Source organism: Equus quagga, chromosome 16, assembly GCF_021613505.1.
Source record: "Equus quagga isolate Etosha38 chromosome 16, UCLA_HA_Equagga_1.0, whole genome shotgun sequence".
NCBI lineage: Eukaryota > Metazoa > Chordata > Mammalia > Perissodactyla > Equidae > Equus > Equus quagga.
In genome coordinates this window covers 71637178-71709266 of record NC_060282.1, presented here as the reverse complement: position 1 = coordinate 71709266, position 72089 = coordinate 71637178, and the positions used below count along the sequence as shown (strand labels likewise).

The window sequence follows — 72089 nt, the reverse complement described above, 5'->3', positions numbered from 1 at the left end:
TTTGTTTAGAGGCTAATTTTGTGTCTCTATTAATTCAGAGGCTTTCATCTCACCCAGAGATAGGACTGGAGAAGAGTCTATATGAGTGACTCAAGTTCAAATGTTTTCCTTTCTATGAGTGATGAAACTCTAGTCCAAAACAGCAACTAAGTATTTTAGTTGTATTTGAACTCAGGAATATGTATTCTCCTAATGGAATTTAAATGCTCAAGGGTCTTAATTTTGGTGCTCTGAGAGTCTGACTACTGACCTCAACTCTCCTGACATTTTTTACCTATGCTACATGGGGGTCATGTACAAACAAAACTCCAGATGATCAGCTGACACGCCATAGTTCCCAAGTGCACGTACGCTCTGGATCTTGACTCCCTCCTGCTCCTGCCTCCTAGACCTCAAGTACAGAGAAGTTGCAAAAATGATCCTTAGCCCCTTCACTCCTTCTGGTTTCCAACATGATTCTCAATCAAATAAATTTCTGTTTAATTGTTTCAGACAGTTTCAAAAAGTTAGCTCAGTTGAGTTAAATTTTTATGGATCTCTTCTCATCAGGATGAAATCAAGTCAAGAATTTCACAAACATACGTGATTAAATACAAGGAGAGAGCAAGTGACAAAAATGACTAAGGTCAGTTGATATTGTCAATATTTCTAGAAAAAAATCTACTTTTATTAATGAAGAAGTGATATATATCCATTGATTAATAAAAGTGCTTTTTTAATTCTAGTGAGATAAATCTTTGAAGAAAATTTTACAAAGGTTTACCAAGGTTCAGGAAGAATTGTACCACTAATCAGAATATGTGCTGTAAACTTTGCAAATGCATCCTTTGTACATGCTATTCCTTTGGCCTGGAATGCCCTTCCCTTTAACTGGTGAAATTCTTCTCATTTGCAATTCATTTTATGATCGATCTCTGCTTCTCTCATAGCATGCCCATTTAGAATTTAGTGGAGTTCTGTGTTCCCAGAAAACACTGAGCTTTCCTCTGTTGCTGATTTTTTTTCTTTTTTCTTTTTGGTGAGAAAGATTGTCCCCGAGCTATCATGGGTGCCAATCTTCCTCTATTTTGTATGCAGGATGCTGCCACAGCATGGCTTGACAATTGGTGTGTAGGTCCGTGCCCAGGATACAAACCAACAAAGCGAGCTTATACACTATGCCACAGGGCCAGCCCCTGTTGTCCATTTTTTAGTCAGAAACGTAACATCTCAAATCTGACTTTCTCTTCATTTCCATTCTTCATGGTTGGTGGATAGTTTGTCATGAAATCTGTCAGTTTCCTTTTTTTTTCCTAAAGATTGGCACCTGAGCTAAGAATTGTTGCCAATCTTTTTTTTTTTTTCTACTTTATCTCCCCAAACCTCCCCCATACATAGTTGTATATCTCAGTTGCAGGTCCTTCTAGTTGTGGCATGTGGGACGCTGCCTCAACGTGGCCTGACAAGCAGTGCCATGTTGGCGCCCCGGGTCTGAAACCCTGGGCCACCACAGCCGGGCACGCGAATTTAACCACTCGGCCACGGGGCTGGCCCCTGTCAGTTTCTTAATTAAATGAAAAAGAGGCTCATTAGGGAGTTACCAATGTTTCTAGGCAGATTTGGACATTTTAAGGTTGGAAATTATGATCACCGTTTTTAGACTGAGATATAGGTTGGCATATAATATGATCTTCCTTAATTCAAGATCACACGTGGACTATGGAAGTAGTGAATCCAGCGGGGATTAATTAGTTCATGCATGCACACAATCAACCAGTCAACATTCAATGAGCACCTACACCTCCAGGCATGGCACTAAGCAGAATACAAAGTTATTATAATAATTTAAAAATTATCTAAACAAATGATATAGGAGAGTAGAATTGCCTGCCACTAGAGAATTTGAGAATTTTGGTCAGAATTCTCATGGAAAATCTGAGATTATTGAACAGAGATGAGACATCTACAATAACAACATAAAAATAATATTTTAATGGTTTGTTCAAGATGAAAGAGAAGATTGCTCTTCCAGGCTTCCAATAGTTTTGCTCACTGGCAGGATTTTTACTAAGAAACTTGCAAGTCAGTTTCAATACTTGCCCATAAAAGAAACAAGCTGAAATTGTGACTTTTAATTTTCACTTATTCTCTTCTGAGATGCTTGGCTAAAGTTGGATCATGTTACAAAGTATTTAGTTGTTTTTATTATTACTTTTAAATTAAAAGTTAGACTATGGAGTCTTACTGCCATTTAATCAATCGTATCTAAGACATTGGGGAATCCAACTTGTTGATTTCACTCCTTGTATTTAAGATTATAATTTCTTTTCCTCCCTAACTTTGTACAATTACTTATTCAAAATTTGAATTTTTCAAAATTAATTGACAATGTTCATAAAACTAATTATAAGTTCTTCTCTTGATAGACATAAATATTACCTCAAAATTCTCTGGATTTAAAAGCTTCCAAAAATACACCTCTTTTTTGTTTGTCTTTTTTCACTCAGCATAATTATTTGGAGATTCATCCTTCTGTATGTTTCATGTACAGCAGATAATTCATTTACATAAAATTCTAAAATACACACAGGAAAACAATCGGAGGTTGTCTGAGAGGCCAGGAAGCCAAAACAAAAGAGCACCAAGAACTTTGGGAGTGATGGAGATGTCCCTTATCTTGATGGTGCTGATAGTTTCATAGATATATACATATGCCAACACTTATCCAACTGTGTAATTAAATATGTGGAGTATATTGTATGCTAATTATAGCTCAAAAAAAACCTGTTAGAAGATTGTTTAAAATTCATTAAAATAAGCTTTTCACATTTTCTTTAGAGAAATCACTCCAATATTTCTTACAATTTAAATCTAATAACTGTACTAACTGCTATCATATTTTCAGAAATGTTGCCTCCTAGAGCCTACAGAAATAAGAAAAAAAAAGATTCAAAACTTTCGTTACACCATACATGAACGAGCACACATCCAGGTGACAAAATCTCGGCTCAACTGATGGTTCATTTTTAAGAACTAGTAAAGCTGAAAAATAATTACTTACACCCTCCAAAAAGGCATAATCCTTGAAATCTGAAATTTTTCTCTATGTAGTCAAGGTTTAGTCCCTGTAGTATTTGGAGCCCCCTGGCTCTGTTCAAGTCCTTTCTATGAAAGCATGGTCAAAATTAAAACTGAGAAAGACCATGGTTAACTTTAACCAGGCATCAGGACGTTCCCCTCTGAGAATACCCAGCTTTTACTAAATATCAGTTCTCTCACTGACACCATCAAAATTAATCAAGTGGCTTAGCTAATCAATAACTAGCTTATAATGCCTTAATTCCAAATAAATAAAATCTCGGAGCATTTTGCCATGCAATGGCATTACCCTTAAAATATATTCATTTACAGATCAATATAAAATTTAAAATATATTTAAATACAGGAATACCTCAGAGATATTGTGAGTTTGGTTCCAGACCACTGCAATAAAGTGAATATTGCCATAAAGTGAGTAATGCAATTTTTTTTGTTTCCCAGTGCATACAAAAGTTATGTTTACACTACACTGTAGTCTATTAAGTATGCAATAGCATTATATCTAAAAAAATACATATCTTAATTAAAAAATACTTTGTTACTGAAAGATGTTAACCATCATCTAAGACTTCAGCAAGTCATAATCTTGTTCCTGGTGGAGGGTCTTGCCTTGATGTTGATGGCTGCTGACTGATCAGGGCAGTGGTTACTGATGGTTGGGGTGGCTCTAGCAATTTCTTAAAATAAGACAGCAATGAAGTTTGCCACATTGATTGACTCTTCCTTTCACAAATGATTTCTCTGTAGCATGCAATGCTGCCTAATAACATTTTACCCACAGTAGACTTTCTTTCAAAATTGGAATCAATCCTCTCCTTTATCAACTATGTTTATGTAATATTCTAAATCTGTTGTTGTCATTTCAACAGTTTCACAGCATCTTCACCAGGAGTAGATGCCATTTCAAGAAACTACTTTCTTTGCTCAAACGTAAGAAGCAACTTCTCATCCGTTTTTGTTCTATCATGAGATTGCAGCCATTCAGTCACATCTTCAGGCTCCACATCTAATTCTAGTTCTCTTTCTATTTCCACCACATCCACAACTACTTCCCCCACTGAAGTCTTGAACCCCTCAAAGTCATCCATGTGGGTTGGAATCAACTTCTTCCTAACTCCTGTTGACATTGAGATTTTGACCTCTTCCCATGAATCAAGAATGTTCTTAACAGCATCTAGGATGGTCAATCCTTTCCAGAAGGTTTTCAGTTTACTTTTCCCAGATCCACCAGAGGAATCACTGCCTATGTCAGCTACAGTCTTACGAAATGTATTCCTTAAGTAATAAGACATGAAAGTTGAAGTTACTCCTTGATTCATGGGCTGCAGAATTGATGTTGTGTTAGCAGCCATGAAAACAACTTTAACCTCTTTGTATATCTCCATCAGAGCTCTTGGTTGACCAGTTGCATCAGCAATGAGCAGTCACACTTTGAAAGGAATCTTTTTTTCTAAACAGTAGTTCTCAAGAGTGGGCTTGAAATATTTAGTAAACCATGTTGGAAACAGATATGCTCTCATCCAGACTTTGTTGTTCCATTTATAGAGTACAGGCAGAGTAGGTTTACCATAATTCTTAGGGGCTGTAGCATTTTCAGAATGGGAAATGCACATTGGCCTCAACTTAAAGTCACCAACTGCATTAGCCCCTAACAAGAGAATCAACCTGTCCTTTGAAGCTTTGAAGCCAGGCATTGACTTCTCCTCTCTAGCTATGAAAGTCCTAGATGGCATCTTCTTCCAACAGAAGGCTGTTTCATTTACACTGAAAATCTGTTGTTTAGTGTAGCACCTTCATTAACGATCTCAGCTAGATCTTCTGCATAACCAGCTGCAGCTTCTCCATCAGCACCTACTGCTTCCCCTTGCACTTTTATGTTATGGAGACGGCTTCTTAAACCTCATGAACCAACCTCTGCTGGCTTCAGTCTTTTCTTCTGCAGCTTCCTCACCTCTCTCAGCCTTCATAGAATTGAAGAGAGGTAGGGCTTTGCTCTGGATCAGGTTTTGTCTTAAGGGAATGTTGTGGCTGTGTGATCTTCTATCTAGACCAATAAAACTTTCTCCATATCGGCAATAAGGCTGTTTCACTTTCTTATCATTCATGTATTCACTGGGGTAGCACTTTTAATTTCCTTCAAGAACTTTTTCTTTGCATTCACAACTTGGCTAATTACTAGGCACAAGAAGCCTATCTTAGCTTTTGACATGGCTTGCTCACTAAGCTTCATCATTTCTAGCTTTTGACTTAAAGTGAGAGATGTGCGACTGTTTCTTTCACGTGAACACTTAGAGGCCATTGTGGGGTTATTAACTGGCTAATTTTGATATTTCTGTGTCTCAGGGAATAGGGAGGCCTGAGGAGAAGGAGAGAAATAGGGTAATGGCTGGTCAGTGGAGCAGCCAAAACACACACAATATTTATCGATTAAGTTTGCCTTCTTATATGGGCGTGGCTCATGGTGCCCCAAAACAATTACAATAGTAACATCAAAGATCACTGATCACAGATCACCATAACAAATATAATAAAAATAAAAAATTTGAAATATCATGAGAATTACCGAAATGTGACACAGAGACCTCAAGTGAACAAACACAATTAGAAAAATGGCCCTGATGCACTTGCTTGATGCAGAGTTGCCACAAAACTTCAATTTGTAAAAAGTGCAATATCTGTGAAGCTCAATAAAGTGAAGTGCACTTGTATAAGTTCAAATATATTCAATTTTATACAATTAAATATAAGTTGTATATATATAGTATATTACGGCAATGCTAATATATTTTATTTAAAATTGTTGTGCAATCTTAACAGATGCATTTTTGGTTAGTGCATGATTCTGATCAACAGCAATTTTTTGATTATTTTTATGAAGCGCCTCTCATGCCCTGGATGCAGCCCATCTTAACACTGTCATCTGAGGCCTCTCTCTCATGGAACCTCGCTTCAATCCCATCATGCTTCTTGCTGTTTCACAAATGCACTATAGAATTTTCCACTTCTATTTCTATTCCTATGCTGTCCCCTATCCCAAGCTACCAAGTACACTTGGAAAAATCATTTTTCAAGAACCAGATTTGTTGAATGAAATAATTTAAGTACAAAACAGTGTTCAGTGCCTCTATATAAAATAATTATGCAATAAAGTAATACTTTTTACTCTTTCTTCTCAGGTTTTGAATAGCAACAGAACTATTATTGCATATTTTGTATTCAATTTGGATGTCTTTGTATTGTATTTAACTACCCTATTAGAGGCTATCCTTGTAAAGTGGAGGGATAGACTGCATCTTATTCACCCGTATCCTCGACAGCTGACAGCATTATGCCTGCTACCAGGCACTTAATAAACATTAGCTGGATTGAATTCACTTGAAATTTATATAGCAGTTTGGAGATATTCATTGACTCCTAGGGAGTATCATCTTGGTGGAATATTAGGTATCGAATCATCCCCTCTAGTTTTTCTCTTTTCTTACAGGCAGGTAACTGACCCAAGAACAAAAGGATGAGGAAGCTGAGATGCATTTGCGCACTTGGGAAAGAACTTGCCTCACTTATAGTCTGGCTCCATCTGGCCCAAGCTTTCCTGGGACATAAGGGGAAGTTAATTTGCCAATTGTTCATATTTTAGACAGTAGCTTAGGCACACTGCAAGGTGATGTCAAGTTTTAGCTTAGAGTTTGAATTTCAAAAAGATCAGCAAGACTATAAAATATTCAATCAACATAGGGCAATTTGGAGAACTGCAGGTAAATGTTGTTCTGAGGATTTTCAGAATATCTATGTTTCTCCAATTTTCTTCAAGGAAGCAAGAGTAACATGGGTGTTAATTTTTTGAAATTTCTGATGGTCTTGCAATATTTCAACATTCATTCATTGTTTATCATTATTTATCATCTATCTATCTATCTATCCATCTATCTATCTATCTAAAGCTTGATCTCCACTCTCACTAAATTTCCTATCCAGTGGAGAAAACAGACCAAAAAGTTAACTATCAAGTAAATAAAATAATAATAAATTGTGCTATGAGGAAAAAAATAAACAGGATCAAAGATACAAAATAGGCAGGAAGAACTTTAGAAAGCATGGCCAGGGAAGGTCTCTTTAAAGAGGTAATATTTAAATGGAGTTCTGAATGATGAAAAATAATTCATGCAAAAGTCTGGAGAAGGGAGGTACAGGCACAGGTAAAGAATAGGTCCAGAACTGAGGATGGAAAGCCCTGAAACAACTTTCTAGAATATTGCTAGCTTCGGGTGTACTGTGAGATAGACTGATCTACCCAAGAAATTTCTATCTTTTCTTCAAGAATAAAGACCATATGAGATAGCCAACACTCCTTGAAGATTTCTATGGGTTAGGCACTGTCTGAAGTCCGTTATATATAACATTCTTAATCATCCCAACAATCCTATGAAGTTATTATTATCCCCATTTCATAAATGAGGAAACTGAGACACAATGAGGGCAAATCAATTCCCAAAGTCTCAAAGCCAGATTCAAAGTTTTGTCTCCAGAGTCCATACCATTATGCTATTCTGCCTCTTCTATGTTCTGGAGCTCTCAGGGAGCTAGTACGTGAATATAATCAGCTTGCTTAGGCAGTAATGGGACGCGCCAAAAAAGGATATGAAGGGATGGACTAAAAATCCAAAAAGCCTCTCCCTCCCACACACTCCCCTCCTCTCCTCACCCTCCTTCCAGGACTGAGGGTAAAAATAATTGGAGCATTCAAGTTGGTCCATTAGTCCAGTAGATATAAATCTAAAGGGAGATGGAAAGCCAGAATACAAACAAAAAGAGGAAAAGACACCTGTACACAGAAACTGTTAGTAAGGCATTTCACGTTCTGGTGCCCAGAAGTTCATTATCTGGCAGTGGTGGCTGGAGTCAAAAAGGCAGACAATAAACCTTAGGGTTTAAAGTTTAATTGTTTATGTGTGCTTTCTCAGAATTTTTCCAGTTGATAAGAGCTATGTAGTCGCAAGATGACTAGAGTTCAGAGATGGAACTTTATTCAATTGGAGAATTAGAAGAGCAAATTAGGAACTCAGTCAATGAAGATCCAAGGGCAAAAAGGGAGATGAACTCAAATAGTAGAGAACTGGAATACTAGGGTCTTAGATTGACCAGTAGTAGTATGGAAGTTAACCTATTACCAACCTAAATTCCTTTATTATCTTGTTGCTCAGATAGAAGGCCCCAGGCCTTCAGCATTAGCCTATGTATTAACTGAACCAATCTGAGAGTCATGACAAAGACTGAAAGAGAAGCTGACCTTATAAGGTAACAAAGCAGGGACTATCCAATCCACAAATATATTTTGAGACCCTCTGTGTGCCAGGTAATAGCATGCTCCTTTTGTGGCTAGCTCCTCAGGCAAGCCAGTGCAGGGACAGAGGCACTCTTCGGACTCTCCTTGACTGTTCTTTCCCAAGCTAGATCCTTATAAATAGGAAGAAAAGTAGTACAGTAAATATTTTAATTAAAAATAAACAAAAACACTAAAACCAGACAAAGACACCAGAAAAAAAGAAAAAATTATAGGCCAATATCCCTAATGAACATAAATGCAAAAATCCTCAACAAAATATCAGCAAACCAAATTTAACAATATATTAAAAAGATCACACCATGATCAAGTGAAATTTATTCCAGGGATGCAGGGATGTTTCAACATCCACAAATCAATCAATGGGATACACTACATTAACAAAATGAAGGATAAAATCATATGATCATCCCAATAGAGGCAGAAAAAGCATTTGACAAAATTCAGCATCAATTTATAATAAAAATTATCAACAAAGTGGGTATAGAATAAACATTTCTCAATATAATAAAGGCCATATATGACAAACTCACAGCTAACACCATACTTAATGGTGAAAAGCTGAAATTTTTCCTCTAAGATCAGGAACAAGGAATGTCCACCCTCACTACTTTAATTCAACATAGTATAGTATTGGAAGTCATAGCCACAGCAATTAGACAAGAGAAAGAAATAAAAGCATCCAAATTGGAAAGGAAGAAGTAAAACTGTCACTATTTGAAGATGACATTATATTACATATAGAAAAGCCTAAAGACTTTACCAAAAAACTACTAGAACTAATCAATAAATTCAGTAAAGTTGCAGGATGCAAAATTAATATGCAGAAATTGGTTGCATTCCTATATACTAACAATGAGTTATCAGAAAGAGAAATTAAGAAAAATACCCCATTTACAATTGTATCAAAAAGAATAAAATATCTGGGAATAAATTTAACCAAGAAGAAAGACCTGTACTCTGAAAACTATAAGATATTGAAAGAAATTGAAGATGACATAAATAAATGGAAAGAGATACAATGCTCATGAACTGGAAGAATTTATATTGTTAAAATGTCCATACTACCCAAAGAAATCTAAAGATTTAATGCAATCTTTATCAAAATACTAATGACATTTTTCACAGAACTAGAACAAGTAATCCTAAAATTTGTATGGAACCACAAAAGACCCCAAATAGCCAAAGCAATCTCGAGAAACAAGAACAAAGCTGGAGGTAGCATGCTTCCTGATTTCAAACTATATTACAAAACTATAGTAATCAAAACAGTATGGTACTGGCAAAAAAACAGACACATAGATCAATGCAATGGAATAGAGAGCCTAGAAATACACTCATAAACCCATGCCTATATGGTTAATTAATCTGTGACAAAAGAGGCAAGAATATACAAGGGGGAAAAGACAGTCTCTCCAATAAATGGTGTTAGGAAAACTGGATAGCTACATGCAAAAGAATGAAACTGGACCACTATATTATAACACACACAAAAATAAACTCAAAATGGATTAAAGGCTTGAATATAAGACCCGAAACCATACAACTCCTAGAATAAAACATAGGCAGTCAACACTTTGACATCGGTCTTAGCCATATTTTTTAGACTGGTTTCCTCAGACAAGAGCAACAAAAGCAAAAATAAACAAATGGTACTCTATCAAACTAAAAAGTTCTTGCACAGCAAAGGAAACCATCAACAAAATGAAAAGGCAACCAACTGAATGCGACAAGATATTTGCAAGTGTGCATCAATAAGGGGTTAATATCCAAAATATATAAAGAACTTACACAACTTAATATGAAAAGAACCAAACAACCTGTTTAAAAAATGGGCAAAGGACTTGAATAGACATTTTTCCAAAAAAGACATACAGATGGTCAACAGGTGCACAAAAGATGCTCAACATTACTAATTATCAGGGAAATGCAAACCAAAATCACAATGAGACCTCATCTGACAACTATCAGAATGGCTAATATGAAAAAGACAAGAAATAACAAGTGTTGGCGGGGGTTGAACGGGGAACCCTCATTCATTGTTGATGGGAATGTAAATTCGTACAGTCACTATGGAAAACAGTATGGAGGTTTCTCAAAATATTAAAAATAGAACTGCCATATGATCCAGCAATTCCACTTTGGGGTATTTATTTGAAGAAAATAAAATTACTAGTTCAAAGAGATATATGCACCCCTGTGTTCACTGCTGCATTATTTACAATAGCCAAGATATGGAAGTAACCTAAGTGTCCATCAATAGATGAATGGATAAAAAAGACATATATATATATATATATATACATATACACACACACACACAGTGGAATATTACTCAGCCACAAAGAATGAAGTCTTGCCATTTGTGACAACATGGGTATTATGCTAAGTGAAATAAGTTAGACAGAGAAAGACAAATACCAGATGATATCACTTATATGTGGAATCTAAAAAACAAAACAAATGAACAAACAAAACAAAACAGAAAGACTCATAAATACAGGAAACAAACTAGTGGATACCAGAGGTGGGAAGGATTGGGGACAGATGAAATAAGTGAAGAGGAATTAAGGAGTACAAATTTCCAGTTACAAAATAAGTAAGTCATGGGGGTGTCAAGTACAGCATAGGGAATATAGTCAATAATATTGTACTAACTTTATGGTGACAGATGGTAACTAGACTTACCATCACTTCATAATGTATACAAATATTGAATCACTATGATGTACACCTAAAATTAATAGGATATTGCATGTCAATTATTCTTTAAGAAGCAATAAAATAAAACAGTCATCACACACACGTACTTCTGCAAAACATATATTCTTAAATGGGTCTAAACTGAAATTTTGAGAGTAGAACACAGCAAAAGAACCAAGCAGGAGGGGAGCTTTCGAGATTGCCTCATCAGGAGGAGATCACAGTGACCCATAATATCTTTCTCTTCACTCATCCCAACTTAGTTTCCAGAAATCTCTAGGCTGTTCTATCATCCTGTACCACCATAGGTGTTGAGTCTACGTGGAAGGAGGGCAAAGTACTTAAGAAGGTAATTTTTTCCACCTATTCTCCTAGAGAAAGGCGGTGTGGCAGAACTCACTGGTAAAACTTCCCTGTTTCTCTTCTTTATCCACAACACCCAAAGAAGATATTTTTTGTCTTGCTATGAGCTGAGACTGTCGAAGGCTCTAGAAAAATGTCCCCCAGATAGATGTGTGTGCATACAGACAGAATATGAGGACAAGAGTATTATCTGTAGTGTGTGGAAAATCTCACATACTCCTTAGAAACAGTGTGCCAACACTGACGACACCACCCACAAGAAAGGGAGAATGGGTTAATTAAAGCAATCCTCCACTCAGTTCCTGAGTAAGGCCTCAGCATCATGTTTAAACTGAGAAACAAAGGAAATCACTGAAGACATTGAAACACTGTCCAATCACTGTTTCAATAAAGTAAGTGGCTCCTTCAAGAACAAAAGAGTCAATGGAACTTTAGGGAGTAGAAGCTGTCCAGTTTTCCATTGAGTGTGGTAGAGAAAGTGCTGAAAGGGGGGCCAGTATATTAAAATCAGGTGAGCGCAGAGACGTATCTGCAGTAGGAGGCTGAGGGGAAAACCCCTGAGTTTTAAGTCCTCCAAGAATTAATGGACTAATAACTGAATGCAGAGATGTGTTCTATGCAGGTCAGAGAGAATGTAAACGTTTTTTTCCCCCAAGTTTTCTCTAAGCCAGAAGCTGGCTTTCTACCTTTTGAAAACTTATTGTGTGCAGCAGGCACTGAGAACTCTGCTCCAGAAGCAGCCAAAGCGCCGACCGTGGTTAGTGGAAATGCTTATTTGTTCTGGGAAGCAAAACTAGTGGGAGAAAAAGGCAACTTTTGAACAAAACACTAAAAAGAAACAGATCTGCGGAATCTGGTGAAATTGAAACTTTTAATCCAAGGAAGATAATAATGATTGAATGGAAAACAATCTTCATACCCTTGTATTTTGATTTCAAACCCTGGAAATTCTTTTATGGTCTAGAATTGCTGCCATGGCAGTGGATAATTGTGCTTGATCGGCAGTTGTTTATTGCAGTTATTTCTCGTCTTAACCTCAGGTTAACTGATGGCAGCAAAAGAATTAGGTGGGGAAATTACTTTAAAGATAACTATTTCAAGTGAAAGCCTGTCAACCAATTCTGAGCTCTCTGGCTTCCAGGGGGAGAATGATCACATTATAAAACAAAGAAGAGAACTATACATAGGCACGGCTGGTTTCTAAACTTAGCAGTTGAACTCCACTCAAAAGGATGTCTTCCATGTACTGACATGATCTTACTAATAAGCAAGTTGACTTACATTTTAGGGGAAGTATATCAGTGTAGATATTTGTCAGTCGTAGTCCATGTCTGAAAGTGCCATGTTGTTTCCCATTTGGCAAAGGCAGGAGGGGAAAAAACAAGATACTACCAATTAGAACTAGAATGACAGGCTTTCTCCTTACAGCTCAAACTAAGCAAGGTGCTTAGTATTTTTCTAGTTGAGTAGGCTCTTCTTCCCTTCAAAGGATATAATATCTTGGTTGCATATTTCTTAGCAGACATTTTAATTTTTTCTATTAAATCCTTTCCATCCACCAGGGAAAACTCTTGGATTTTCCTCCCCTTTTTAAGCGGAAGTTTAGTGAAAATCGCCCCCACTTTTTTTGTGAACTAATGTTTTATAACATGAAATGATAGCAATAAAGGTATCTTGTGTTCTTTCCTTATATTGTTTCTCAAATCATTTGCTCTGTCAAAGGGTTTGATTGAATTATTCATCAATATAAAATGTAGTGCCTCTAAGGCAAGCCTCTAATTTAGCTCTTTAACTGTGAACCTTAGATAACCAGTAGAAAAATTCTATTTCATGATGAAACCCATAAAAAGTATTCTAGAGAAAATGCTAACCTATTTGGCAGAGCAGGGGTTAACACTAGCTTCCTTTTTTGTTATGAAAATGCTACCTTGCATATTCTTTGACTTCTATTTAATGTTCCCTAACTTTCAGTCTACCCTTTGCCCAACTCCAGACATCCGTTTAGTCTTTTGGAATAACAATATAGCATCGAGCCAAAAATCTAAAGCCACCTAAATTTTATTGCATTGTACTTAAATTACATATTATTTCTATTTTTATATTCATATTGGAATCTGGTTAGTTTCAGCATCTAGAATTGTGGATTGGGAAAATATTCCTCCTCTCAAACTTTTAGAATCAAAAAAGGTCTTCAAAACAACTAAAACCAAGTTATTTTTAGTGTTACATATGTTAATTGCTAAAGATTTCTTTAACTGTACATAAATGTGAATACATTTTCATTATCATATTAAAATATTATATATCGGAATTTTTTCTCAACCCTCTATCCATGAAAGCTCAAATTTACTGGGACATATATTCTTTTAAACTTTTGGGGGGAATCTCTGTTTGACAAGACTATTAGAAATCTGATGAGCTCTCTCAAAAGGAGAAGCTTAAATAGCAGAATTACCTACCAATATTTCAGTGGATAATGTGGGCAAACTTTGGTAGTTTTGTAAATGTTTCACAAAGTTAAAATTGCAAAAATGAAAGATTTATTTTGATTTAGGAGGAGGAAAGTCAAAACGTAAAAAACGTTTTATTCTACAAATGATATGGGTACATCAGAAATTAAATTATACAGAGCAAAACTCCTAATTCAGGGAAGGACCAAAAACATATTAATGCCAAAGCATTTGATGATTCAGTGTCACATGGCGAATCCAAAGAATAAATCATTTCTCCTGATGTAATTATGGATGAACATAGCAACATATGGAGAATCCATCTAAAACATGGTTCCTTGCTTTTCTTTACTCCAACTACTCTCACTTCTACAACTGTGTGAGTGTTATTACCTATGTTAAACAATAGCTATTATTTACAACCAGTTACTTAGCCATTAACCAGGAACAATGTCATTAATCAGTATTTGTCAAATGTCCACTAATTCACTAGACTTCATGTCAAGAAATTTGCATAAAAAATTGAGTCGTGATTAAGAATGCAGTCTGTAGTTAATTTGTCTGGGTTCCAGTCCTGGCTTTGCCCTTACCGGCTGAAGATCCTCTCGTATGTTACACAACTATTCGTTCAAACCTTATTCAGATTTAAAGTTAGTGCAAAGATATAATCCTGTTTCTGGCAATATGGTAAAACAAATACCTTGAAAACCCCTCATATTTGAAATTATTAAAATTCTGTATAGAATATTTATCGGCTTTAATACATCACTGAGCCCACGCAGAAGAAAAGAATCTGAAGAAGAACATTATCATAGAAGAGGAAGCAGGTGGGTCCTCTCAAAGGGGATTCACATAGGGCCGGACTCCATCAGCGTAAGAGAATGGGAAATGAACCCACCTCACAGGAGGGGACAGCTGGAAAACTTGCCTGACTTGATCTTGGCAGTAGATGGTAAGAAAATAAAATCGTCCTTGAGAATTTGTAACCACAAGCTAGCCCTTACACGACAAACGTTTCCAGTCCAAATCCACTCTGTCTTTGCGGTCTGAAAAATCTGAATCGAGGAACTTCACGTAAAGTAGTTCCAGATTGGTAGCGTCCGTACGGGACTGACTGAAGCAGAGGAAGCTCCTTTTAGAAGAAGGCGGCTTCAACCCAGGCCTCCAATAATCTACAGAGAACTAGCCTGGTTGTGTGTGTGATGTGTGATGTGTGTGTGTGGAGTGGGGGAGGGGGGAGGGCGGAAGGAAGGCTTCGTGTCAAAAATCAACAAAAACAAACTGGCAAGAAGTTCAGCCATTAGAATTAGCAGATATAGAATATAAAGTAAATATATTTAATTTATTCAGGAAACAAAAGAAGCCCATAAATATATAAAGAGAATAAGATGCTATAAATAATGACCAAGCAATTTTAAGTAAAAACTAATTATATCTTTGAAAATAAAAACTCAGATGTTTTGTTATTCTTGGGAATTTCAAGTGTCTTTTTCTAGTAGATTTATTCAATAATTCTGGATATAAAAACTTCCAGAAGTGCACTATAAACTCTTTCTCCCAGTTCATGTTTTGCCTTTTTATTCCCTTAACGCCATTTTGATAAGCAGAAGGTCTGGACTTTAATGTAGTCCAATTTATTAATCTATTCTTTTAGGTTTAATGTTCATTGTGTCCTGTTTAAGAAATGTTTGTCTACCCCAAAGACATGAAGATACTCTCTTAGGTTTTCTTCTAGAAGCTTGGTTGCTTGACTTTTCACTTACATGTCTATGAATCTATCTCAAGTTAATTTTTGTTTATCATGTAAGGTAGGGTACAATATTGTTTTTTTCCAAATGGATATCAAATTGACAAGGAACCGTTTATGGAAAATATCAGCCTTTCCCTAATGGAACTGCAGTGGTGCCTGTGTCATAAATCAGGAACCATATAGGTAAGATTTTGTTCTGGACACCCTATTCATTTTGGTTTATCCATCCTTGTGCCAATCCACTCTGACCTAATTATAGTAGTTGTAAAATTAGTCCTGAGATCTGATAATGTACTTCCTCCAGTACATTGCTGCCACAATTCAAGACTTTCTTGGTTATTCTAGGTTCTTTGCTTTTTCATATAAATTTTAGACTCAGCTGATCAATTTTCACAAAAAGACACATTGGAACTTTAATAGGGATTGCATTGAATTTGTGGCTCAATTTGGAGGGATTGGCATTTTAAAAATATCCAGTTTTCAAATATATGAAAAATATGTGTACATTTTCAACCAATGAACTTTTAAAATTTCTGTGAGCATTCTTTTGGTATTTTTTAAGACAAAGGCCTTTCATATATTTCATTAATTTAAAACTACGTATTTGGTATTTTGGTACTATTGTAAATGAATTTTTTAAATTTCATTCAGTTTTTGTTGCTAATAAGAAATTCAGACTTGCATTTGTGTATCCAGTGGTCTTGTTAAATTTATTATTTCTAATTATTTCTAAATTCTTTTTTATTTCTATGCATGTAATCAGGTCTTGCATTAAGAATGACAGTTTTCGTTTTTCTTTTCTCTTCTTTATGTCTTTTATTTTCCTTGTCATATTACACTGGCTAAGACTCAAGTACGATGTTGAACAGAAGTGGTGATAGTATATATTGCTTCATTCTTAACCTCAGTAGAAAATTGTTTAATATTTAACCAGATCAAATATGGTGGTAGTAGGAAAACATTTGTCAATAGCTTTTATCAGATCATGAAAGTTCAATACTTTTCCAAAACAATGAGAGGTTTTTTTTTTTTAAGTCACAGTGTGCTGATGTTTATCAAATGATCTTTCTCCTTCTATTTAGATGATATATGAATTTCCCCTTTTATTCTAATAATGATGAGTTATATTGATTGATTTCTGAATGATAAAGCAACTTTAAATTGCTAAAATAAATACATCTTGGTCATAATATGCATAATATACTATCTTATATATATATTATTAGATTATATTAGAATGTTTTGCTTAGTATTTTAAGGCCTTGTTTCTTGTAAGGTATTGGCCTATAATTATTTATTTAATATCCTTATCAGGTTGAAGTATCAAGGTTTTGCTGGTCATATAAAACAAATTGGAAAGTGTCCCGTATTTTACTACTGTTTGGAAGAGTCTGTGAAGTTTTACTATTATTTCTTCCTCAAATATTTGGAATAATTCATTTGGGAGATCATCTGGTCCTGAAGAATTCTTTGAAGGAATGTTTCTAATTACAGATTCAATTCATTTCACAGATAAATTGCTATTCGACTTTTCATTTCTTCCTATGGTTTTATTAATTCTTTCAAGTAATTTGTCTCTTTTATCAGAGTTTTTGAATGTATTGGCATAAAGCCATTTATAATATATTTTATCTTTTAATAAAATATATTTTTTGCGAGATCTGTAGTGGGTTCTAGTTTTTTGTTCTTGATATATTTTATTAAGGGTGTATCATTTTTATTAATTATTTCAGAGAAAACCTTTTTAATTTGTCTATGTTTTCTATCACACACCTGTTTTCTTTCATCAATTTTTGCCCTTATACTTACCTTTTTTCCTTCTATAAACTTTGAGTTTACTTTGGTGTTCTTTTGTTAGCTTCTTGTGATGGAAGGTTAAATCATTCATTTTTAACTTTTGTGCTTTTCTACTATATGCATTTAAAGTTATAATTTTATAGTTGAACGCTACTTCAGTTGCATCACCCAAGTGTCATTTTTTCATTATCACTCAATTAAAAATATTTTATAATTTCCATGTTATCTTTGACCTATTGATGAAATGCTTGATTTCCAAACATTTGGGATTGTTCTCTTTATATTTATCTTATGTTTTTCTAGCTTAATTCCATCATGATAAAAGAATATATTCTGCATGATTTTAGTCTTTTGAAATTTTCTAAGTTTTGCTTTCTGGACCAGCAGATGGTACAGTTTGGTAAATGGTCCACTAACACACATTCAGAACATCATTTTGCATTGTTAGAGCAAGTCTTCTACATGCATCAGATAAGTCATATTGGTTGATCGGATCTTCTCTGTCCTTCCTGATTTTTTTGTCTGCTCATTCTATCATGTACTGAGATGTGTGTTAAAACCCCCCTCTATGATTCTTGAATTGTCTATATTTTCTTTTAGTTCTGTCATCTCTTAATATTGAAGCTATGTTATTTGGTGAATAAAATCTGTAATTCTTATATCTTCTGGTGGAATCAAGATAAAAATGAGTCTTTAGTGTAATTGCTAATATAGCTGGATTTTAAGCTAACATCCAGCTATTTACTTTTATTTGTCCCATCTTAATTCCTTCTTTCTTGACTTCTTTAGATTAATTCTTCATTTTTGAAGGATGATTTCTATAGGTATGAAATTCTAGCTTGGAGATTTTCTCCTTTTGATGTTTTAAGGACATTATACTCTTGGGTTTTATCTTCCAGAGTTTCTATTGAAAAGTCACCCATCAGTCTTCTTGCTCCATTAATGACAAAGGGCCTTTATTTCCAGTTGCTTTTAAGATCTTTCATTGTCTTTGACTTTTAGCAATTTGACTGTAATGTGCTTAGGTGTAGTTTTCTTTGTATATGTTATAATTAAAGTTGTAGATCTTTTTAAATCTGTTGGTAAATGTCTTACATCACTTTGGGGGAAATCTCAGTAAATCAGAGGAATGTATTAGTTGGATTATGATTATGGATCATGGAGAAGGACTATAGGGAGAGGGGATTTAGTTCAGATATTGTCTCCTTCAGAAAGCCTTTTTAGAGCCACACCCACTCACAATCCCCAGGTCTCCCCCAGGAGCCCTTGCTCAGGATCGTGCATGATAGCACGTTTCATACTACGTTCTAACTATCTTTCTCACTAGTGAAATGAACAGAAAGCAAATAATATGGACATTTTCTTTCATTATATACAAATGTGTATGTATGTTAAACATATAAAGAATGATTTTTATTATGCTAATCATATTAATATGGCATTATGTATTTTTATTTGATTAGGTTTTTTGTGCCTTTTTCTTGTTTAAAATTTAGAAAGTTGAATAGGTGCTTTAAAATTTCCTGAATAGTATTTAATTACTGGAGTCAATTAAGAACTAATTGTATACATAATAATGGTACATTTTGCCAAAAATCATTACATTTACTTAACAAGGGGATCAACTCTTAATTGTAATTGGTTTCTAAATTTTTATTAAGTAGATAAATAGTCAGTTCAGCTTTGAAAATACTTTTAATTAAACATAAAGTATAGCACTGAACCAATTTTTAATATTTACAACCCTATATCAATTACTCAAACTCTTAATTAGTCAGTGTTTCTCTTCAACTTCATTCTCAAATATCTTCCAGAAAATCACCACCCACTTGCCTGTCCACCTGAAGAATGAATTACATTACTTTGTCAAAGGTTAGGAAACAAAATCTCATTCGCATGTTCTCTGCATAGAGATGCTTGTTAACACGCATTGACTTTTGCTTCTATATTTAATATAAGTAATGCAAAAGAAGTATTAAATGTTCCTATGATATAATTCTTCTAAGTTCCTGTAAGTTTGCAACACAAGTATGCTATTCCAGATAGTTACAAGAGTGGCATCTGTTGGTCACTCAGGTACCTGCAGATATGTGACTATAGTAGAAATAATGTGGCAGCTTGACCAGAGTCTTGCACAAAAGATTAATTATTTCAATAGTGAATCATTATTCTGTGCTAATACTTTGTGACACAGAGATGACCCTAGCACAGATCCCATAGTATAATGAAAAAGACTTTTAGAATGTTTATGAATATGCAGTAGGGAAGCTGGGAGGGAAATGCAAAAATAGAGACACAATTCAAGTGCCATTGGTGCTCAAAGGAAAGAGAACAAGTTTGTAAATGGGAAAAACAAAGATCCCCAAAGGAGGTAAAATTAAAGCCATGTGAGAAGGATTTGTGTCATGGAGGACACACACATACATAGACCTACATACACACACTCACCATAAATGATAGGAGACTAGACAGAGATGTTGAGAAGTTGACGTTAGAGTATGAGTGACAGCGAGTGGTTCCGTTTATCTGCAGAAAAGATGTGTGGAGTGTAGCAGGAAAAACCTGTAAGTATGAGCTCTTACGTGAGTATGGGGGATATTAAATGTGAGGAAAGACTGTTTGCATATATTCTATAGTGGGCAAGAAGCAAAGGAAAGTATTTGAAGGGAGGACTTACATGTCAAGGTTGGCCTTAGAGAGAGTGATTAAGCAATAGGTTGTGCCATAAATTCAGTTTCTCAATCATAGTTGGGAACCTATTTTTTCTCATTTGAACCACTCAAAACTCCCAGAGATAATAGAAGTCAAGGAGAAGAATTTTGAGGAAACCCAAGGAGAAGAATTTCGAGAAAAGTGGAATGAATTACTATCTTGGGTGCACAGAGATTGAAGAAAGTAAGAAGTACTAGCTATTTTCAATAAATAGATCACGGAAATCCTCCCAGGCAGTTTCATTTGATGAAGAACAAACATAATTCGGGTATTTGTATAAATTTCACCTCCTCAGTGAGACCCTTCTTGACCACCACCATCTAAAGTACCCACAATCCCTTCATCCTCTGTCTCCTCCCCCTGCTTTATTTTTCTTCATAATGATTTTCTCCACTGGGCATTTTATTATGTGGGTTTCTTTATTTCTTCCCCCTGCTACTGCAATGTAAGTTTCTGGTAGGCAAGCACATTGATTTTTATCTTGAATAGTACCTGATGTTTAAAACATGCTCAACAAATATTTGTGGAATAAATGAATGAATAGAAAGACACCAAGGATTAAGTGGGTAACAGGATCCGAAGTCAGTGAATACAGGTGACACTTTCATGGATCTGAGTGGTGAGGGGCTAAAAAGCAGCTATGATGGGGACTATTTGTGGTGCTATTCTGGGCTTGGAAGAAGAGTGAAAAGACAAGAGAAAGGATGATTGACAGGACAAGGTCCTAATGAAGGCAGCCTCCCTGACTCTCCACAGTCTATTTGAACATAGTGGTCAGAGTGATCCTTCTAAGATGTGTCAGATCATGGCACTCTTGACCTCCCTGACCCCAACCCAACACCATGTTCTTCCCTCACTCTGCGGCACGTCTGTGGACACAGCTGGCCTGGTCCTACCAGGAGGGCTTTGCCCTCCCTTTTCCCTCTACCTGAAAACTTCTTTGCTAGGGATCAACATGGTATATACGCGAGTATAAACTCCACATGGCTATCTCCTTTAAATCTTTCATATCTTTGCTGAAATGCTGCTTTAGTTGGGCCTTCTCCGACCCCTTATGTGAAATTAAGTACCTTCCCTCCCTGCATTTCCTATGCCTCATGTCACCTTATTCTTTCTCTGTAATATTTATTACCCTCTCACGCATTCCATGTCTAACTTCATATTTGTTTATTGTGATCTCCTCCCTTCTAGAATGTAAGTCCCAGGAGGCAAGGATTTTTATCTGTTTTGTTCACTGCATGACTCCCAAACCTAGAATTGAGTCTGACACATAGTTGGAACTCAAAAATACCATGTGAAAAATGAGTGACTGTGCATAATTACAATGGAATATAGGAATGAGCAGCCCACAGAAGAATTTAATGCATTAATCAGACTAGTTTGGTTTTGATGTTTGCTCATGAATGTCTCTATCAGTGGTTCTCAGTCTGGGGTGTTACTGCCTTCCTTCCCCTCCAGGAGAGAATTTAAAAATGTATACAGGTGATTTTGGTTATCACCATTCTGTAGAACTTTGAGAATGTTCTATAAGCATTTATGTTCTGAGGAGCTGGGGATGACAAATGGTTTTCAAGGCATGGGACAGTCCCTCACAATAAAACAGTTTCCTCGCCAAAATGTCAACATCATCCCTATTGAGAATCAGTACTAAAAACCCTTTCTTCCTTATCCATAAAGATAGCATGAAAAGGCTGCCTATTACTGCTATGGGTTTGTTTATTAATAAGCAGGAAAAATATTAAACATACATAGACATGGTGTTTTACTTCAGGGAGGATTTGTAACTTATCTGAAAACTTAACATAATTGTAGTTTTATATGGTTGTTTTATTTTATACTTATTTATCATTTTATTTTCTATCTCCAAGAAGGTATCTCGTGTTCTTAGACTTTATTATTTTTTTCTATATGGATTTCTTTCTCCCTCAAACAGGTTTAATGGCTTAAGCTCATGAATCCAGTTAAAATAGAATTCTCAGTTTCTCAGGGTTCCATGTGCGAGAACTCACCGAGATGCTGTGGGGGAAAGACTCCAGTTACAAATGACAATTCGTTCTGTCATTTCCAGATTGCCCTGTTTGATTCCCATGGAATTACTGAGCAAATGCAGTCCTTGGCATACTTCTTTTTTCTTTTTTCTTCTTTCTCTTTCTCTGTAGCTTACTGTCATTTTTAAGTACAAATAGTGCAGGAAAAAGCTGAAGAACTGGGTGCTGTTCTCTCAGAACTTGCATTCTTGCCTCATTCTTTTCCATTTACGGGTGAGATCAGGGGCCATTATACAATGTCTGTTAGGCAATCTGTATCGTAAATTGATCGTTCAGACTACATGGATCTGTTCCCCAGAGGATGTTGATTTAATTCTGATTTCAGCGATGGATTAAAAAAAAGAAGCAATTTAGATGAAAGATATTGGTTTTCTGGAAAAACAGGCTTGGTTAACTGCTTTTGTGGTAAATTAGTTCTGTTAGCACAAACTCCCTAAGGATATAGATTCCATAGATCCTTAGTTATTTTTCAGAACATCATGAAAAAATAATAGCGGTGGTAAAAATAATGATTTTTGTTTATTCCTTACCAGGAACCGTGTGTGTGTAATGCTTTACATGCATTTACCTCATTTAATCTTTACAAGTCTCTTCATCTATTAGTCTACCTAGCAAACATTTATTAGGCACCTATAAAGTGCTAAGTACATTTCTAGGCTCTGGAAATATAGCAATAAACAGGGCAAAGACCCTGCCCTCGTAACGCTTGCTCTCTAGTGGGAGACATGCCAGTAGACCAACATGTGCAGTGCAATTTAGCAGCACGCACACATACATATCTTCACTCAGTTATCATAGTGTTGGTGCTATGGAGGCAATAATGCAAAAGCAGAATGAGAGAGTGATGGAGATGAAAGAGGGCTGCTTGAGATACGGGGGTCAGAAAAGCGCCCATTGGGAGGGAGGCCAGAAGGAAGTGAGAGAGAAAAATGCCATGAGACTGTCTGGGAGGAGAGTGTTCCAGTCAGAGGGAAGAAGTGAAAAAACCCAGGAGGGGATGAATCTGGCAGAAAGAAAGCAAGGATGGTCGGGGCTGAGTGAGCTGCAAGGAGAGAAGAGAAGGGTGTTGGAGACGGAGGTAGGAGCCAGCCCAGTAGAGCTTCCTAAGTAGTGATAAAGCCTTGGATTTTCCTAGGAGTGCATTGGAATGTCATCGATAGGTTTCATGCAGGAAAGTCATTAGATATACTTTACTTCCCCAAAGATCAATCCAGATGCTGTGTGGCGGGGGACTGTCAAAGACCAAAATGGGGAGCCGGGAGATGTGTCAGGAGGTACCCTCTGTGTTCAGACCTATTGCCTCCCAACTTTTTGGTTGTGCACTCTTATTCATAAAAAGTTTTAGATCCTGTACCCCCACTATATGTAATATAAATGGTACCACGTGCTAATATATATGAGACATGATACCATGCACTAATATATTGTGTGTATTATGAGAGAAGTAAATACTTTAGAATAAAATTTTTAAAAACCTTTCAAAATATTTTATTACCTTATCAATGTTGTAAAAACATTTTACATTCACAAAAATATTATTTTGATATTTCTACTATTATTTTAACTTTAAATTTTATTAATATTTAAAATTTTTAACAAAGCAATATGGCAAAATATGCTCAATAATTTAGTAAAAGATTTCTTTAGTACATAACTTCAAGCATGATTTTACACTTGTGTTGGTTTAAAAATGTTTACTAATCATCATAGCTTAACTGCCACCAGCTAATATATCAAAGCAAGTGTGTGGTTATTAATAAATAATCAATAGCAGATTTACCATCACAAATATTCTTGAAAATTTTTAATTCTTTGACCGGTCTGTCATACCTAGTTGAATCATCATTATTCTTACCTCAGAATGTGGCTGACAGAAAGGTTGTTATAAGCAAGATAATTATCAACGGTTAATTTTCCTTAAGGTTAACTTGTGCTTTCATTATTAAATTATTTTAAATCTTGGTTCTGCAGGAATTTTCCAAGAATATTTGGCAATATTCAGTAAAAGCTGTGTTTCAGAATTAGTTAATTCTCTCACCTGATTCACAAAAATATGCCGTGTGGAAAAGCCCTAAAAGCAAACAGCCCTGTGAGGTGAGTCTTGGATGGCTGACCATTGCTCCAGGACACCCCACTCCCCTCAGGAGACATGTGGCCCTTATGCACATGGACCTTGGGAGGGCACTCACTGTCAATCCATTATCCTCTAGGAAATCTTAATAATTTCTTTTTTTTTTCCCCTACATAAAATTAAATATAAATAGAAGTTCTTGTGATTCTTAAGTACTTCTCTCAATGGCTGCTCTCGTGTACGCTCTGGGAGCACAAACTCCACCTTGGCCGCCATTAATCTGTGTGAGAAATCATGGTGGCTTGGATTACGTTAATTGCAACTGAGGTGATGCCAAGTGTTACTTTTAGTGGTGAACAGTATTGGAGACAACAAGAACCGTGAAATGCACTTAGCATTATTGGATTGTCGTAGCACCTAGGGCTTTTCACCATTCAAAGCTAAAAATATTAATTTTCAAAACTAAGATATCCCGAGTTAATAATGATATTTGAAGTTCATATTTAATATTTCAGTGTTACTTAACTTTTTTGGAAATCGCACTTCTTTTCTCTGACATTGGAAAACTTTGGTTCCTAAAAAAGACCAACCTAATTACTTATTTGCATTATTCTTGTCCCTCCCCCACCAATACTACTACTGACAGACGGCTGAGTAAAGTTATATATTTCTTTGCAGCTCTGCGTTTGCAATATATTCCACGAAGGATGTACACTCAAAATACTGTGTTTCAAAATCATTTCAAATATTTTTGACCCCTCCATCTTGTTGCCTTCTTACTCCTAGAAGTAATAATTTTTATTCTTGTTTAATTTACGATTCCACTTTTCTTTTTGCAAATAAAAACAAATATGCATTATAAATGCATACGTATGTATACATATGATTTCACCTGACCTTTCTCATGAGGGTAGCAGACTAGTTATACTCTTGTGTACCACATTTCGCTTACATCTTGTGAGACCACTTTCTACCAGTTTATAGAGATTTTTCTTGTTCCCTTTTTCAATTGCACAGTATTCCCTCATGTGGACATGCCATTCAGCCAATCCCTTTCTGATGGACCTTTGAGCTGTTTCTGGCCCTTTACTGTTACAAATAATGCTATACTGATTAATGTTGTGCGCATGTCATTTCATGTATTGCCAGTGTATCTCTAGAGTGGATTTGCGTAAGAGGAATTGCTTGGTTGAAGGGTAAATGCCTATGTAATTTTTCGTGACATTGGGGATTCTAGGACTTGTAGAATTTTCACATACCACTTCATTTGTTAGAATGAAGTAGAGTTGTATCATTTCTATGCACCTTTTATTTTCAGAAAAAATCATTTTTGATTGACAATTAAGTACATTGTTCAATTTGGCATGTAGAAACTCACAGAACAAATCCCTGACTGCATCCAAGTTTAGTAAAACTCATGTGTCCCTTGATAAGCTGGCATGTTCCCTTCAATTAATAGGCTATGAATGAAAGCAACCTGCTGGGACCTCATTCCTCTTTCATAACAGGAGAGAATTGGGGCCAGAGAGACTCAACTAGGATTGGTGCTGCCTCTCCAGTTTGCAAAGACAGGCCCAGTCACCCCTGCAGTGTTGGCTCAACTGGGTAAGCTCAGCTCAGGAAGGAGTCAGTGCCCTTGGCACCACAATGCCAAGGTTACTGTTTCAGAAGGAGCTGGGTCAGCGTGACTGACAGCCGGAACAAGCTTTCCCCACCCCAGTCTGCTGTTTCTGGGAAAGTAGATAATGGCCTTGTCAGGTGTGCTTGCTTCTCATGAGGTTGTCGGCCACAACTCTCACTAGCAGGGAAGACTGAATGGGATCAGGGACCTACCATTCTCTCCCCGCCACCACCCCATTTCTTCATTGTCAGAGCTGTGCAGGACTAGGAGGACAAGACTTCATTACCATCAGGCCTAGTCTGAGGGGCTAGAATCTGCAAAACACACACACACACACACACACACACACACACAAACACATACATGGAGATCAATGAATGCAGCCCTTTTTCTTGTGGAGATGGATGGAACTTTCTAAGCATGTGGATGGGAAACTGGAGACCTGACAGAGGAGAAAGTGAAGCAAAAAGGAAGGACCCGCAAGAGAAAGAGAAGGTGACAGAGAGCTACAGGGCTCTGGAGGGAGACCCTCTGAAAAGGCTTAGGTTAGTGCAGCTTTGTCATCTTGCATGATATATCGTAAGGAGAAATATAAAGAAAGTCCTAGATTCAGGTCCTTCTCAATGAACTGGCCTGTGAGATCTACCATTTCACTGGAGAGGAAGGCGTGGTCCTTCTGCAGGCAGAACCACACTGGGAACCAGCAGTCATGGGCCAACTGGCGGCTGGAGACATCCAGTGTCTCTTCAGGCCCCCTGTGTGGGGAGGCATAAAAATCTTTATTTCAACTGCTGTAATTTTCTCAGCCGGAACTTCTTGATATGCTGTTCTTTTCCTCTTCCTCCATGGAAATATCTTTCTATTTTGATACTGCAAAATATTTTTTGGAATTAAGTAGAAAAAGAAGGAAAGAAGGAGGCAGGGAAGGAAATAAAGGCAAAAGAAAATAGAAGATTTAGTGGATTCAGTGATACATTAAAGATATAATCACTGTTGCTTTAGAAAAGTAGTTTATTTCTTATCAAAATCATCATGCCGTCTAGTTCCTAATCGATTTCGAAACTCTAGAAGTTTCGAACTCTAGAAGTGCAAGAACACAGAGATACTTTAAAAACAAGACAATTAATTGTAACCTTTTATTGAAAAAAATAATATAGCAGAGCTCAAAAAGCTACATTTGTTATGCTTTATAAGGACAGAGGTTTACACAGGTTTTCCGTATGTACACATTCATGACATTTTATCACAACATCATCAGCACCTTTGACTACCACAGTGTTAGGTAACGAATAAAACCCACCCAAATTAATCTTTAAAAAAAAATCTAAAACAATACAGTATATTTTAGGATTATGTACATGTTTGAAACATTTAGATATTTTAAAAACACATTGTTTTTCTATGAGCATCACGATTATCTCTCAGTCTCAAAAATATTATGGTACCAAAAATCTGTCAAATCATAAAAGAGAAGATGCTGTAATTTATAACCAAGCACCAGTTCAAGTCAGCATTCGATTCTCTATCAACCTAAGAGGCTTCTAACACATGCAAAGTGAAGTGAGCATTTAGAAGAGCCATTGAAATAATTTAGAGCCTCAAATCTTTTTTTTTTTGCTTTAATTAGCTGATTATTTTAGAGAAAATGGGAGGAACTGGATGATTTAGGTCAATGTTTTTCTGTTTGATGGAATCTAGGGCTCACAGAAGAAACGTTCCAGGCACTGGGGAAGTTTTGGGGATAAGCAGGTCCATTTCGTGTCTATTACGTGTTGGAGTTTTACACATTAGTGAGACCATAAAAGGGATAGGCTTTAAAATAAGTTTGAAAATACTAATGTGGAAAACTGCTTCAAAGCATATTTCATTTGGTTATGCTAACATAGTTTGAGAAGCATCTCTGTCGAAAAAGATTATCACACTCAGTCAATTATGTACACAACTGAAAGTTTACCTAAGACTTTCATTAATTACAAGTTATTAATTACCTTCATTAATTACAAGTGATGTAATTCTAAGCTTTTGATGGACGGTTGTAACGGTAGAGGGCTTTAAATGGAATAATAAAATTTTATCATTAGCTCAATAGGATGACCAAAGAACATTATTAAATTATAGACCGACAAGTAAAGGTGGAGAGAGAGTCCTTTTATAAATGGAATTAACTATTTTAACATATTTCCTTTTTATCTTATGTACTATTCTAAATAAAAATAAATTACCACTTCTGAAAGTAAGACACACTTATCTCTTGCTAATTTTAATTCTAATTGTATTTATTATATAAACCAAATAAAAAATATATTTTAGTAGTACCTAGTCTTAAAAAAACCACTTTAATAAGCACCTCAGAACTGGAAAGTCATGAAAAACATAATTATTTAGGAAAGTGAATGCCAAGATATATTATCTCTCTTATCGTCTTAAAAAAGTATGTTAATAAAGTCAAGAATTTTTTAATCCTATCAGATTTAGAGAGTATCTGAGAATTCTAATATTGGGCAACTTAAATTTTTAGTGAATAGAAGAAATGGCTTCTGTTGTAAGCCGAGTAGCCATCAAGAATTTGTTTTTACAACCAGCAGAGGGCGCGAGTGCCTGCAGCATGGTGGGTGTACCTGTAATCTAACCTTTAGCAATAACTTCAATTTGGACATTGCAAAGCTAAAAAATGTCTTAAATTTTTTTTATAACTTTAAGAAATATATATTTACATTATATAGCACCTAAATAATATTGGACTCAGATCAAAATTAGAGGTCACTGGCCTATTTTGGGGTAAGATTAAATTAACAGGATTTTATTAATATTTCTGAATCAGGAATTGAGCGGATGACACTTGTAACAAGGAATGAAAAGAGCATTGCTAGTTCATACACTAAAAATTCATTTAGCACCATATATTTAGCACCAGAATAGATAATGATAGTTCACACTTAATAAAAACTTTAATTGCAAAGAAACCTCAAAATTGTAGCAAGGATATGGTGGTTGTAATTGATTTTCAGCACCATTAATCAGTGAATTGTTAAACTTTCTAAGTTTTTGATTGACCTCTCATAAGTCAAAGTTATACTATAACGTAATTTTTAAAAATATTTTGCATGTGTTTATGTCTTCTTCCACACATATGATGAAAATACAAAAAAAACATACAGAAGCAAGGATAATGTTAGACTTTGATAGAAATCTACGTTTACTCTCCCTAAACACTTCAGTAGGTAAAGATTTCCATCCATGTCAAGATTTGCATCCTAAAATAGTGCAGAACCTAGGAAATGTTGTTAGACAAGTTGTTATTCTAAGGAGAACATAGACCACATTATTTTTCCTTCACAGACACATTCAAATTATGTTTAGCCTATGCATTCATTTAATAAGTCGGGTATGAACACAAAACACTTAAACGGGCCTATATGTTTATAAGATTTGCTTATGGAGATGTTCCAAGTTGATTTAACACAAGCATGTATTAATGAGAAAATATATATTGTTTCAATGCAAATATTCTGAGTAAATTGCATTGGTTGCATTTGCCCAGTGTTTGGTCAACTCTGTGCTGAAGCTGCACGGAGCTTCCAAATGAAGGTTTCCACGAAAGTTGCAAATGAACATTAAAAGCATTGCCCAATGGAGTTGGTGGGGAAGATCTGACGGACCACAGAACTGATGGTGCTCAGACTACTGCGCAGAAGCAAAAATGACAATAACTCTTTCTGCCACATTTTCAAAGCAAGCATAGCTATCATAACCAGGAACACGAAGACTGTGCCTACACAACTCAAATACAATTCTATAAAGAAATCCATCAGTTTAACAGCTAAAATTGTCATTTTTCCCATCTTTTGATGACATGAAAGCCAAAAAGCCTATTTTGTGACAGCATTTTTTCACTTTTCTACTCAATAAAAGGTGATATGAAAGATCTATACCATAGAGAGGATCAATGCTGTAGAATATGTCTGCCAATTACTATTTCTTTTGAAATGATAACCACAATATTTAGAGCTGCTCTTATGAAATAGCTTATACTCAGACTCTTTCTGCCTCTGGGAATTACAGTGAGAAATAACTATCCTAGCACCATTGTTGCATGCTGTGAAAAATATGACATGCTGTGTTGATACTAGCAAACTTTCGTTTGCTTTAACCTGGAAAATAAAACATTTCACATGGCCATTTTATATTACTAACTTTAAAAAGTACAAAGAGAATAACAAATATACCCGTTATATTTTCAGCTGAGTTGTTAACTTACGAACAAACTTATAGTCCTAGCTGTGGTTTGGAAAGGACTCTTGTGAGAGTTATAAGTGTGTAGTCTGATATGTTTGATGCTTTATCTGGATTTTTGATTTATTCAAAGCTTTGTATTTAAGACATTTTTGTCTAATAAAACATGGAAAGGTGGGATTCCTCTAAATCATTGCAATTCTAGACTTTTTAGTTAATTCCAAAAATCCATTCATAGAAACATTTGTTACATTATTGCCATTATATAAGAAGCTAGGATAAATACAAAGAATCAGATAGAATTTCTGCCAAAGAGGAGCTCATGAAAATTTAATTTTACCTCAAATTAACGTTTCACAACATCAATGATAATTTTAATATTTATAAACTCTATTAATATGGTAATTCTACCTTCATAAGATCCTCTGTGAAATATGTAGCAAATATCACTATTCTTTTTCAGAACTGGGAAACCAAGCCGCACAAGTAAACCAGCAACGGGGTTGGAACTGAGAATAGTCAAGTACGGTTTAACATAAAGTAATATAGTGACATAATAAAGTAATAAAGTAACATAAAGTAATTTTGCTCCTTTTGTAGAACTACTCTAGCAAAATCAAGGATGGAGATACTTTCTAGATCAATCAATCAAGCAAACATCTCACTAACGAGCTTTCTCTCCAATTGCCTATTGTATGTTTGATAAAAGTTGTATTTTTGCCTGAATCACATAATTATTTCTGCTCTCCATTTTGTCTCCAAAATATGTATTTTTAATAAAGTCAATATGTGTGCCCATAAAAGCAGAGTAGTAAGATATCAAAACATGCAGTCATTGTGTTCCACTTGTAAAAGGAATCAGGTCAATTGTTTGTCATCATGTAAAGCTAAACTCCAGATGGTGGATTTTTCCCACATCGAATGCATTTGATTATGTGTCATCTTTCAACATCTCCACCCTAAGACACTGCAAATGTGTAAGAAATTTTAAACAAGTAGCTTCCTTCTCTTATTTGCACTCTGGAACTAACCATGTTTACCTAGTCTGTAATTCTATGGAAGTATTACATAACCTGAATCTCACAGACACACAGACACACACGAGCAGACACACACACTTGAAATGTAAGTGTCTTCACTCAGGTGTTGAATTCTCCTCTCTTGGGCCTCATCAGCTAGTCTGGGGCCATTTTTAATTCTCCCCTGCCTCTTGTAGTTCTGAGCTCTGTAGGTAAGTTTTCATGCTAGTCAGAAGCCTTACATATTTCACAGTGTGGCTTATCATGCATTCCACCGACAGGTGAACATCATTGTTGCATTCACATCCTCAAAACTACGTAAAAATCAATTTGTTAAAAAATAGTAATTTTACAGCAAAATCATTAGGCTGCATTATTTCCTGGATATTTTTATGAGCTTCTTGAAGGCAGGAATCATATCTCATTATCTTTGCGTTATTGGAACATAACTAGCAGAGTGCCTTGCACGTAGTAAGCACTCAACAAATGATTACTGATTCAACAGAAGAGATCAAGCAAAAGGCAGGATTTGAAACTTACATAAGTTGAGCATATCCTTTAGTGAACTCAAATAAGATAAAATATCGCCAGAATGAAATCCAAGCTTGCTCAGTCGAGTTATTATATCCGGCTATCACTAAGAGTTATTTTGCAAACTATCAATTCATGGGTATTATAGGTGCTAAGATGTCCTACCACCTCACATGTATTTTAAAATAGGATTTTTAAAATTTTCCTCAAGTTAACTACTGGACCATATTATTATCTATGTGTTATGTCATCGATTATATGTTTGTGTATGTGTGTATACATATATAGTATATGTATACACACATACATTACAGGTCAAATATTTATTTTATTCTTTAGGAGCATAACACAATTCCTCTGGAAAGCGAGTTTTGGAACTGGATGCATCAACTATGTCAATACTACATACACAATACTTTAACTTTAGGCTTAGAAGTCAGAAGATAGAAGTGAATGTTCTGATTACCTCAAAAGATTAAACAAACATACTAGACAAACACTAATTTAGACAATGAATAATAAAAGGAAAACAGGATTATCATAAAATATGTATAGTATGTGCAAAACTCAATATATATATATGCCTATGATTCTCAGAAGTCATTCTATTTCCTGGAGGAAAAGATAAGCTTATTTAAACCAGTATAGGTAGTTTGACGTTACTCCTGGAAAACAAAGGTTGTCAGTACAAGATCCCCCGTAACTTGGAGGACAAGCTGAGCATGGTACCCCGACTTTATATGGTGCTTCTCCAATCCAATTGCCCCTGGAAAGAAAGAAAATAGAAGAAGATACCATTAGTCCTAGTTGCCCATTAAAAAAATCTGCTTGTCCCTTAAGCACATGATCACACGTATTGACACGTAATGATCTTTTTGAGAAGTTTGTCATTTTAGAAAGGCACTGGAAGTTACATCCATTTCTTATTCTTACAGTAAATTATTCCATATATCTTGCTTTCTAAATATTTTATCTCTAAGTTAATCTTATCTTAAATTACAGATAAAAAGTGAGGCCCTACAAGGAATGGTGACACAATTAGTCATCTGACACCAGGCTTGACGCTCATTCCGTCACACATCTGTCTCCTTCCTAGGGCTGCCTTCTAGAGCACATAATCAGGCCTTGTTCACCCTTTACAAACTCATGCTAATGCTATTCTAAGGATAGTAAAAAAATACATATACGTATCATATTTTCTGGGAGGCATAGAAATGATGGAGCAAGAAGTTGTCATAAGCACAAAAACATAGGTTATAAATGTTCACAAGTTCTGTTTCTAAAGCTGTAAAATATTTTGGATTCTCAATATACATAAAATGAGGTATGGAAAACTTCTTTCTCATGGTGAGGGAATAAGGGCTCACAGAAGCAATTAAACATTCCAAAACCTTTTTCCCATACATAAACTTATAGCTATTTTTTATCAATGCTTCATTTTTTGATGATGCTGAACGTGTTTAACTGAATTACTTTGTGTTGTCAATATTTTTCTTTATCTGTACTGAGGGTCATGAATATAATCATACACCAAATTCACCATCTGGGATAGTTAAAAAGAACCACAATGCCCTGTTATTTAGCTCCTTTAATTATGAAGGAGCAGGTAATAAATGTATTTTCAGCAGCACAGTGATTAGTAACTAGAATACTAAGAAATAGCAATATAGCCAGCAATGTGAAGAAAACTGAATGGAGGGGAGAAAATTCAGTTGTCAAGAGTAAAGTTAGGGTTGAAGATAAGACAACAGTAGGGAAGAGGCTAGAATTCAACACAGGTGGTTCTCATCTTCTTTAAGACTTAAATAAGACCAAGCAGCAACTCATGAAGTGTATCAAGAGGACAGAGAAATATCTACTTAGACCTGTCAGTTAAAATTTCAGACTTTTATCTATAAAATATCTACAAAGGAAAATTTATCTATAAAAGTGAAAAATATGCTGATTAACTATTCATATTACAAAACGAGATGAGATTCCAAGATGGCCCTCCTCTCTTTGGTTTCTTCTACACTCTGCCCTCCAGATAAGCTTCCTCAAGCATAATTGTGATAATGTCACCTAGTTGCCCAGAAACATTCAGAGAGGCCCATTCTCCTATGAGTGTAGATCATGTTTTTACCTTAATCTCTCCCATTCTATGTTTACAATCCTATTTGCCTCTATATCTTTACCCGAAGCTATGACAGTATATGAACCCAGCCTATGCTATTTTAACTTCATATTTTTCTATTTATTTAACATAACTTTTTGAAATTATACAGCACATATTTTTGGTAACATAAACTTAGAAATACAGTGTTATTATATGTAAAAAATATGACATACTATATTATAAACTTCTACATAAATCAAAAATTTTTACTGAATAATTATATTCAATAGTCAATCAACCCATCAATAAACTTATATTATTAATTCTTTTATTTTTTGTCCTATTCTACTTAATTGAATTCTTCTCCCTTTTCCCCCTCTCTCTTTCTCTCTTTTTCCTTTCTTTTCCCCTGAAAAACAGGCTTGTGATAACTTCATATTGGAATTGGAAGAATTACGTTCCGTTATCAGTCAGGATTTTAAAACTTTCTTCATTGCCTTAGTTTAAAAATAATGGTTCTTTATTAGAACAAATATAGCACCTTAACACAATATCTTAATCTCTTGGACCTATAAAACAATGAGATATCTCATCAATAATATTAGAAAATTCTAATCATTCACCAAAACCAGAAAAGTTCAACGAATGAAATAAAAACCTCTATCACCATTTGGGTACTATTTGGCCTATTTATATCAGGAAGAAGGGTTAAAGCTTAATAGAAAAATAGAAGGTGTGAAAATATCAAACAAATGCACAGTGTTACTGCTTTTCATAAAGCAGACACATTCTACTTTCCAAATCTTACTATTCCAATAATTGTGAAGAAGGGACCATCAGGAAAATCACTATTTTTCTAACTTTGCAAAAACACTGCCACTGGCATCCTACCATATAAATGAGTAATGCAGTTATTTGTGAAGCCTTTTCTCATTCCCTCCCCACACTGGCAAAGCTGGAGAAAATCTCTGAGACTTACTTTGGAAGACACCAAGAATATCATAAATCCTTTGAACATTTTGGTATTTACTCCAAAATGGGAACAGACTCGTGTATAAATACTGGAACATTTTATCATCTCAAGAGTTACTGTTATCAACAAGGCATTTTATCAAATGTTAACAAATACTTATTTATCCTCATAAAGAATGCTCATAAACATGACCATATTTTATAATCTTTGATCGATTTTCACAATGCACTTTTATTCATGCCATAGAATAAAGTTACCGAATAATTTTTAATACTGAAATTTAAATCATGGCAAAGATTTAATTTAAAAAGAAGTCATAGCACTTACATTTTCCCTTCTGATAATGAATACCTCCCAGCCATGGTGGAATTAGGAAGCTATATTTTTAATTTTACTCTTAAAAAGAAGGAAGAAGGGCTTGTTTTGCTTTTCTAGTGAAAAAGTTAAGCCAACATTCTAGTACTGATAGATGAGCCTATTGTGATGCTGATAAATTCATTAGAAGATTCTTTTCTGCTGCCTTTTACATAGCTATCAAAAGCCTGGCAATACAGTGTTTATTTTACAATCACCATGACTAAAGAAAGATGGTGAGGAGAATGTAGTGAATTGCCGTATCTCAAATTGTTCTGTCTACAACTTTAGCCTAGAAGCCCCATCCTTGTGAAAGGAAATCTTCAGCGCATCATTTTTCAGTATATGGGAGTGATGGAAGAACTCAGGATTAGAGGCCGTTGTAGTTAAGGCTTACTCACATTAAAATACCCATCAGACTGAAAAAATTGAACACGACTAAAGGCTCCAGGAAGTGGAATCTAAGCTGGTACTTACTTTGGGGCATAGTTGCATACCAAGTAAACTGCACGTCGCCATACAGCTCCCCAAACATTCATGTTTTGGCAAGTATGAATTGCACATCCTATCCGATTGGAGGTGGCCCAAACCATCTGCAAAAATAAAGCCATATAACATTATTGAAGTCAGAGCTAAGAAAATGCACGTTCACCAAAATAGTAAGAGCATTTTTTTAAAAATTAACAAGACAATTGAAATAACCTGCGTATAATGTGTGCACATGGGGCCAAAACATCTCATAGGACACCTGGGGTTGCAATCCTGGGGATACGGAAAAGCATAATCTTTCACTTCATCATACCATGGCTTGACCAACTGGAGAATTGAGCGATATCTAGAAATAAAAAAAAAAAAATGAGAATTTAGAGTATAGCAGGGATAATATACAGTGAATTTATGTTAAATTGTAGGTTAATTCTTCTTTTTGCAGATTATGTATGATGAATCAAGAGCATACCCGCCCCTCACGATTACCATCGCCACATTCTAGAAGCCTCTATTCCTCCAAGTAGTGCCATGCATGAAAATGCCCAGGACTGGAGCAAGTGAGTCAATACTTTTTAAAGTACGTGTCTGATCATTTCAAAAAGAGAAATGCAAATGTTTTGCAAGTCATTATCGCTATCTTGTTTTATCTGTCAAAACTTTCTTTCATCTAGATCTTACACACAATTAAGAATTAGATACACAAAAGTAGTTGCAATACTAGAACTCTCTGTTTTTTTCCTTCAACTTGAATCTCTTTCATTTTAATAATAATGCCCCTGGTTTTCCTCCCCCGTGTGGAAGAGAATGGGTCTTTGGAGCGGATAATGACATTCCACAGGGGTAGAAAAATAATCCTATCACTAGGAACAGCTTCTCCCATAGTTCCCATAGTTGCAACATATATGTATGTGGGGTGTGTGTGTCTGTATGTGTGTGTATACAGATATATGTAAATATATATAATTTGTATAATACATACACATACATATATAGGTATATGCAACTGTGGGAAAGTTGCCATACACATAAGAAGAGCTCCTGGCACAGTCAAGGGAGTTTTCTTGAGGTGGAAGAGACAGAGTACAGGATATAACACATGCCTGATGCTTTCAAAGACTCTGTGGGGTAAGTGAAAAATACAGGCTAAGGAAGGATGTTCCAAGGGTGAAAGGGGAGACTGGTCTTATTAAACCCCTTTAAAAATTAAGTAATCCTTGAAGACATCTAAAACAGTCATAGGCCAAGCATCAGTGGTGACACATAGGGAGCACTCAATAAAAATTGGCTGATATTACTTGAGATTGCTGTCACTCCCCCTTGGAGTCCATAAGGAATAAAGTTGGGTGGATAAACAGTATCCATGAAACTTCCTACCTTCCAGTTCGTACAGACAGATTTTGGCCCAAAAATCTCAGTAAGTAAGAAGGTCCATGGTCCCAAATGCAAGTGGCCGCCCAAGCTTCTGCAGATTTTGCAAGATTTTCATCCCAAACCTGTAAAGGGGAAAAAGCCTTCAGCTTTACCAGGTTTGCTAGTAAGAAACAAAAAGTAAGAGGAAAGAAATGGTGCTGCTGTTTCCTGAAATTCTTTCGATTCTGGTTCCTGAGACTATTTTAACTGAAAGAAAGCAAATTCAGACCATTGACATTCCAAGTTCTATAATGCAATATGATTATACCACAAAAAACTTTATTGTTTTTATAGTGCCATCTAGATCCAAAGTCCAGACATCATTTTTAGTAATGGATAGGTTAACAAAAATACTCTATTTAGAGGTAACCTGGGGACACCTCACATTGATCACTGAAATTTGAATCCACCGAAGTCCACTGATTTCTCTAGAGGACATCTTCACAGCAACAAGGAGCCATGATATTAACATATCTCAAAAATCATTATGATAGAATTCATTCAAGCTGATTTAACAAAATTAATAATGTCTAATATTATATTGCACCTTTCTTGTGTGTGTGAGGAAGATTTGCCCTGAGATAACATCTGTGTCAATCCCCCCTGTACTTTGTATGTGGGATGCCTCCACAGTATAGCCAATGAGTGAAGCAGGTCCACTCCCAGGATCTGAACCCACAAATCCTGGCTGCCGAAGCAGAGTGCGCAAAACTTTAACCACTTGGCCACAGAGCTGGCTCCTGTTATATTGCAACTTTTAAAGGTCAAACCATGTTATTGTACAATAAATCCCAGGGAGCCTTCATATTTTATATCATTAGAATCTTTGGTAGTAATAATAATATGAGAATTACATTTTAGTTGGTATGGACTGGAAACAAAATTACTCTTTACAACCTTCTTTATCTTTATGATTAAAAAAACTTGACTATGCTACCTAGGGCTGCTACAAAATACAGTACATCGAGGTTCAATTAAATAAATTAAGAAAAATAGTAATTGTTCTTGAAAAAGGAAGTTGTTGAAATTAATAATGGTGTTATCCACATATAACATCAACAACGTTTTTGAAAAAATTGTGGGATAACAATTGAATGATTTAATGTAGATTTATATTTTTATTGATTTGATATACATTTATATTAGTTACCATATGGATTGACATTCACATCTCCAAAGCTGCATGCGGAAATGAAGATGAGCATTTGTGGACCTGCCAATAATAAATCAATTCTAAAATGGTTCTATTTTCTAGCAAGTTACAAAGTACAAAATATAGAATATATATAATTTTGGCATGTAAGTATAGAAAAAATGCTTTCAAAATTTCTCCCTAGTGATAGTATAATTTAGTGAAGTATTTATCTGTTGTGATTTTCATTGAGTTTTATAGTTCAATATCACGACATTATGTCCTAAATTATTTAAATATTTATCTGTCATGCTGTCTGAAAAAATTTTATTCAAATTGCGGCTAGATACTGATTAGTAGTATGTTTCAAAAGGTAAGCCTTTATATGAAGAAGGATGTGACAGTTTTGTAATTACTCAAATTTACGTGGAGCCCTGTAAGAAGGTGTATAGAAGTTCTTATACTGATCTTTTCATAGTCTCCCTCATTTTATCATTCTTTTGGTGACTTTCTCCTCCACCAGGCTGTGTGGAACCAAGCAAGACTCGCCTACACCAGGATTAATAGCCATGAGTTCACCGTAAGTCTTCAGCTTTGAAGCAAACTCGTGGGACTGCTTGACCACAACACTGAAAAGGCTTAATTTTCCCCAAGGATAATGGGATATATAGATTTATGACAATGTATTTACCTGGAAGGAAACTAGTTTAATGATTTTGAAATAAAATGGGAAATAAACAAAATAAGAGATGAACTCTTCAAGAGACACTTGCACCCTAGAAGGCTATGGCAGCCACCCTCAAAAGAGATTTGTTAGTTACTCAGAAATGTTTTAAATTAGAAAAACAAAGTCATCTTACAAAAACTGGTCTAGAATTACATTAAAATAAACTCACTCACAAAGTTTATATAAAATCATAATTATTTAGAAAGAATTGGGAGTAATGCTATGGTGACAATGGCTGCATATCTTTTGTCTGTGTAAAAAGACAGATTACTCAAGGAGCTATAGCAAGACACACTTTCCTTAGCCATCCATAATATAATCTGCCCATTTTGCGGATTAAATTAAATGTAGATTAAATTAAATGTGGATTAAATTAAACCGTTTTAATAAGTAAGTAATCAGTTCTAAATACAGTACCAAAAATGGAAAACACTCATGCTATATTTTTGGAGCTCCTGTCTATTTCTTTATGTATTTTTTCTTTGAGTTGATATCATGCTTTTTTACCATTATGAAAAAGAGATGTTGTACTACTTTTTTCATAGTTAATTGCTTAGCTCAGTAAAATAATCATTTGACACAAATTTTATGAATCACTGCTTCAAACTTCTTCGTTTTCTGTAAAAATCAGGGCAAAGTATATCAGTGACACAAAATCAATTTATAATGAAAATCATAGCATCCTGGGACTGAAGTTCACTTTTAAAAGCATTTTTTGGGCTGATAATGGATTTATCTAGTATTTACTCTTCTGATGTTTTTAAATGAAATACAGATTTATGAAATATGGGCTACAGTTCACCGAAATGTAAACCAGCACAATTAACTCACAAAGGAATTCCAGATGGGCTAGCATCAACAAATTATGTCCCCTGTAGTGTTCTTAACTAATTGTGGTCGCTTGGGAAAAAAACACATCTAAGTATTATTTACATATTGAAGTACAGTGTGAACTCAGATGAATAACTGCTAAAATTCCTTATTATAGTCTTGTCCTAAAATTGTCAGCACAGCATGGCACAAATGGCCATCCCTGGTGGTCTAGTGGTTAAGATTCAGCACTCTCACCACCAGGCCTGGGTTTGTTTCCCAGTAGGAACCACATCACCCATTTGTCAATTGTCATACTGTGGCAGCTGCGTGTTGCTGTGATGCTGAAAGCTACCCCACCGGGATTTCAAATACTAGCGGGGTCACCCATGGTGGACAAGTTCACTGGAGCTTCTAGGCTAGACAGACAAGGAAGAAGGACCTGGACCCTCACTTCCCCAAAATGTCGCCATGAAGATTCTATGAATAGCAGTGGAGCATGGTCTGACACGGCACGGGAAGGTGAGCCGGAGCTGGGCTGCACAGAGGGTCCCCAGGAGTCAGAATCCACTCCTCTCCGTTTACAAATGGCACAAATAACACGGACCTGAAAATCTTGTGCTCTAATCCTACTTCTACTGCTAAGATCATCTGTGACAGAGGACGTGTCAATTATTTTCTCTATCTTCCAGTTAACTCATCTGTGAAATAAGGAGAATGGATGAGGTAATTTCTGGCATAACTTTCGTCTTCAACTTTTCATGATTTAACATACCTCAGCAGCCCCAGTAACAGAGCCAGGAAGACCTATGTTATATTGACCTACGACTTGCTCAGTTCTAGTCCTTTCCATAACACAGAGACAGGAAAACTAGATTCTTTTAGAAATATTTAAGGCAGTTAAGAATTTAGAAAATAATTTAGCATATATAGTCTATCTTTATACTCACTCATATATTTAAAAGCTAAATATTGTGTACGTCAAAAAGATAACCAAAAAATTCATGCCTGAAAAATATCTTACATGAGCATTCTTTGCTCCTGTGATAAGGGATTTTGACAGGAAGACAATATACTTAGCCTTCCTGATGCCTCCATGTTTAAGTGTTTCTATGCACAAATATCACAATTAAAATTTTGGAGAAGAGAGCTTTGGAGGAGGAGGAATAACCGCTTTCTTTCTCTCTTTACGTTTGCTTTTAGGGAACTGATGGGAGGGATTTGTGCCCGTCTCTACGTCCCAGAAGGAAGATGCTGGAGAGTCTGACAGACAGGCACATAACAGGTCCTGCACAGAGAGCGAGTCATTTTGCCTCCCTAGGGGACGCATGACCGACTGTCCTTTTGATGCTTACTGCATGGAAAGTCAGAAGTTTTCTGTACTCTTTCTTGCCTCTTTGTCCCCAGGAAGGACTGACATCTATTCTCCAGAGAGAGGAAGCTACAGCTCGAGTAGGAAGCTCTGAAATTTGGGAATGACGTCAATCCTATCTACTGGTAAAGGTGAGATCTCATATGCTGTTTAGGCCTTTCTCCATTGGTTACAACTCACAGAAGAAGATAAATAAATTATTTTCCCCCTTAAGCTGCAGTGGTATTTAAATTTTTGAATATGATGAGAAGTCTTTGAGGTTTGAAAATAGCAAGGAATGATAACTTCATTTAATAACAGTAGGAAATTTCAACAAAAAATTGAAGGCTGTAGGGAATGGCTCAATGTGACCCATTCTTTCCTTTCCAGAAGTTCTAAATTGCAATGAATATTGCAGTATAATCATGTAAAAGAATTTTAACTACTTATAGAAGTTCAGGGAATAAAGATGTAAATTGCCTAAGCATTTAACTTAACATATAAATTTATGAATGCTTGATGGGCAGTCTATCTGCTGAATTTCTCTGAGGATCAGTGGCATTTACTTGAAATGATTTTAATATTATACCCTACAAAGATAGCAACAGAAAAAAGAAGTGCACACATGTGTGCTATTATTTAACATTCTGTGGAATGCCTAGTAAATATGCAACAGATTATTATCTTTTTTTGGAAAAACTAAGCACCTGATGCTTACTTAGCTTTAATTCAACCAGCTTCAACATTCTGTATTTCTACCTCTTGCCCCTTTAAATAGATAAGATACTTTCACAGATAATTTAGTTATAAACACTTAAAATCTCTCCTTACCTCCTAAAACTGAGGCAAAAATTAAGAATATCGTGCATGGGTACACAAAAACATTTACAGGACCCACCAGAAGTTAAATATTACGATTAAATTAGATAATTCACAAAATAAAGCTGGCTTAAAATAGCATCGGAGTGTACATATGCCTGTACATGCGCCCTATTGTCCCAAATGGTTCTCCTCCATTCTTTGTTGTTACGAGCCATTTAGTGGGTCAGCTCGTAAATTGATTGATTTAGCTTTGGACTAAAATGTTCACCATGAGCTATTCTGCTTATGAATAGAGTAAGCATCTTGTCTGTGGAAACCACATAGTCAGACTAAACCATGAGAGATATCTAGAATTCAAACCGATGTCATTTAAATATCTAGAAGAGTTGTAGATCCAAGAGATAGAAGGGATATGAAAAGAATGCAGATTCTCTTCGAGTTCAAAGGTCCTTAGAGCTGGAGCCAAGGAAATACAAAATCAAGTCAAAGAATGTTGCAGCATGAGAGAAGGTCACTGCCTTTCCTAAGGAGACAGAAGAATTAGAGAATGACATGATGCAGCCCAGGGATTAGGTTGTTTTATCTGCCATTTCACTAAGTTTTGGTATCCACAACACAGCAGCAGCCAGAATCACAAAGCACATTAACATCTGATGCTCCCTTCCTGAATTCCAGTTGCTATCTCTGGACAACAAGAAAAACAGCCAAACTGGAAGGCAACCCTAATTGAGAGCATATCCCCAACATTTGAGATGACATCTCACTTTTTTTTAAAAGTGGGTAACATCTTTTAATTCCAAACATAAGAATTAAATATAAAAGCATTTGAAAGAATCAAATGTAAGGTATTAAAAAGGATGGATGTTTCTGGCTAAGGAAGCTGTGCATATCTGATATTATCAAAATTTGTAATGGTTAAGAGAATGTGGCCTATTAAAGCAAAAGTTATTTTTGTAGTTTCAATGTAAGCATATCAATGAGTAATTATTTAATATTTGTGATTTTAGGTTGAAAAGTATAAGGATAATCTTGTTAGATTTTTTAAACAGTATTACAAATTTAGAACTTTGAGTCACTTTATTTCTTAGACTTTTAAGACACTTAAATATACGGAAATTATTATTTTCAATAAATCAATTGAAATACTTTAAAAATCAAATATATTGGGACTGGCCTGGTGGCTCAGAGGTTAAGTGCGCACGTTCCGCTCCTCGGCAGCCCGGGGTTCGCTGGTTCGGATCCCGGGTGCAGACATGGCACCACTTGGCAAAAGCCATGCTGTGGTAGGCATCCCACATATAAAGTGGAGGAAGATGGGCATGGATGTTAGCTCAGGGCCAGTCTTCCTCAGCAAAAAGAGGAAGATTGGCAGTAGTTAGCTCAGGGTTAACCTTAAAAAAAAAATCAAATATATTAAATCTATAAATGCAGTTTAAGAAATTTAATTAAATTTGTTAGTAACAAATATTAAACAAATGTGATTGCCAAAACTTGCTAGACTTATGAATAGAACAAAAGATTCATTAATTGAAGCTAAATTAAGGAAGAACCAAGAATATTAATTTTGAAAACAAAAGTGATCTGAAAAATCTACTCTGCCCATGGAAACCATCTTCAAAGACATAAAATGCTAAAAACAAAAATATCATACTTTAAGTTCTGGAGACACATTTGTAAATTTGTTATCGTCATGGGTGCTATGATGGCAATGGCATTGGAGATAGTATGGAATGTCCTATAGACATTTATTTTCTTGGACATTTATGTGGTCATTCCTTGTATATTCAGATAAAAAGTAGTCAATCTAGACAGACAGTAGTTTGGGGTTTTGAAAAAATAATTTAGCTAGGACTTTTTGATCTTTTTCTGCATTACTCAGATGGGAAAAGGAGTACTGACCTACAGAAAAAAGAAAGAACCATTAAAAAGAAATTAAGTGATGACAAAATTATTTCCCCTGAGGGCAGCCAAAAGCTTTTAAAACACTTCCTGGGCATGTTTGCGGTTCTGTTTTGAAATTGGTGGGTTTGTTTCCATTAGGTAGAAGTGCTTGTGAAATGGCCAATAAAGGAAACTGAGAGCTGAGTAAAACCAGACAGGAGGGCAGGAATCAGCTTTGGGAAGGCTGGAGAGGGTGGGGTGGGGTGTGGTGGGGAAGAGCAGAGGAAAAGAAAAGGCTGTCATATGGGAAATTTTTGGCATTGAGTAGATTAGTTAAACGCTATTAAAACTGATTCTACTTTATAAGAGAAGAAGAGAGTTAAGGAAACTTTAAAAAAATTCCCTCAAGCCTCAAAAATGACTACAAAATATGGGACCACAGTATATCACAAAATACCAAAATGGGGTCCTAAGCATTTTTTAAATTTTAGAAAGAAGATAATGAAGTATTCCCTCCAATAAGATGAGTATTACGTACCATGTAGGTGGGAAAGCTAAATTTCTACAAAGAGATGATGTGAAGTGCACTTTTTTAGAGAAGATCATTGCCAACAGCATACATTTCTTAAAAACATCTTCCAAGTACGGCACCATTCTTCTCCTTCCTCTTACGATGAAATTCCTTGAGAGTTGTCTTAACTGAGAATTTCCAATTTTTCTTCTTCCATTGAGCCCACCCCAAGCAGGTTCCCCACCCAACCTTTGTTCCACCCAAACTGCTCGTATCAATGTCATCAACGGTCACTTCCTGGTCCTGTCTTACTTGGGCTATTAGCTTTGGCATGCCTGACCACTTGCTCCTCCTAGATGCATGTCCATTCCTTGGTTTCACAAACCCACGTTTGTCTTGTTTTGGTTTGGCTGCTGCTTAAACGTTTGCTGATTCCTCCTCATCTCCTCAACCTCTACATGCCTAAGGGTTCCCAGGGCTCAGGTCAAGTCCACTTCTCTTTTCTTTTCTCTTTTCTGTTTCACCTATATTCACTGCCTAAGCAATCTTCTCCAGTCTTATGGGTTGAGATAGCATTTATATGCTGATGGTATTACTATTCTCTAATTCCAATTTTTATTCACTATTCTAAATTGTATCTCTACAGTTGAATTCAAGACTAATTTATCCACCTACCTACTTTAAACCTTTATATAACATGTCCAAATTGAGCTTCAGATATTCACAACCCCACCCCTCTCCCTACCCACTAACCAGCTACTCCTGCAGCCTTCCTCCTACCAGCGAATGGCATTACCCATCTGCTAGTTCAGGGTCACCAAATCTGTTCCATTGCTGGCTTATGGCTGTTTCTGTGCTATAACGGCTGAGTTAAGTAAGCTAAGCAACATGGACCATAGACATAAGGCTTGCAAAGCTCAACGTACTTGCCATCTGACCCTTTTCAGAAAAAGTTTATAGGCTGCTGTTGTAGCTGCTCAGGCCAAAAATCTTTACTCTTTCTTTGTTTCATAATCATCTTGACTCTTCCTTTGTTTCATAATCCTTATCTGCTCCATCAGCAAATCTTGTGGATCTTACCTTTGGAATACTGTCTATCCAGAATATATCCACTGATCGTTACCACTATTGCCACCACCCTGGTCAAAGCCACCATCACTTGTTATCTGGATTATTGAAAGAGACTCCTAACTGAGGGAGGGCATCCTACACATAAAGCCTCAACATATAAATTAATGAAGGGCTGGATAAAAGAAAAAGTATTCAGAATTTGAGGTAAGAGTGTTTAAACAGGATTGGTGATTAGGAAATAAAGGAAAGAAGTTTTCAATGTTTTAAATCTATTCATGGCTAAATCTGCACTGTGAAACTGTATTTCTGTCAAGTGCTTTAAAAACAGCACGGCACCATATAAATAAAACCAAACTCGAGTGATTGCACTGGGTGGATGTCCCAGTAATGAAAATGAGTAAAGTACTATTGGGTGTAAGATGATAAAGTACAACTGCTGCTTGACCTCTGGAAAATTATTTAAAAAAAAAAAGAGAGAGACAGAGGGAGAGACTTGGAAATGAGTGAATTTTCCCCACCCAAAGAAGCTACTCCTCTCTAACCAATTGCTGACAAGTTGGAAGTGGGCTCAATGCCTCTAGACCTTACCACTTTTCAGGATAATCTCGAAATCCTGATGTCTATGTGAAATGCATCAACTTTTACATGTTGGCAAATAATTTTTAAAAATGTAAAATTCTGTACAGTTCAATACTATGTAGACAAATTAAACATACCTACTAATGAAAGTAAGCCAGCCCTTGTGGTCTAGTGGCTAAGATTCAATGCTTTTACCACCCAGGCCCAGGTTTGATTCTTGGTCAGGGAACCATACTACCTGTCCGTCAGTTGTCATACTGTGGTGACTTGTGTTGCTGTGATGATGAAAGCTGTGCCACCAGTATTTTAAACACCAGCAAGGTCGGCAAGGTGGACAGGTTTCAGTGGAGCTTCCAGACTAAGACAGACTAGGAAGAAGGACCTGGCCACCCACTTCTGAAAAGATTGGCCATGAAAACCCTAAGAATAGCAGCAGAGCATTGTCTGATATAAAGGCAGAACATGAGAGGATGGCGCAGAAAGACCAGGGAGAGTTCCGCTCTGCTGTACACAGAGTCATTAGTGTTGTAGTCAACTGAACGGCACTAACAAAAAAAACCTAACTAGAGTGGTTGGTGGGTCTACGGTTTATGATCTCTAACCTAAGTTATCATTATCACCATTACACTTACATGCATCTGTCATCTTCCTCTTATGAGCCATGGATGGTGACGAGAAAGAGTGACCCTGGGAGTACCTTTGCCCCAAACCTCCTAACAACAAACTTACCAAACAGGGACTGCTGCTTTGTCCTCAACAATGCAAAATATGAGAAATGCAAATTTCCTGATTAAACAATAGAATCCTAAGCCATTCCTTCCTCTAGGCAGCTAGTAAATGAATATTGATTGAGATGCACTGAGAACTGTGAATTTAGCAGTCAGCAAGATTGACCTGGATTCTACCTTACAGTTTAGGGGAGAGAGGCAATAAAAACACTACCAAACAAATAAGTGAATAATTGCAAATTATAAAACATTATACACATTCATTGTTACATGATACATTATACACATAGAATGTATTATACATTATACAAAGAAGCTCCAAATTCATGTGCTACTTAAAAGTTTGCTTCTTTTGAAGCCTTCTTAGTCAATCAAGTATATTCCCAAGTAAGCATTGTTCCATTCTGCAGACTTCTGCAGCTCACCCACAGTGCCCACACGATGTTTCCTGAAAGCAGGTGCTGAATGAATAGTCAAGTGAAATTTTGTGATAATAGAGAAATTATCACTGGGATAATTCTTATTTTGGTTTAGCCTATTAATTCCTTCAGTATAGAGTCTCTTGACAAATAAGTGGATATTTGAGCCACATAATATATTCCTCAGCTCAGTGTTGTGTCCTGAACCATGATCTAAGACTGTCCTTAAAGCACATTTTAGAGTTCTCACCTGGGAAATTACTGCAGGATCTCCCGAGATGCCCAGCCCAATCCTGGACGTATTGAATCAAAGTTTTAGGGTTGGGGACCTTGAATGGATACTTGAAAAGTGGTTCAGTGGTTTTCTGATTAGAAATAATTGTCTAAAGCCTTATTTGGTGGAGTGTCATTCTGATTGCAGGGAACTTTGGGCTTCCTCTCCCACCCCTCTCCCACCCCACACATACAGTGACAAGCCACACTTAGGAAGGCTTAGGAAGAAGTGGACATTTCTGAGAGGTAATGTCTGTTAATTTCCATGCATAAACATTTACATCAGTAGCCTTCCTTTCAGCTCTGTCTGGTCAATTATTGATCCAATTTTTGGTAAAAATGGAAAATAGCATTTCATCAGGAAAATGTCCTGCTGTTGCAGACACTGTGTAGCAAACTCTGTGAGAATGTTTGCTCTGCGTGTTTGTGGAGGACAGAATTACGGGAGAGACAGATGGAGAAACCATCTTCTATGTTGCTGTATTAATAAGCCAACACCATTCATCCTGAGAGTGACAATTCCACCAGAAGGGAGCATGTAGTCTGTGCGTGGATATGAATATAGACTTAACTGATGGTGGTCATGTTGCTTATTTAGAAATCGTAGGAACTCTAAATGGCTTTACTAACAAAGATATCATAAGCAACATTTGGGAGAAACATATACCTAACTTTCTGAAAGTCCAAAATCTTGAAAAAAAAGACAAAAAGTTTTAAAAGTAAGGTAATTGCTTTCCATTGTAATAACATTGAACCTGTGTTTAAAACACATATTTGACCTATAAGAAACTTAGCTCACGAGAATATGATATGAATCAGCAGGAGAATGCACCCATCAAATCTGTCAACCTAACTTTAGGATGCATCCTCAGAAGGAGAACAAATAGAGAATAATTTGTCATCGCTCTTCTGCACTGGTCAGGTCACATAAATTCCAGGCACCCCACTGTCAGAAGAACGCACACATGTTGGAACTCAATCAGGGACAACAACTGGATGAAAGGCATTCCTGGCTCAGAGCCACACTGCTTCAAGTTCCCAAGACAATCTAATTGGCACCATTCATGGGTCTATGTGTGGCATAAGGGGTGGGGGAAGTGCCTTGATTTTTCCATTTCTTCTTACCTTTTCCCGGGCTTTCAGAAAGCAAATATCTTTGCTCAGCCTTCCCTGATAGGCTATGTTGGTAACACTCTGAATGCAAGAGGTGGTGTGTACATGTATTTAACAGAAGAGAGCTGGAGGCTAAGAAAGAGCTCGGTGACTGAGTGTCAAGAGTCTAAGAAGATGCTCACAACCTTCAAAGACTTGAAGCACTGTCATAATGCAGAGTTTTCCTATATGGTTCCCAAGGGTAGAAAGAGTACAGCAAGCAAGATTTGATTCTACATGAAGAAATACTTTCTAAGATTCAGTGATGTCCTCAGATAAAATGCATGTAGGGAAATTCCCTAGCTGAAAAGCTCAAGAGCAGGAGATGAACATGTAGAGAAGAGTGGATTGTATGGTCTTTGAAAGCATGGGCTTTGTTGTCAGATGGAACTACATTCTCATCATTTTGATTTTCTTGCTCTGTGACCTTGGGGAAGTTACTTATGCTCTCTAAGCTCTGGGTTTCCTGTCTTTAAAGGAGGAAAATTGTCCTCATCTCTCAAGACTGTTGAGAGAGTTAGGCGAGTTACTGACTAAAGAGAATTTAGCACAGCCACAGCAAGGCAGGGTGTACTCAATGGTAGATATTATTGCTGGAGAATCAGGCACTGGAATAGAAGTGGTGTCAGTGAGCGAGAAAGCTGCCAGAAATGGGAAGCAGTGTGAGATGCACTTTTGACCCCGTTATCTGGCAGGCTGAAGTGTGAGAGACATCAAGCTTTAATCTCAACTGAGCAATCAGATAAAGTGAAAAGAGATAAACCCTCAAGCAACCAAATAATCAGAAACAGAATTGTGTGTAGATAATAAGAAGCCCGCTTCCAGGAAAATAAGATGAGACAGTGGAAGATAAAAATTAGAGAACATTTTAGATGTTTTAAAATTTATTAATTCCCCTCCTTAAGTCCCTCTCTAACATACATTTTATCTTTAAATTTTAAGACCATTTGTTAATGGATTCTAACACTGGTTCTCCTTCCCAGGGAAGTATAATATCCATCACCTATCACTTAATAATGGAGTTATGAAGCAGGGAGACATTTTCAGGTGTGGTGAATTTTTTTCAGCAACTCAGTGTTAGAATAATCCAGAAATGAATTTCTTGATTGTTAAGCTGTCCTGTGATACCCATGCAAACCCCCCATCTTGCTATTGCCCGCTGGGTCAAAAGAATTCAAATGCCTTTCCGCCTACCTACTCCCTGCTGAAAACGTGATCTGGCTGGAATGTAAAGAGCAGATCTGGTAGAACGTTCCTGTTTAATGAAATTATGAAATATGAATTTGATGCACTCTTTAGAAAAAATATTGTGTCCTTAAGTGACATTTCTGGACTCTTTCAGTTTGGCATATGTGGTGTGAAATTTTAAGAGTCATGAAAAGTTTAGTCTAAAAATACAACTTGTTGGGCATTCTTCCATATTCTTGTCAAAAAGAAAAAAACCTGCTTGGTACCTGAATTTAGACACTATGGGTAACATACACTGGCAACATTCGGGTCCTATCCCTCAAAATCTCAGTCTATGTTGTATTTTATGCCAAATATTTTTCTTGACCGGTGTTAAGTTGTTAATCTTTACCTTTCCTGCCCCCTTCCCACACCATTCTTCAGAAATTCTCATAAGCAATTAAACATTTCAAGTTCATAACTATCTAATGGCCACTGACTGACTGTTAAATGGTTTTCAGATATTCTAAATTCAGGACATCAGACCAGCCAGGTTAGCCAATGTCTATTTTTCTGAAGTCCTTTGATCAGTTTCCAAAAATACCTTGTTCTGAGTGTGTCAGAAGGACTAGATGGGCCTGGCGCTACCTAGGCCCCTGAGAAAGATTTCGATTCATGTTGATTTAAGTCTCAGCACTTATTCTAAAAAAAAAAAAAGAAACACATGAAACTTTCTTGCAAAAATTCTTGAGTACATTCCCAGACATAAAATCATTCACCCATGCCGTCTCCACGACACTGCCCTGCCCCTATTCTGCAGAGCGCTCCATTTGATTACCAAGGCATATTGCCATCCAAAAGTCTTTGTAGTACAAGAACATTCTCTCCCACATACTACCTACTTTTTCCAGCCTCCGTAGATGTGCACCCTGGATGGTAAAGCTGCAGCCACTAAATGACTACCTGAAACCTGCTCTTTACTTGGTATTCTCTAGCTCAGTGAAACCCAATTGTCATAGTCAGAAATGGAGGCATCCTCCTTAACGACGTCATCATATAAATCCCCATTCTGCTTCATCATACAAATCACTTACTCCCATTGATGTGATCCCTAAATTCACTTTGTCACACATCCCTATGGCCTTAACCTTCACTGAGGCTTCAATGATCTGTCCCCCACACTGTTATAACAGCCTCTTGACTGTGTACCCTGCCTTCACTTCTGCCTCTCTCCCGTCTCTTCCTCCATCTGTAGCCAGAATGACCTTTCTGAAATGCAAATTAATTATGTAACTTCTCTGCTGAAAACTTTCAACAACTTCCCTTGATCTTAGCACAAAGCTCAAAGGAGTTTCTAGGTGCCTTCCCAGCTTCATCACACATCACTTTTTCTTTTCTACACTGCATCCAAGCCACACTGAATTTTTTTCCGTGACTTTAATGTTCCACGCACTTTCTAAGAACATCCTCCCACCCCTATCATGCATCCCCTCCCTCCTTAACACTCACCTGTATATTTTCTATTTACTTTTTATATTTAATATCGGAAATTATTTCCTTCTGGAAGGCTTCCCTGCCCCTCTACCGCGAGTCCAAGTCTGGGTTAGGTACTCCCCATGAGATCCCAAAGCACCCTGTATTTATTCTACTTTAGCACTCAGCTTATTTCTTTGCCTACTTACCTGTCTGTTTACAGTATTTCCTGTCAGAGTGTCTTTTTCCTCCCCATTGAATCCCCCAGCACAGTGCCAGACACATGCATAAATCCTGCGGATTGACTGAATGAATCTTGAATGACTCTTGCGCCCCAGAGCACTATAGCCACGTGCTCTTTACATGGGATGCCCAGAAAAAGTTAAAAGACTTCATTCAGTTATTCCACAGATTTTTACCAAGTGTTCTCTGTGGGACAGATATGATGGTAGGTTTTATAAATACTCAGCAGGAATATAATAAAATTATTTTCCTGCACCACTGTAGGTGGTCAAATATTATTTGCCACCAAAAAAGTAGCGTTGGATACTAGGAAATGTAGTCGCCATATATATAGCCTATGTGTGAGTCACAGCTTTTCTGTCTAAAACCTAATGGTGAGGTTCTGAATCACATCGCGTTAATGTTTTTCCATCTGTTCTTCTTCGAGTCTGTGTTCAAAATGGTCACAAACAAAATGTTCTTACCTTCAGCTAGCTCCACACGAGGAGAGCTGAACATCCGTATGTAAGTAATACTAAGTAAGTAATACCAAGCAATGTGCACCTTGGGAGAAAATTCCTGCGAAATGTGCCCGGTCTTCATTGGAAGCCAAGGCACTTAAGAGGTCCTACATGTAGGAGGACAGGAATGTGGAGTTCTGAATGTGCTGGAGAAATGCCTTCCTGTCAGCAGTCTTTCTCAGTTCACTGCTGGCTGGCAATGGTTCTCAGCAGGCTTTCTAGTGGTCATAAAAGCATTCATTGAAAAGATTTAGGTTAGACACATCAAATTTCTCATGTTTATGACAAGAAAATTGAGTTATCCTTCCCAAATGAATGGAAATGTGCCATCTGGGACAATATATGGTTTCAGTAAAAAAATGATAATGATAAGGACAGACATCAGGAGTGTTTAGTCAACTACTGAATAAGAAAATAAGTAGTTTACATTATCTACATTCTCTTCCACATGAAGCCTAAATAAATAAAATCAGCGTTTTTCATTATTCCCAAGTTACAAATTATTATAGGCAAATAGTTTATTGATTACTTCCGAGGATGGCATAATCTATCCTCCATTCATTCATTCAGGTCATGAATTCTGTTACTTTACTACCTGCTGTGACTTGGGAACTAATGTTTTTCCCTTTTCCAGAAAAGTATAGGAAGCCTTATTTCCTTAGTCCTGAAACTTGTATTTACAGGCACTAAATTAGAAAAATAGGCCATATTATCAATATACCTATTTTGGCTTCTTGAAATTACATCCTGCTTTTTTTTTTTCATTTTTAAGTCGTTCAGTTCATATCCGTCAATATCTGCACGCGCGAAGCTCCTCGCCTGCCTTTCCACCATTCTCTACCGTCTGTGAAGACTTCTGTCTCTTGCACGACACTTGAGTTGGTTGTTCCTACCTGTCATTGGGTTTAGGTGTAGGTGTTGGGCTCCTCCTTACCTTTGCCTAAAGGAATGGCACCACTGAGTCAGTGGCTGTCACCTCCCTGGTCCCCTTCGCTATCAATCTAAACTCCATCAATTGTCGGGCCATCTTTCTAACCCTGCTCTAAAACCACCACAGTCTCCCCATTTGCTCTTGTATTAAGTGATCCTCGATCCTTTCTCAAACTCCTCAAAAATATGTTTCATGTGTTGTGCTATTTTTCTCCTGTTGGTTTTGTTCGTGCCTTGCTTCCCCTACGCTAATAGCCAACCCTGCCCCGTCCTGAGCATCTATCTCAAATGCCCCTCCTCCAAGGAGCCTTTCTAGATTTTGCCAACTAGAGATTATCACATCTTTCTTTGACTTTTCCGTGGTATTTATCTATACTTCTTTCCTTAAGCCAATCTTACGTGGCAGGTATTATGTGAATTATATGCTTAGTGGGGTCTTTTTCCTGTTTGTTTTGTTTTTCACTGGTTTGTTTATACTTTAAAGACAAAGATTTCTGTTATCTTTGGATCTCTTCTTCTGGTGGAGGGACTTCTATTTTTTTTAAATTAATTTATTCAATTGACTTGAATTTAGGATATATCCTAAAAATTTTACTCCATGTGTGAGCCTTGCAATTTCATTCTTTTGGGGATAATTCTGATTCTCAGAAACTAGTGTGGTTTGTGGTTTAGAGTCATGGCTTATGCTGCCCTTAGGAAGAATGAAAAACAGCTGGTGGCCAAGGAGCTCTGGAAATTTGTCAATAAACTAATTGTAGGACAGAAACCAAGAGTAAAGAAGTTTGACTTGCATATCTTAAGCTCTATCTATATTACTATTTTTTTTGAAAAGATACTGTTTTGGAAAGTTAAATATTTCAAATAATGTGTTTTTTACTAAAACCATGAACAATATATCCAAAGAAAATATTATACAACTATAATATGAATGTCAGTACTCTGGTGTTCAAATTGTTTCCACTTTATTTAGTCAAGCATATACTAACATAACCAAATACTTAAAGAAGATAAAATCATTTAATTTTAAGGAATTTTTTCAGAATTTATGAAAAACGTCCTTTTTAAATTTTAGGTGCATAGGATAAAACTATTATTACAAATGATGAGAAAACTTCTATTAAAATATACATTATAATATCAAAGTTGATGCTACTTATAAATGTAAGAATTCACAGTGATTTCAGCTAAATTCATTAAAAAATGGTTGATCACTGTCTATATGCAAGAAATTGCCCAAGAAAATAGAGATTAAAAGGTGAATAAGCATAAATTTAGAAACCTGAAAGCTTAAAAATAGGAAGCTTGCAAGAAATACACAAATGACCAAAAATCAAGTTCAATTTTGATGAGAAAAGTCTGATAGATATAAAGGGTTACAGCGGTTCAAAAGAAAGAGAAGTCAAATGTAGTTGTGAGTGTAAGAAATATCAATGAAGACACAGCATTCTGATATAAAACTAGAAGGTTAGGATTATAATTAAGGGAATAGGTTCAGGAGGAGACATTAGAGGGAGAAGAAATGGCCTGGGTAAAGGTTCAGAGGGCAAAGCTGTGGATGAAAGGGATTACAAATCAGGCCGGTGTATTGAGAGAGAGACCTGAGCTGAAGACCACCTTCTAAGAGCCTCCCATGATGATGTCACTCATTGAAGAGGATAATTTGAACACATGGCTGGTGTCCATATTGAATTAAGTGTCCTAAGTTTTTGAAGTACATACTAGAGCTTAGGAACTGAGCTTGCTTTCAAATTGCTCACCATCCAAATCAATGTTGAACAAGTGAAGATAAAGGTAACAGTGTTAAATTGAGGTCTGATTTTTTACCTGGCCTGCAGATTAACGTCATGTATAGTTCCTGCTTCAACCTCTAACCTATCTCTTAGATTGTACCTTCCTCAATGTTTCTCTGAGTCTTCATGAAGGATCCAGATGAATTATTTCAGTTGGCCAATTTACTCAAAGAGTCCTTCTAACTTGTGATTTCACTAAATTGAGCACATTTTTTAACTGTACTAATCGATTTTCTCCCACCTTAGGGCCTCTGCCCTTGCTCTTCCACCACCGTGATGGGTGTTCCTTCATCTCTCATATGGTTCCTGCCTTTGCCCGACTCCAGGACTCTCTTAGTGGGCTCCTTCCTCACCACCCTATTCAATTTCACAACCTCACCACAAACTGTTCTATCTTCCTTCATAAACTAAGCACCTTCTAACATACTACGTAATTTATTTGTCTTGTTTATTGTCTAATTCCTCACTCAGGGGACCAAGAATTGTCTATTTTATTTGTGAATCTATCTTCAGTGCTTAAAATAGTACCTAACATATAGTAAATGCTCAATAAATATTATATGAATAAATACATGCCACATGAACTATATGCACTGTTTATGTGATAATTTGAGATGGTCATGTTTTACTTTATAGAACTTACTGTTCTAATTACTGTTTCTCATTAACTTTATTGACTTCAGGAGGCCTTATAAAGCATCTGCTATGTAACCAGTGCTGTATCTGATTCTTACAAAATAAATCATATGTAATAGCTCTTATATTTGATAAGCAAATAATAATAGAATAGAATATGAATACTATAGGATTTCAGCTGGCATTTAAAAAGAGAAAACAAAGATATCTTGGCATCTCCAGGGGTTTCCCCCAATGGAGCATTTGCTCGTTCTAGCAAATCAAAAGCTGTTCGCCAGCACAAGCGTGGGCTTTGAAATTGCACAGACCTAAATTCTAATTCCAGTGGTACTGTTCATTACCCATGACACCTTGGCCTGGTCATTAACTTCTCTAGGTCCAAGTGATTTCATTTGTAAAATGAAGATCATAATCTTAACCTCAGAGGGAGAATGTGAGCTATCAAATGAGATCATCTATGGAAACAATTAGCCAAGTCCTTGGCACATAGAAGAAATTAAATAAATGCATGTGGAATGAATTAATTCTTGATCAGTGTGGAAAAATATAATGAGAAAAATGTGGCTTTTTCAATCTATTTCTACTGTGTTGTACCCCATCTACACCTTTGCTCATAATGATACCTCTGCCCTCAATATCATTAAAATAGTGAATTGCATTATGTAGTGATTGGTTATTACGTATATTATTATTCCTACTTTAAAGATAAGGAAATTGAGTTTTATACACATTAAGTAACTTGCACAAGGCCACAAAGTAAGCAGCAGAGTTAAGATTTGAACCCAGAAGAGCTCGCCTCCAAAGCTGATTCAGCGGTCTTGATCCTCACCTTAGTCAGCATAGTGATGTGATGGTTGTCAGGAGGTCTTCCCTAAACCTGCAATCTGGCTATTACGCCTTTCTGATCTCACAGAGAATCTCATGCATATTTCTCTCATAATATATGAAAACCTAAAAAACTTATTTGTTCCTTTTCTTTCTACATCGGCATATCACTGTCTAGAAAGGTGATGTGGGTAGCTCTTTCTGATTTTAGATCTTGAATGAGTTTTCACCAGGCACGTTTCACAGAAGTTCACAGAAACTCGTAAAAGCTAATGTTTATTGAACATTCATGTTTATTTTGCTGTAGGATCTGGTCTAATTGCTCTATCCCTCGACTCATACATTCCTCATAACAACCCCATGGGGCAGAGACTTCCTTTATCCTCATGTGAGAGATGATGAGAATGAAACGCAATGAGCTAATGAAATCACTCAGTTTAAACTCCAGGACTGGAGATTGAACTCAAGCATTTAGATTCTAGAGCCCATATTTTTAATCACGAGACTACATTGCCCCTCATACAACAGGATTGATTACGCCTTCTTTTCCTCTTGCTTTAAAAATTCCTAGAAAAATGCTTTTTCATAGAGTCGAAATTGTACTTCTATGAACTATGACTCTCTTACGTTTGGCAAGTCTTTATTTTTCCTGTAACTCTGACATCTGCAATTAGTCAAACTTAAAAAGCTTATTTAAATAAAATGAATTTAGAATCTAATAGAAATTCTAGATTTTAGGTCAGCACTTATAAAAAGTTGGTCGTGGTACCACCTCCCCCACCCCCACACAGAAATACCATATTGGTGGTCTTCATTGCCTTAAAGAGGCTCCAAGCTGTGCTCTTTTAAACCATAACCTTGCATAAATTCAAAACCAAAAATAAAAGTAACTTTAAAAAGCCATCTATCCTCCCAATACCAACTTAGTCGGTTTTTTTTTTTTTTACTAAGTAAAATGCTTTAAACACAGACAGCCTATTTTTAAGAGAGAGCAAAGAATGTGTTCATGGCAAGTTGGAACAGTGTGCAAGTGCCCTGGCTGCGCTGTTATCTGAACGACAAAGCATTAAATCACAAAGAGGAAAAGTCAGCATGTTCTCTGAGAATACAAATAGATTAGCTCAGGAAGAGCTTTGTCCAAGAAAGGGAAAGACACCTACCCAGAGAATAAATCAGGCACATGAAACCTATAATTTTAAAAAATTATTTTCAAAAAAATATTTTTAGCTGATAAATAGGACTACTAGATAAACAAAGCCCAGAAAAAGTTCCATGTGAAGTTTTTTAAAAAGCGGACCTTCCAAATTCGAGCAGTCAACATACCCCACTCTTTATCTACGTTTCTTGTATAAAATGTGATTCGTCAGTGGGTATGGAACTCACAAAAGGAAATTAGATCCCACTCCTCTTTAATTCTATGATGGAATAGTACTTAAGCTTACCAGAGACATAAGAACCTTTCCTAAGTTCAAATCTGTAAAAATCTCCATATCCCTTAACATATAAAGACTCTTTAGGTTCTGCCAACCCAACGCACAATTTACAGAAAGCACCCTCCCTCAGAATTCAAAGAGAACGAATTCCTCTTACCATATATTCCATGTTGGCGGCTGGTGGGAAGACTTTGCCCCGTACTTGATTATGATAATCAAGAATGGCGATCATGTCATTCTGCGAAATGTAGCGCTTCCGCCTGGCTTTGGGGATATCCGCAGAATCTAGTTGTGCTTTCAGAGCAGCTTCAATATCAGTGAAATTATTGGTTGGCGGGGATGAGTCAGTGGAATTGAGTAAGACGACAGCACTCGCTTCACAGAGAAGGCAGAACAGGAGTATGCTGCAGACGGCAGAGCTTGCTAACATTTTGAGGAGTGGAGAAGGAGAGCCCACCTAGTTTACTTTGCTTTAAAGCAGAAAGGTAGAGTTAGGGTCTATGAAAGGAAAAAAAAAAAATAAGGCCAGAGGGTAGGAATTTACAGAGTCATTATTTGGGAGCATAGCTTGATTTGATTTTCTCCAAAAAGTCCAAACAAGTGTTGAACTCAAGACTAGGAGACAACCTATAGTAGTCTCTATACATTTCACCTGTCTTATGAGGTAGGTCCCTAAGAGGAACCCCTATAGCTAGAGAAAACAAATAGCATGACTACTAACCCTAAAATGAATGTGAAGCATTTACCCTAAATGCCTGAACCACACACTGACTTACTGCCTGTTTGTTCTCAGAGGGAAATCTTGAGGAACTGAAATTCATCTTGAGAATGAAGAGATAAAATGCATCACAGGTAACAACAGAGAAGGTGCTGATAATGTCTCCCAGACATATATGGACACCAAGTGACAGAACACATACAAAAAATTATCATAATCCAATCTCAATTCTAAAAAAATAAAAAATAAAAATGTGAGCTACTTTAAAATCAATGCATGCAAAACAAACTTGTTGAGCTAAATAGCTTACCTCTGCACAATGCCAAAATGAATATATTGTTCTTCCAAAAATTTAAAGTTCTTTGCTAGGTTGTAGCATGAACCCTTGTAAGAGGAGTGTGTCTTATTACAAGCTCTCAGAGAGCAAAACTCTGCAAGGTTTGAATGCTGCTGGCTACAGGAGCAGCTAACAGCTTTTATATGTCACAGTCTGCAACGTCCAGAAAGGGCAGTCTTTCCTAGGGTCTCTCCTAGCCAAAATCAAAGGGGAGGGGTTTGGGATAGAAAAAACAGTGATTGGGTGGCAACCTTTTTATGTGGGTGGTGAGGAAGTTGAGTCACACCCACAGCTTACAAAGTACAAACCATAAAAGACAAACCCTTTTTTCTCTGGGCTTCTACCTATGCTATGAGTGGTTCATTTTTCTCACTTAATGCTTTCTAGTTCCTGGTTCCCATACAAAAAGAGAAGGAAAAAAAAAAAAAGACTGTGAGTTCTTGAAAACACAGACGGCTGAGTAACAAGCAGTACATTTTTTTTAAGACAGTAAATGACATGGGAGCTCAAAAGAGCAAGCTGATATTACATCAAGAGATCAGCTCACACAGTTAGTCTGGGTGGCCACAAGTATGAGTCCAGAGGGATGCCAGGCAAATAGTAGTAGCCAAACTATAGCATATGATATTAGGATAATAGATGCTCAAGTGGTTGTACTCTCTGTCTCCATGTGGCTTTATTCCTCGAATTGGTATATGCATTCTCTCTCTCTCTGTCTCTTGTTTCACACCCCCTTCCTTTTTTCTTTCTCTGCAGGGTGAGGCAGCAAATTACCTGCCTTTTACCTGCCCTGCATACAGTGCAAATAGAGAAGCTCATGACAAATGACCGCAGCCAAGATAACATCTGTTTCAGGTTTAGAAGCATATAGTTGAAATTATAAGCAGAGTGGCTCAGCTTCTCAGGAAACATATTGGAGGGCACAGCACAGAGGCCATGAAGAATTTAACAGCAGCAGCAGCTGCCAACAGTCAGAAGTGCCTTCTTAGAAAGATGCCATTGGACCGAAATCCATGTCTGACAAGACAAGAGCCAAGAATGTGAATCTGAGGGCAATCTCTAATAAAAGGACCCTCAAAAATGCCATGTGTCATGATAACATTAACAAAATGTGGACCGTTCACAGTCAGTGGTAACAGGAATTCTGGAAAATATACGTTATTCAGTTGAGAAATTTACTTAATATACACTGACTTGTCCAGTTTGCCAATGTGATTGTCTCTTGGGTGTTTCAGCAGGAGAAGCACTACGTGAATTTATAGTCGTCAGAAATGATGGTCATGTGGTTAGCACATCAGACTCAGAGCCAAGTTTCCTGGGCTATACTCCCAGTTGGGTCTCCAGCAGTATGTGTGGCCTGATGCATATTGTTTAACTCTTCATTGGTGCATCTAAAAATGGGAGGGAAAAGGTGAATATTCTATGTTGAGACCGACTTCATAAAATTCCTTAAGAGAGCAGTAAGGTGTTTGGAACCAAAAGCGTCACTGAAGTTCAAAGTAAAGAGATGCAGTCTCAGATGTCAATAACACGTCAACGTTCAAGTTTTGCCATATTTTGATGAGTACTAAACTCCTAACTAAAGTGCGGTCATTTTAGGAGAGCTGAAGTTGCCATACTAAAAGCTGTAAATAGGAATTAATTAAGACCATGAATTGAAAAGGCAAGAACATATAACATGAGCATGGGCGGTGAACAGGAATGGTAGGAAACATCAGAGCTGCTTGAGGGAATGCACGTGTCTGCTCACAGCTGCAGATGTTTAACTGGAGCTGTCCAGCTAAGGTCTCACCCCTTCAGAAAGTACTCATGGTACCTTGAATGAATCTCAAGGATGCTGTGTTAAGGATTCCTGAATCAAACAGGGGGTTAGAAAACACACCCTTTATAAGCCGTCCAACTCGAAGATCCCAGGGTCTTTTGAGAAATCAGTGCCAGCACTAATTAGCCTATACATTTCAACCTGTCTCATGTGGCTGTCCAGCATATAGAGGACTAAAGGGCTTTTAATGCCTAAGCAGCGGACACGAGCCTTTCTTTCTCCAGGGTGGCTGAGTTCTTGCTTAGAATCTCATAAAAATCAACTGTTGTTTTCAAGGTTACCTCTTTGTCATGTACACAAAGAGATATTGTCCATCTCTTGATGTTTGACTTGCAGGACTTCCATGGGGATACAAATGCATTCCTTGAGAAACCATAAATGGGTTTACTCTAAGAGCGAGTGGAAGGATAGAGCAGGATAAAGAGAAAGGAGGAATTTCTGAGATGGACCTAAATAGGAGATTACCTCTCCGAATCCAATTAAAAGAGGGCAGAGCTGATAGTTGCTTAATCTTGAGATCCCGAGGCATGTCAATGATTTCAAAGGTCTTTCAACACACATGGATTATATTGTGGAATTTCAGACTATTAAGGAAACCCACAAGGCTATGGAATCATAAAAGAAAAGACCTGTGGGAGGAGAGTTAAGAATTTTGCTTCCAAGCAGACGTTATTGCCAGAAGAAGTATTCGAAATGCTTTGGAAGTAATTTTAATTTTAAAATACTTGCAAAATTAAGAGGCATACATCCAAGTTGTCAGTAAGAGAACTATTAATGAACGAGTAACAATGAGGTGGTTCTTTATGAGATCTCTTCTTGAAAAAGACCATTGACATGTTTCAAAACCTTTAGGCGAATGCTTGCCAACAGAGACAGAAATGGAATGTAGCTATATTAGTGAAAAGAAATAACGTACACAATTGGCAGCAACTATTGTCTGTCTTGAAACCTGTGAGAAAATAGTTATTATTTTTAAATTGAAATCAGATATAAGTGTCCCAGAATGGCATACCTGCTTAAGAAAGGTGTATGTGTGTGTGTGTACAGATGTGCACGTGGCTTTACTCTAAATCCTTTCAAATCAAAATGTGTTCCGTGTACTAGGAGCATGGATATCACCAAAGAGCTTGTTAGAAATGCAGAATTTCGGGCCCCATTGAAGACCCGCTGAAAAAGAATCTGCATTTTTATTAGGATCCTCAGATGATCCATATACTTATTAAGATTTGAGAAGCATTATCTAAATCACCTTTTTTTTTCAGAGACAGAACACACGTGCCCATTGAATATGCTGTAGTAAAAATCTATTTATCTAGTAACATGGGGAGAATCAAAGTCAATATAGGTATATGCAAGCATGTTTGAGGAGGGGAACACAAGTCCACATCTGCTTTGTAAGGAAGAAAAGATGACCGGGAAAAGGACTGACAGACATCATCTCACCAAGAAATTACTCAGTAGTGGTCAGAGCCTTTTTAAGATTATTATACAAACTCTACTTGTTAATTAATTTATATTAATCTATCACAAGGTTGTTGAAACAATGGAAGGCAGTATATGTGAAAGTGTTTTGTAAATTGTGACATGCCATATAAATAGGAACTATAATTTTATTCTGACACCCTCAGGACAGAGGCCCCAATTTTTCCTTTGTTCCTCACTCTTTTGGGCCTTGTTTCATACATCCACTAGCTCTGCAAAACATGTGGATTTTTAATCTCTGAACTGTCTCACCATTCTACCCCTTTTGCTTTTATCATTTTATGACTGCATACAGTTAATCCCATTATCTTTTTCTAGGATTACTCCAGTGTCTCTCCTCTTATTCATAATCCGCATTGCCTTTGGCCACTTTCCTAAAAAGCAAATCAATTCATTTCACTCATCTGCATATAACTCTCTGTTGCTGTCCATTGCTCATAGGGTCAAGTTCAAGTGCCTTGACTTGCCTTACAAGGGCCTTGAGACTATAAATCAATCTACCTTGTAAGCCTTATTTACTGCAAACATCCCTTTCTGTTTCTATATTCTGGCCACAATTTATGCCCCAACTACACTTAACCACTTTCTTTTTTGTGATAGCTTCAGGAAGTTCACAAGCCCATGTGTGTTTGTTCACTGGGGAGGGTGGCAGGCATTTTGCCTCTGATAATGTAATTATTACACTTAATAGTGTATGTTAGTATAAAAAGAGCTCAGTAAACAGTAAGATAACATTGCACTGTGTATTAATTTCCTTTTAATAAATTCTTTTCTTGCTTGATTACATCTCATATAGCATTCTAGAGTCATCAACATTTACAGAAGTCTAAATGAGCTCTGCAAACTTTTTTTCACCAATTTAACCATTAATAATCACTAATAAATCTAGAGTATATGTAGGGGGTAATTTGATGAAAGGTAAGGGCTTTGCAAAAATGGTAAAGAGTTTTGGTGGCTAATGTGTATTTCCGTTTCCATTTGTGTAAAGTTGTAGAGGATTGTGAATTTGTTGGATTCAGAAAATGGGCAAATTAAACACACAAATTATTTTCAAATTTTGAGCCCTCTGCTGATAAGCATTATATATAAATATATAAAACACATAGCTTATATGTTGTATGTGTGTAACACATAAATTGTGTATATTACATAATAAATATGTATAATTATAATATCTAATACCAAATACTACATTTTCAAAATATTTGAGAAATTTTGTAAAATACATTTGTAATATCATTTACCATATAGTATAATTTATTTTATTGTATTACCTAGTATTGTGAAACCAGATTCAAGTATCTATATTTTAACTCACTGCTATTTCTTCTTTTCATCTTTCTTACGAAAAGTGATTAGGATCTAGATATTACATAATGTTATTTGTGTGATTATTCCAACCTGTGTGTGATTATTTCTCCTCAAGTTAAAAAAAAACCACTTCTGGGTTTTCTGCACTGGAAAAGTAAGCATAAAAATTAACAATTTTTGTGTGACTAATCTTGAGAACTACTGGACGTAGTTCCAAAAAGCATGGTTCCAAGGCAACCTTTTAAGTTCCCGACACAGCTTGACTCAAAAATAAACAAATAATACAAAATAACACAGAACAATTGTTCAATAATAAAGAACAATTTTTCTTTAATGGAAGAGTAGAATAAAATTGTTTTATATTCATACAAGGTCTCAAAAACTCACCAGTAATGTACCTTCTTTGGAGAGCTATTGAAGAATTTGCTACAACAAAACAAAGGAATAAATCAAGGAGATAGATACGGAATCCAAGAAATAGGGGCTGCAACATGAGGATAAAATCAAAGGGAATTCCCTTGATGATGGCAAAGGGAATTCTCAGTGCAAAAGCTTTGTAGTAGCTTATTGGAATAGAAGCCCAAAAAGCCCAAAAAAGAGTGTTTCCAAGGGAAAAAAATGAAATTGACTGATTTCATGATACTTTTTTTTAACATGTTGAGAGTATATTTACAAGACATTGTGGGAGAAAGGAAATATAATCACAGAATAAGATGTAGCTCTGCTGTGAATATCTATACATACATAATAATATAAACAATGAATACCACTATAACCCAAAGATATGAAATTACTTTTGGAAGGACGAAGAGAGAAGTATGAATTTGTATGCTTGTTGGGAAGGGGGTGGGGCTTGAAAGAGAGCTAAATACTCACCTTCTATTATAGGAAATGTGGAACTTATTAGCTACTGCATAACAAATTATCCCAAAACTTAGAAATTAAAACAACAATAGATATTTACTATCTCACACAGTTTCTGTGGGTCAAGAATTTGGAATTAGCTGGTGCTCTGGCTCAGGGTTTCTCGTAAGGTTGCAGTCAAGATTTTGGCTGGGACTTAAGTGGGGCTGAAGGATTAGCTTCCAAGATGGCTCATTCACCTGGCTGGCAAGTTTGTGCTGTTGGCAGGAGGCCAGCACATAGGGACCTCACCACATGGACCTCTCCACAGACCTTCATGAGTGTCCGTAGAGCACTGAAGCTGGCTTCCCCCAGAGTGAGTGATCCAAGAGGGAGCAAGGTACAAGATACAATGTGTTTTATGAACCACCTATGGAAGTCACATACAATATCCCTAGTTAGGCGAGTCACTCAGACCCACTCGATGTGGTAGGAGATTACACAAGGCCATGAACCAGTGGGTGAGAATTATTGAGGGTCATCTGGAAGGCTGGCTACCACAAGACAGCTTTGGAAAATAGCTAATTTTTTAAAATCAGGAAGTATGCACATTATTTGGAAATATGGAGTCAACTACAAAAAGAAACTATTTAAAGAGGTAAAAGTGGTTGCTTCAGGGGAGTAGGAGTGTAGATGTGAGTGAGGAATGTGGGAATCCTGTATTTTTTATTCTAACTTTATAGAGCTATTTGACTTTAAATGTATACGCACTTAACAATCTAATTAAAATAAATTAATGAATTCATAAAAATTAATTTGGTAAATAGTGCACATTAAAGTATGTCTACTGGGTAAATAAACAGACGATAAAACTGGAGACATAGACAAAATTATACCACATTTGAGCTTGCCTAGGATCTGTCTTATTGGTTTAGTTATGTTATAGGAACTTCTGGTGGGACCCTTTTATCTTAACAATTCAAAAGCCTCGCTCCCGGAATAACCCTCCTCTGTTTCAAAGGGTCCTTGTTTACCTTGCTTGTCCCAGTGAATTTGAGGCTGTGCTTTCATCTTCCTATAATTCAATGTAGGAAATGAGGCCTTGAATAAATACATGTGTAGCAGTTGTTACTGTGGATATTTTATGGCCCTGGATAAAGAGAGATTAGTCTTAACTCTCATCTCAAGGATTGCCTTGTTGCTTTAAAACAAAATGGATGAACACCATGGTCCATCATTTCTTCAGGGTCAGGAAAAGATAAAGGTACCCCTTTGCTTTTCAAATCAATCCTTAAAAGGGCACATACTTTCTCTACCTCTTCTAGACATCTTTCAGAAATCTTGGGTAGTAATCTCAACGTTCTTAAGACCAAAGTGTCTGGTGGTTCAAAAAGAATCTCATAGCTAGACCAGACTTTATCAGTTCATGGACTTTGCCACCTCTGAAGCATGACAGAATGAAGGAATTCTTCAAACAGCGAATGTGTTTATGTTGGTGTCAGCAAAACAGCCAGTTGGAGAGCTGTGGTGTTCTCCACTAAGAGGCTTATAGATCCATTGGGCTTTAATGGGCCTTAAAGACTGTATAATTGAATTTATAACCATCTGGTTCCAGAGGGTATACAAAATCACATTCACGGTGAGTAGACAAGAGATATTGTTAAAGTGACAAATTCCTATGAAATATAGGTTAAATCTGGTGAAACACATGAAGAACCCAAAGAACTTTAGACAGATGGTTGGAGTTGGTGTGTGGGTGTCGGTAATTTAGTAAAGGGAAAAAGGACTTGGATGTCAGGACCATCCAGGAATTGTACGGTTAACCTACAGAAATGAAACGCCCTAAAGTTTTATTCTACTCAAAAATATTCCCCCCTACGCTTAGGATAAAGAAGTTGATGTTAGAAAAGAAGAACAGCACAATGCCCCAAGTGCAGGATATTTATTTTCCATGTGCCAAGAATATATCAAAATAAAGCCCAAGAGGTTTATGTTGTGGTAAAGTAGACTGAGAGATTTTAATGCACTTATTCATGGCATCATTTCAGACTTTTCCTATAGTAGGCATTCAAAAGATGTTTGTTAAATTTGATAAATAAACAAATGTTATATCAGCATGACGTTTTTCTAATCCAGGACCTCAACACACAGCCAGAAAAAACTTGGGCTCTCCAAAAGCCATCTGCACTCTGGCCAGAGTCATCAATTCTTTTTGGTCCTTTCACTGTGAAGAAGGTCTGGATAAACTTTATGGGAAAGTCTTGTTAGTTGCCCAGCAAAAATTTAGAAATGAACAGTGGGGTGATGGCATTAGGATGCCTCGAGCCATTAGGCAGATTATATATCACAAAGTCTATCACTTGTCATTCACAAAGAATATGAATAGGGGTATGCAACTAGGCAGCCCTTGTGATGGAAAGAGCATTAAAAGCTCTTGAAAATGTGCCATTTCGAACACTTGATAGTAACCTTAGACTATCTAGTAATCAACACACATGAAAAATTCTGCTGAAAAAAATTATAAATAATGGGTTAATATTCTGAAATTAATAAACAGAAATCATTATTCTTTCTGTAAATCATGTTCCCACAAAGACTGTCTGCCACTGTGGCCCAAAGGAAGGGAACAGGTTAATGACACCTCATGGATGAGGAGGTTGTCACATAAGAAAAGTCACTTACAGACAGAAGAGAAAGAAAAAGAAAGCCTTCCTTGTTGCAAAGAACTTAAGAAGAAGAGAAACAGAAAGATAGATGCAACAGCCATAACTCATCACTCTAGGTTGCAATCCTGGGAGCTGAAGCGTGGATGGCAAAAGATAAATACTTCATATATACACAGCAGAAAGCCAAAAGTAGTAGGGCTTTGACTCACATCTGATTTGGGCTTTTGGGAGGAGAGCACGTTGCAAAGTGCTCCATACCAATACGCCATTCCCACAGCTGAATGGAGTGATGGCATTGGTTGGATGGCATATTTGAGCAGAGAGAAGAGCAAATATAGTATATGCCAAATCTCCTTGTGATCACAGTATCACAGAAAGTAATCTTCAGCATACTCCCGTGGTGGAGAGGATTAGAGGCCAGAAGAGGGAAAATAATGAAGAATGAGGTCACCTTGTAACAGAAGCTGCAGGTGGGTAGAGGTGGAGATCCTAAATCAGGTGTGGGGAAGAACTACCTGATGGAAATGCAGATGACCTGCAGTGCCAGTGAGAGCTGACGTGAAGCCAAATCATCAAGGGAGGCCACAGGACTCTGACTGTCCTGTCATAGACTCAAGTTTCACTCACTAAAATGTCAAGAGCAGATATTAACATAATGCCCAGCCACCAGGCAATACACTTAAGCAAATTAACATCCAGGGGACATAAAGCCAGATACTGAATTAAAAAGCTCTATCCTCAAGATGTCATCCAAGATTTCCTCTCCTCTGACATCATCTTGGGTAGGAAGATGGAGGAGAAATCCTGAACTACTGAACATTTACCCAAAATAGATTGAGTTCACCTGTGAGAGTCTGAGTTTCCCTTTTTTGGCAAATTTAAGGATACATTTGGCCCTAAATTCAACTACCTAGCACAGTGAGTGTTTTGGGGGAAAATTAGGGGAAAGAAAAGAGCTAAAATGTTTTCGGAGCAAACTTGAATTGTGACACAGAAACTTTGAAATACACTACAGACATTTATGTAGGATTGTTTGGAGCACTCGTCTAGATTGTTTAGCTGTTATCTCTGGATTAAGCCAAATGTCAAGAGAGAGACACGCTTTTGGACCACATTTCTTTCAGCCTGCTACAATACTCTGTTCACTGACTCACGTGTTGGTATTGTGCATCAGGTGTAGAAGTGCTACTGAAAGGGGAATGGCACCATGTAAGTAATTCCAGGGATATTGTTAGGGGTAAATGTCATGCAGTATTTCCATCAGAAGTTTCAGCATGAAAAGTTTATTTCCTATAAGTGATAGGAAGAACCTCATTTCTCTGACAGAATTTGTATGTACACATGGTGACTGATTATAATGTGTGACTTGAAGACATTTCAAGACTCTACTTATCACTTAATGTCCTTACTCTCTATTGTGGTATAATCCCCTACCCCTTCTCCAGTGGGAATGCCCAAACTTAGAATCCCTAATGAAATAGGCAGCAAATGCGGGGAAAAAGTGTTCAAAAGGCCAATGGTAAGATGCATTTATGAGAACTAAAAGAAGCTTTTTATCTTCTTTCTCCATCAGCACATTGATATCTTAAGTCGATTTTGCTATATATCCTTTGAATGGCTGGGAGTGGGAGCTCCTACAGGCCCCTGCTTGTGATTTGCCTTACTGTCCCAATTCTCTTCGAGTGGAGGTTCTCAGACTTCAGCATTATCAGAATCACCCAGAGGGCTTATTACAATATGGGATGCTGGTCCAGAGTTTCTGATTTAGTACAACTGGACTTGGCTCAAGAATGAGGTTTTCTAATATATTCTCAGGTCATGGTGATGCTGCTGACCTAGGAGCTATGAGAAGCACTGACTTTGAAGAAGATTGTAGTTATTTGTATAGTTAGAGTTGCTAGTTAATTTCATACTTACCTCCTTCACTAGGTAATAAGGTAAAGAAAGAGAAGACTGTCTCTTGCTCATCTCTGATCTCCCCCTAGGCTGACATACTACTTAGTACAATAACAAACCTGGACCAAATGAACAAATGAATGGTTGGATGAATTTACCTTCATTTCTATCTAAAGACATTGTTTTTTTTTTTAATGTGTATGCCTATCCTCTGCTTTAGAATTCCCCCCTCCCAATTCTTAGAAGAATAGCTCTTTTCTTTTAAATATTAAATCTTCAAACTTGTGACCTTAATTTTCTACTTTTCTGAAAGGGATCATTTTGAAAGCAAGACATCTAATTTCCACAATTATTCCTTCCCTTCTAGAATTTTCAGTGTTTTTTCTCTACTTGTTTTCTATTCCTTGACTCAAACTTTGTACATGTCCTACTTATTTTAAAACAGTTTGTGATTATTGTTTCCTAACACCTTAATCTGCCCCCCTTCCACATTTACCTTCTAACTTTTGGTATGCCTTAAGTCCCAGGTCTTGGGACCCTTATCTTTTCACAGTACACCTTGATGAAAGCTGCCCAGAAGTCTTCACCTTTAGGCTGAAACTCTCACTTAAACCCCAACCTCATACTCCACACTACCTTCTATTAGATAGCTTCAAACTCAACAATACCAGAACAGACTAATTATTATATGCTTCACAAAATATTTTCTTTCAACGTCCGTGTCTTTACTAGTGTCACCATTGGTCTATTTGTTCCTAATATATAATGTAGCTAAAACCTGCCAATTTCCCTTGAAATAGCTGCATATCCATTTATCTCTATTTGAATTTTGATCAACTCATCTTAGGCACTCATGTTACAGGATGCTCAAATAAATGCTTAACTACTATTTGACTTCAATTTTTCCTAACGCCTAAAGAATCAACCCATTATTACCAGAATTTCATAAACACCCTTACATCTTATTACTCTACTGTTTAAAGTTCCAAAAGACTTTTACTCCATGAACATAAATCCTTTTTTCCTCGTCATACTACTTATTCCTAATTCCCATTAACACTAAGCTAGTCGGGTGAGTTGCCGCCACATGAGATGATGCCTGTGCTGACTCCAGTCTCTGTGGCTTTGCTCAGCATGTGTCCCCAATGGGATAAACCCATTCCCTCTTCACCTTCACAGGCTTCCTTGACTGCTCCCACAAATTGTCTCAGATCCTTTGGGGGACAAGATGAAGAAGTGAAAACCAACATTTATCTCACCAATAACTGATACCATTTTATTCTTTGATTCTATGCTTTATTATTCCTTATCTAAGGTAGATTAATCTTCTGGCTGCCACACAATCATAAATTCCTTGTGGCTGAGGACTATATTATCTGTAGTCCCACAGTACCTAGAAAAGTACTTTATACATAATATGAACTCAATAAATACTTTTGGCTGTTGAGTTACTTAGATATTTAAAAGTCAAAAAGAACATAGCTTAATAAGTACAGGCCATAATATGAGTAAAATAAAACTATATAAAAATGTTTGAATTGTAGTTAATATAAACCCTTAAATACTTAAATAAAAGATACCTTTTTTTAAGTGACTTCCTTTTAACATTTGAAGTGAAATTGTCTTGCACAAACCACCATGTGTAATCTGTACCTCTGACTAACAGTAACTAAAGCAAAGAAAACAATTTCTCAACATTGTGGTGGGAAAATCATCCCACAATACCCACTTTTCTTGCAATTTTCAGTTGTTTATTAAACAGTGTTTTTGATGTGTACACGCTCCCACTACAGTGTAACGTCAGCCGTGTAATCCCTTAAGTCTCCCAAGTTTGTGTTCTTGGCAGAGAGCCACATCTTCAAGCCAACTCTTCAAGGATCTGAAAAGTAACAAGTGGTACCCAAAGGCTGAAAAAACCTATAACACAAAAAGTTCTATTTTTCTTTCCCAGAAAATGGTGGGAATTGAGCCAGGAGACACGCCGTAAGTCTTCTTCCTTCTTATCTCTTCCTGGCTCTACAAAACCTCAAGTTCGCACAAGTACGAGCCTCACATTTACCACAAGTGTCCCATATATTGTGGGGAGCAAAGTGAGAGACAGTAGAGCAGGGCATTGAGAGGATTTGCTCTGGAAACACGCAGCCGCACTCCAGCATACATCCTGCTCCGGGATTGTCAGCAGATTACACAACCTTTCTCAAGCCTAGACTTTCTTCTCTTTAAAGGAGGGATAATAATCTACCTCACAAGGTTGTTGTGAATTAAATGAAGTAATGTGTGGAAAATGTTTACACATAAATTCATACACACAAACACACACACATATTCCATAGCATATTTAGGGCATGTCTGCTTTTGCCTGAGAACCCTGAGAAGAGGGAGGAAATTGTGGAAGTGAGGGGTTGGGAATTGAGGGAGGAAAGGAAGAAAAATGTCCAGACTGCTGATGAAAGGAAAAAGGAAATGTGTTCTTGCAATATTCGAATTTTCTTTAAATGGTACAAGGTTGAGAAGATAATCATAAAAAGAATTAATAGGATTAAATGTTGAATTTAATGTGTGTGGATTTAAAGTGTAACTCTACCGTAATAAAAGAGAGAAGAAAGAGGGTCACAAGGAGACACTGTAACTCAGGGACACAGTTTCCCAAACTGTTTATGAGTGCTGTTGTCAGGACAACTGCCATGGAGCGTGTGCCAAATCCTGAAGAAGGTTTGGACTGGGAAAGGTGGAGGAAGGAATTGATAGGGAGAAAAAAACTAGGAGAGTGTAGGGCACATTGGCAGTAACTGACAGTAAAGCAATTTGGTCAAAATGTCTGGGAAAGCCCCAATGGCTGGACACACCAGTGAGGTCTCAGTGTCATACTGTCCTAGCACATTGAGTAACACTTAGAACGAGACAGACTCAAACGTCCTTTGGTCTTTCTCTTTGTTCCATTTTCCCACCAACTGTGACTGCCTCTGTTCTTACAGAATATCTGTGCATCATCTGAGCTACATGAGTCCGCCGAATGATGCACTTGTTCAGAAAGAGATACATGTAACTGTCCAAATGTTCGGGCCAACTTTAGAGGGCGCCAAGCGAGATCCACTTCAACAGATCATAATTTATACTGGCAGCTGGACAAACAAAAGCAGAGTGACGCATGAACCAGCTTAAGAAAATTGCCAATCCTCCACCAACTGCTTGTTATATTACTCTTAAATGTTTCTAAATAGGTCAGTTAGAATAACATCACGTGGGCCATAGTAAGTCAGAAGAAAATAAATGTCACTTTTAGCAAGTTGAATTCTTCCCCTAAATGCCTTCTCTTTCGCCTGTTCTTTGGTCCTTTTATTTAACCATCATCTGGCTAAGGGTAAAAACAAAATTGTCATGATTTTGTAGTGGTCAGCAGTTTCAATGATTCACATTTCAATGTGGCCTGGTGACAACTATGGGTCTTTTCCAGGTGGTTTTTGGCACTACCTACATGGCTGGTCACACAATGTATTTTGCTTTGGAGACTGGAAGAACAATA

General features: G+C 36.7%; 1 protein-coding gene across 2 annotated transcripts; it reads right to left on the bottom strand.

Moving 5' to 3' along the window:
• Positions 1 to 27062: 27062 nt before the first annotated feature.
• On the bottom strand, positions 27063 to 58639 carry PI15 (peptidase inhibitor 15). 2 transcript variants are annotated; one of them, XM_046641622.1, is made up of 6 exons: positions 58520 to 58639; positions 57649 to 57961; positions 37003 to 37121; positions 35842 to 35974; positions 35617 to 35732; positions 27063 to 32483 (listed from the first exon to the last, which is right to left on the bottom strand). In XM_046641622.1, the coding sequence occupies exons 2-6, from the start codon at positions 57919 to 57921 to the stop codon at positions 32348 to 32350; spliced, it is 777 nt and encodes a 258-aa protein (XP_046497578.1). In that variant the 5' UTR covers positions 57922 to 57961; positions 58520 to 58639; the 3' UTR covers positions 27063 to 32347. The 2 variants fall into 2 exon arrangements, with proteins under 2 accessions (XP_046497578.1, XP_046497577.1); XM_046641621.1 differs by having other exon boundaries at positions 57649 to 57989; positions 58520 to 58556.
• Positions 58640 to 72089: the final 13450 nt, after the last annotated feature.

What these genes read in the sequence shown, in the direction of transcription:
- PI15 (XM_046641622.1), bottom strand. Translation starts at nt 57,921, where the DNA reads ATGTTAGCAAGCTCTGCCGTCTGCAGCATACTCCTGTTCTGCCTTCTC. An exon ending in CTGTCTGTACGAACTGGAAG is followed by an intron (nt 35,975 to 37,002) that starts GTAGGAAGTTTC and finishes TTTTATTTCTAG; the next exon opens with ATATCGCTCAATTCTCCAGT. An exon ending in GTATGCAACTATGCCCCAAA is followed by an intron (nt 32,484 to 35,616) that starts GTAAGTACCAGC and finishes CTTTCTTTCCAG; the next exon opens with GGGCAATTGGATTGGAGAAG.